The sequence below is a fragment of the Pangasianodon hypophthalmus genome, chromosome 30 (assembly GCF_027358585.1).
Source record: "Pangasianodon hypophthalmus isolate fPanHyp1 chromosome 30, fPanHyp1.pri, whole genome shotgun sequence".
Taxonomy (NCBI): domain Eukaryota; kingdom Metazoa; phylum Chordata; class Actinopteri; order Siluriformes; family Pangasiidae; genus Pangasianodon; species Pangasianodon hypophthalmus.
In genome coordinates, this window is record NC_069739.1 from 9,177,484 (window position 1) to 9,235,429 (window position 57,946).

General features: G+C 38.6%; 3 protein-coding genes across 6 annotated transcripts; all 3 read right to left on the reverse strand.

Annotated features, from left to right (window-relative positions):
* Positions 1-1,207: 1,207 nt before the first annotated feature.
* On the reverse strand, positions 1,208-13,376 carry LOC113528949 (nuclear receptor coactivator 7). Of its 2 annotated transcripts, none has more exons than XM_026917815.3 (16): positions 13,054-13,376; positions 12,379-12,509; positions 10,381-10,565; positions 9,158-9,228; positions 8,867-8,974; positions 8,629-8,718; positions 8,381-8,491; positions 7,895-8,079; positions 6,634-7,400; positions 6,118-6,289; positions 4,513-4,660; positions 4,256-4,381; positions 4,014-4,166; positions 3,733-3,828; positions 3,156-3,229; positions 1,208-3,072 (listed from the first exon to the last, which is right to left on the reverse strand). In XM_026917815.3, exons 2-16 carry the CDS (start codon positions 12,414-12,416, stop codon positions 2,937-2,939), a joined length of 2,460 nt encoding a protein of 819 aa, XP_026773616.2. In that variant the 5' UTR covers positions 12,417-12,509; positions 13,054-13,376; the 3' UTR covers positions 1,208-2,936. The 2 variants fall into 2 exon arrangements, with proteins under 2 accessions (XP_026773616.2, XP_026773615.2); XM_026917814.3 differs by having other exon boundaries at positions 6,634-7,433.
* Positions 13,377-17,524: 4,148 nt separating this feature from the next.
* Positions 17,525-31,230, reverse strand: fdft1 (farnesyl-diphosphate farnesyltransferase 1). Of its 2 annotated transcripts, XM_053231811.1 has the most exons (8): positions 31,016-31,230; positions 27,245-27,342; positions 25,224-25,407; positions 24,893-25,021; positions 23,843-24,034; positions 21,761-21,937; positions 20,594-20,746; positions 17,525-19,781 (listed from the first exon to the last, which is right to left on the reverse strand). In XM_053231811.1, the coding sequence occupies exons 1-8, from the start codon at positions 31,112-31,114 to the stop codon at positions 19,563-19,565; spliced, it is 1,251 nt and encodes a 416-aa protein (XP_053087786.1). In that variant the 5' UTR covers positions 31,115-31,230; the 3' UTR covers positions 17,525-19,562. The 2 variants fall into 2 exon arrangements, with proteins under 2 accessions (XP_053087786.1, XP_026774155.3); XM_026918354.3 differs by lacking the exon at positions 31,016-31,230 and having other exon boundaries at positions 27,245-27,854.
* Positions 31,231-32,700: 1,470 nt separating this feature from the next.
* gata4 (GATA binding protein 4) lies at positions 32,701-43,274 on the reverse strand. Of its 2 annotated transcripts, XM_034302045.2 has the most exons (7): positions 42,483-43,274; positions 39,863-39,901; positions 36,442-36,608; positions 34,992-35,117; positions 34,534-34,615; positions 33,170-33,300; positions 32,701-33,064 (listed from the first exon to the last, which is right to left on the reverse strand). In XM_034302045.2, exons 1-7 carry the CDS (start codon positions 42,994-42,996, stop codon positions 32,951-32,953), a joined length of 1,173 nt encoding a protein of 390 aa, XP_034157936.1. In that variant the 5' UTR covers positions 42,997-43,274; the 3' UTR covers positions 32,701-32,950. The 2 variants fall into 2 exon arrangements, with proteins under 2 accessions (XP_034157936.1, XP_026774201.1); XM_026918400.3 differs by lacking the exon at positions 39,863-39,901 and having other exon boundaries at positions 42,483-43,273.
* Between the last annotated feature and the right edge of the window lie 14,672 nt (positions 43,275-57,946).

Genomic DNA, 57,946 nt, shown 5'->3' on the forward strand with positions numbered 1-57,946 from the left:
AGCTTTTAGCTGTAGTAGCTGCTAGAAAGAACAGCCACCTATCAACTTTACACTTTGGCTCATAATGAGAAGCTTAAATGGACTCCAGCAGTGGGGGAAGTCCCATACCTGGCTCCAGAGGGACCATGAAAAGTAGAAAGGCAGGATTAAGTCTATGGGACCCATCCACACTGTGGTGTGCTGCAATGGCTGCTGCATACACCTTTACAGTAGATAAAGGGGACTTGCCGCTGTTTAGCAGCCACCAAAAGGTCAAAATTCTAGTAACTGGACAAAGCACCGATCCAGGTGGTAAGTTGAACACCATTTGAACTGTCTGTCTGAGATAGCAGATCTACTGGGAGGAGGAAGCTGTCAGGGTGCACTAACAACTGTTGAAAGCAGCATTGTGACCCTGGGGCCAGAAGTTGGACTCTGTAGCCTAGTTGCTGAATCCTCCACAGAGTAGAGTTGAGAAAATGAGTGCTGGAGGATATAATTGGTGAGGCCAGGGTATCCAGTGCGAGTGGGCTGTTCGCTTCTGCCAGAGAGAACAACAAATGGCATTGACCACAAAGAGCTGTGAATTAGTAGGAATCCAGCTAAATTAACAGGTTCAGCAATCAACAGTGCATGGCAAGTTGAGGAGAAACGGTCTACTTTGCTAGCAATGTGTTAGTCACAAGCTCTGTTGCCCAGAGCTAGCTGCTGGGAAATGTGGAGTATTTGAAGGAGAAAATGCCTAGGAGGTAACAGTCATGGGGGAAAAAAAAAAAAGGTTCGTCACACTCACCATACGGTGAATAGAAATTGGCCTAAGTGAAACAACCACGTGACTTGCGGCCTATGGCTGGTACAGACCCAGGAAGTGTTGTATGAATAATGCTTGTAATATGGAAGAAAAGCACATTTACCATGGTGGTAAGAAATAAGAGGAAGCGAATCCCGGCTTTGGAGGAAAGAACACCTGCAGCTCTGACACATGTTGCTACACAAAAAGCTCCATACTGTGTTCATGTACTCCGTCATGTGCACAGCCGAGATGGAAGAAGACAACGAAGGCAGTTATAGTGAGTACTGCATCATACAGCCCTAAGCGACCTTGTTGGAAGATCTCGGGATACGAGTGCACACGCACAGGGTTGTGCGACACACTGCCCTTGGCAATTAGGAGGGGTGAAATAGAACCGGACATGTTTTGGATTCAAGGAACAAACACTTTGGAACATTTAAAGTGAAATGTATTTTTGTGGACATATTTATTTCCCTTTTACATTTGACATTTAAACATGGCGAGCTGTTTAAATATTAGCAGGAATTTAGTGCACATAATGCTGTACTGAACTGAACTGACCAATCACAATCACATCGAGGAAACAAAGCTTAATTAAAAGTGGACTAAGCACACCAATACATGTATCTGGTGTTAGTTTAGGTAAGCATGAAAAGGGATTCCTTACTGTAGTGATAAACATCATCCAACCATCAACCATGTGACAAAGACACCACATCTTCAAATTAATTTCAGAGTAAAAGTCTGTCGGTTTTAAACTTTGTTTCCTTTACAACCTGTCAAAACCAAGAGACAACCTTTACAACACAATTATCTTCCCTTTCCGAAGTTTGTACAATAAACAGGAGTTAGTAACATTCATACACTTAATAGTGCTTCATTACATTAATGTCCCATAATTCACAGCTTTTGTTTTGAACAAACTGTAGAGCATGAGAGACCAGTTGAGATAAATAAATTCAGTGGGAATGCCAACAAAGGTTCAAATGCCAACAAATCATTAATGAAAGCATGCAGGGACCTGTTGGTATGACTGGTATACTGCCACTACTTGTTTGTACTCATGATGCTAGTATACATCACTGAAGTATTGACTGGCACTGTCATTAGTATTAGACCCCATTGTGAGTAATATTGGTGTGTATTAGTGGGAGACCTGTAACACTACCACAGTGGAACAGTCAACAATTTTATCGGTGGCAAACTTGTAATACTGACATTACTTCCATCATGTGCCCCTTCCAGCTTAGTGTTGACCAAACAAGGTCCTTATAATATAAATCATATGAACACACAAAACTGAAGTGAACAGAATCCTCACATACAGGAAATATATATATATCTTTCAATTAAAAAGACATGATTTCAAATATTAAAAACACACAAACAATATAAAACAAATGTACATGGAAAGGCATAAATAAAAAGCTTTGGTCAAGACAATAGTTCTCTTTTATCAAATGGAATGTGTTTCACGTGAATGGCATCCATATCAGCCACGCCACTCGACCGTTTAGTGAACCAAAGATTCACCAAAACCCCTAATCACTACAAACAGATCTCATCTTCCTTTTGTAAACATCATCATAGTCCCTGTTCAACAAATCCACAGACGTTTGGAGAGAATCTGAAATATAAAACTTCAGCTCATTGCAAGGTACTGTAGCATGATCAATATGGCTAAGGCTCTGCAGTCACAGCCTATAAGGGTTATATTTATGCAGAGCTTGTATATACTATTGCATGCTGGGATAGGTGTGCAATATTAAGGCAGTCTAAGTGAGGCACAAACAGAAGCCTGCTTCTCTCTTACCCTTCATCCTAATCTAAATGAGCTCAACACACAACCTGGTAAACTTGTACAGTTTGGTCTCGTGTCAAAACTAGTGTCCTTGAAACCTTTTTGGAGGAGTGTATCTCCACATATCCAGCAGTAGACCTTGTCTCCAGCATTCCAGCATTTTAAATTACTTGCCATTAGGTTTGTTTTTATGTTTTTTTGTTTGTGTTATGTATTTTATATATATATATATATATATATATATATATATATATATATATATATATATATATATATATATATATAATTTTTTTTTTTAAACATGGTATGTGAAGGTGTGTGTGCATGTGTGTGCGCGTGTGTATTTGAGTATACATTTGGATTTCACTCAAAGGCCCAGACCTCCAGATTTTGGACAGTGAAGTCCTGTTGAGATGACAGTGGTTGGTTGTTAAAAGTGGAGCATTTGGAGGTGGTCCCGTGATACAGGTCAGCATCCAGCCACAGGCCAATACGACCCCTAGCAAGATACACGTAAGATTATATGCACAGAAACTCAACAAATTAACCCACTTGACTGAACAAATACACATTTTCACTTACCCTCCACCTCCGATCTGGAGAGAGTCCAAGTTTCCCTTCACAAAGTACGAATTTTCGCCAGTCCAGCGGAACACCTTGAATAAAAGGATAAAAAAAAATTCACCTTATCATCTAATTTGATATACTCATATACCATCAGTGCTGATTGATAAACTAAGGCAAGGATGTCCAATCTTTACAAATGAACTCAAGCCCCATTTGTATGTGGTTTTAAATCCAGTGAAAGTGACTGACACTACACTGGCTGTTAAATCAGATTTTTTCTCAGATGAAATCTAGCATAAAAAAACAAACATGAAAGCAGCAGCATAGCTTCAAGTTTTGTCGTTTTTCTCCAAGGCAAATACATTCAGACTGTAGATTGGACACCTTCTGCAGTACTTCTCTGAGTACAATGCCGTTACTACAACAATAAAAGTGAATAGGCAATACAATGCAGACCAAAAAAAAAAAAAAAGAAGATACAAACATAATCAACATAATCAAACATAAGAAATAAATCAGATTTGGCCTGCTGTATGAATAGTCTATATGTATGTTGAGGTTGGCCTAGTGACACTTCCATTTGTATCCTGACCTTAATTTCAGGGTTGAAGGTGTAAAGGAAGGTCTCCCCAGTGCCATAATAGTGCTCACTAACTCTGAAGGGGTGAGTGGAGAAAACTCCAAAAACCTGCCAATAAAATCATTAAAAAAGAGCAATATAAGAATTATACAGTCAGTCTCAGTTACATGGAATTATTGTTCAGTCATGTTGTATCTCATAAAAGCAGTGGCTTATCAGGTATGGCAGATGGCTTATCAAGTATTATGTCTGTGTGTGTCTGTGTGTGTGTGTGTGCGCGCGCATGTGTGAACCTGATCGTTCATGTCTTTGATGACCAGCAGCACAGGGCAGTCCAGCTCCCCCAGGTTCCTGTACAGAGTCTTCAAGCTGGTTCCATGCACCACTGTACTGTAGGCCAGCCTCCATGGATATCCCTGAACCCGAGCTGGGAGTCGAGCAGCCAACTGCAGAGGGGCCACGCAGTGGTCAATGGGGTGGGGTCAATAATGCACTTACTACAGACACTGTATATTTATTGCATTGCATGTAAAACCTTCTCAATGTGCGTATCCTCAAATAACGTGCTGGGGTCCATCAGAACAGACAATAGGTCCAGTGGTTCCTCATCCTCAAAACCGCCAAAACTCTGCCTCCTCCTTGCCTCATTCATGGTGATGATCTGAGGAAATGTTTGAGAAGTGTTACACTCAATACATAACCTCATAACAGTGCTCAATACACTATTTAGAACAAAGAAAACTGCCCATATGATGTTGAACTGCAAAACAAGCTCAGGTAATTGGCATTCACCTCCCAATTTCTGGGCACCGGGTCACTGAAGAAGTTATCAATCATGTTAAGTTCGTCCTTCTCTACGACTACGAAGCCCTGCTCCTGTGCATCTTTCCCATAGGCATCAGGAGACCACTGGATGAAGAATGAGTAGAGATGGTCCACCCTGAGAAGACCAGCCAGAACAGTTCAGCAAAATTAACCTACTTTTTATAATCATTTTATATAAACAAGGGCTTGACATTAACTATATAGATGACTAGCCACTTCAGCTAACTTTTTCAAAATTCAGTAGCTAGCTAGCATTTTATAGCCACCTGTAACTGTATACATGTTACATGTACATGTACATACATGTTTTGATGTGTAAAGCATAGGGGTGTAATGATACACTGTGACACGATGCATCGCAATGTAAATGTCAAGGCACATCATCACAGGCCTTGAGAACTAGCTTAGCATACAAAACACACGCAGACTAGATTAGCATACTGTGTGACCCCTCACACAGCTGGGCAAGAGCTGGTCCACTGTATCACAGCTTGGGCAGTCTCCACTTCATAGCCTGGCATAGACTTGTCCTGGGAGGCTGAGGAGTGCATTTCCCATATAATTGGAAAATACCTTCTGGTCTATGTTTTTAAAAACAGGGACCACCTTCCCAGTTCAACAGCCCAAAAGCATTGCTCCAGGACTCCAAACAATATCAAACACCAACCTCATCCAGTACCTTCAGCATCTCCGGCTGAACAGCATACAGATTTCTAAACCCCACAGTAAAAGCAGCCACAAAAGGTGGATTAACAGATTTCTGGCATGGCCTCCTGAAGGAATGTCCACTGGGTTAAGGAGTTCCTCAAAGTTCTCACCTACCAACAATTTGCCCAGTGGAGGTCAACACTCCCACGTACTTGCTCGGCAGAGTGTGTCCACGGCCTTGTCTTCTCCTCCTGAGACGCTGAATGCTTTGCTGGAATTTTGAGTCTTTTCCCATAGCCTCTTTTTCACTTCCGTGACTGTTTTTGCTGCAGCGCTCCTGGCTCTCCTATTTCTCCTTCTTCAACTTGACAGCTTCCCACAACACTGGTGTCCACCAGCACATCACAGGGTTACCGCCATCACAGTCACCAACAGCCTTCCGGTCACATCTTATTCCAGCTGCCTCAATGACTGAGGACTAGAACATGGTCCATTTAGATTTAACATCCCCAACCTTGTTCAGTACAAGGGAGAAGTCCTTCTGGTGGTGCAAGTTAAATTAGGCTCATCAAAGTTTCTGCCACATGCTCCCACTGCGTTGGTCCCTGTGCCCTGACGCTAAATGGTGATCAGTTGAAATCACTCTTTACCCAATATTGCGAAGATAGAATTGATAATTGACCTTTGGTCCAAGGTGTTCTTCGGCAGGCATATTAAAGCCGTTCTGAAGGCTCACTGCAGCCCAGCACCTTACCTTAAGACACGGTATGTTACTTTTTCCTTTAATTTGTCACCTGTCTAAATATGGACTAAATTACACTAATTTTTCTAAAATGTTACTCACAAATGTTATGAGCATTACCACATTTGGCAGATGGCTAACCTCAAGCCCTGATTATAACTCGCACACAAGCAACAACATACCTTTCCTGTGGCACTGCAAACCAGTACTCTGGGTGTTTCTCTCTGCTCCCAAAGAAGTGAGTTGGGCTAGAAGTTTGACCAGTAGCAAAGGATTTCTTCATGGGCTTCCCCACTTTGAAGCAGAGGAACATAGGTGGTTTCTTGCTTCTCTCTTCTGCACAGAGCAGCATAGCTACAAACAAGATACACACAATGATGTCTAACTCTATTCACATCCAAACATTAAATTGACAGTGGTATATCGAATAGGTTAAATTAAAACTTTTTTTTTTTACACAACAAAAAAACTTCTGACTGTAAAATGAGTTCAAGAGCTGAAGATAAAAAAGTATTATGCAAGTGTCTCACACTGCGTTTGTCTTCAAAGTGCCACCATGCCACTGGACAAGAAGCGAGCTTCAGCTGTTCTATATATTGCTGCCAATTTATATTTTATGGCAGCAAACACTATGTTTATGACCTACATTTGATAAATTACAGATACATTTTCACAAACAAATCTTCATATCCCCTCACCTTCAATTGGACCCTGCATCCTTTTCATCAGCCATGACATCTCTGTTTCACTGTTTTGCAGATCTTCCTCCTTCTTGCTCAGTTCTCCATCTGCATTTGGTCTCTTCATTGTCTCCTTATCATCTTCATAGCTTGGTCCAGAAGAACTACATTTTTCACCAGAGCTTACCATTCTTTTTTGGTCCTCAGCTACTACTACTTCGTCCGCTTGTAGAGAATCCTGAGTGAGAATCTTAGCTTTATTTAAGCCCTCTGCATCTTTCATCTCATCCACCACAGTAACCATGTGTCCTTTTTCACTATGCTCTGTTCCAGTGTACAGTGTGCTGTTTTCATCCCCATCTAAGACCGGCTCTACATTCTCATCTGTGGAATGATTATAAAGGCCTTCATCCATGTCCTCTACTTGGTCTGCATCACATGACCTCACTGTCTCCACTGTCTGGTCTGTGAACACACTCATTTTTCCTTCCACGGAATCACTCAGATCTTGTAAGGATGCCTCTTCCAGACTCTGGCAGGTAGTGTTAGCAGTCTCAGGCCTGCTGTGAGAAGTTTCAGTGCTTCCGTTCTCGGTTCCTGAGTCATTCTGCAACAGCTCAAGCTCAGTGAAGCCTTCATCTGATGGCGACTTGTCAGCAGGGGGGCAATCAGCCGCTGTCTCAATGTCATCTAATACGATTGGGCGGTTGGATTTGCCGAGGGCCTCGTAGCGGCTGAAGGGGTTTAGGTCCTGTTCAGATGGAAGTTCCACCCACTCACCTGGCCTGTATAATGGACACAGATCCTGAGGTATGTCACTACCGTTGAAACAGCGGCCATCATGTGAGGGTGATGGAAAGGAAAATTAAAGAGAGAAACAAAACAAAAAGAACTTAAATATGAAGGACAAACTCAGGAAAATTAAATTATAAACTCATAACAAAACTAAAGAAAAACCAAGGAAACTTATGAAAGAAAAAAATGGAATATAAATTATAGAAAAATTATATAAAGTAACTGCATAGTACATCATGATAAATGAAAAGGGCAACTGCAAGTTCATTAGAAAGAAAATGGAAATTCTAGAGTAAAGAGAGAGGTCATGGAAACACTGAAATGCAAACACAAGCCAACGTCAATAATAACTCTACCACAGTGCTTCACCATGTGAGAACTGATGCCTGAGGTTATATAAACTCTCCAAAGCACACATTATGAGATGTCTCAGGCAGAAAACACAAAGTACGCAGGTGACAGAGAGAGAAGCATTGCTGCTTACGACGGCAGAGCATCCTTAAGCTGCATACGGGACACGTCGTCATACAGAGCCACGGACAGCACCTCTTCCATGGGGCAGATGAGGCCGTACTCCTCACAGCCATGCTCAATCACTAGAGGATCCGACTTATGAGGGTCAAACATTATGTTATTGGGTGTCACAATCATCACACCGCCAACAACTCCCTGAGAAATGAGAGAAATAAGAGGGGAATTTCCTATCATCAGTTGAAGTCCTTTTTTTTGTCCTGCTAATGTGCACAAGATTTCCAACTGTGATCAAAGATGTGATCAAAGACTGATATTCTAATAAGTTAGGATTTGTAGCACTAAACATTGAGGTGCTACAAACATTGCAGGAAGGCTTCAAAAATTCTTACTCTTTGCTTGAAATGTATGCACTGAGGTTTACTATACTAGAAGAAGTTTAAAAAAAACCTGTGCAACTCTAAGCCTAATGTTAGAAACATTCAATCAAGCTTCTTACCATGCCATCGGTGAAGTACTTGCAGCTCATCTTGAGGAATTTGACCGGGCTCTCATCCTCAGAAGGGGGAGAGAGTTCCCGGTGACGCGGCCTGCAGCTTGATTCATCATCCTAAAACACAGCTTTGTCTTAGAAATTGCATTCAAACAGAGTCTATAGAAACAGGCAAAATATCCTGAATCACCTGCTGGTGAAGCATCTAAAATTTAAGGCAATGTGCAACGAGTAATTAGTGACAGATCTTCTACCTGTAACTCTTTTTCTGATGGTGCCACGTCCACGGAATCCGAGAAAATCTTGGCCTTTTCTGACTGCCCCATATCAGGGACAAAGAGTTTCTGTGAAGAATGGACAGAAGAGAAAATAAATCAGAACATTACACAGAGCACAACACTCTTTGTGGGAGCTGACTCAAGTGAGAATCTGAATAAAAAGGGAGCTCAAGAGATTAAGCAAGTGAGTAGCGAAGTGCAGGATGGGACTCACCTGTCCTGGAACCACGCTGCGAGAGAAGAGACGGTTCAGCTGCACTAATTTATTTGGGGTGATATTGAACTGTAGCGCAATGCTGTTTAAGGTATCCTTAGAGCCCACCTGCATACACACACATATCATCTTTAAATATCATAATGAATGTATAAGCTGAAAACTCATTTTAATCCAGAGGCTTTGAACTATTATCATACACACGTTATTAATCAAATTATTTTAATGCCACAGTGCATATGTTAAGAATGTGTTGTGCTTAGAGTCTAAAGGATGGGAACGTTCACTCACTGTGTACTCTACAGTGCCTGGAGGCTTTCTTTTCTCTTTCTTGGCCTGTTCATTGGCTTTGCAGTTGTCGACTGAAAGAAAAAATATTGCAAACTGTTTTACCTTTCGAGAAGGTTTAAGTCAATGTGAAAACAAAACAAAACAAAACAAAACAAAAGCAATTGACCTATTGCTATAATGCATAATAATGCAAATAGGGTGTTTCACCCGCGGCTATCTAGGACCTTTTACAGGATATGCATAATTTCTACAGCCTCATATGTAGGTACAGCGGGGTCCAAAAGTCTGAGGCCAGAAAATCTGGGATTTTTTTCTTTTTCATTTCAAATTGGTAACAAACAGAAGGTTTTAGAATTTCGAATATTTAATGTTCAAGATTCTGCATTCTTTCTAGGTCGCTATTCAAATGTAAGCAAATTTGTGATATTGAGCATGTTAACTGCATTGTACAAAAGGTCAGATTTCCTTATGACTAATCTCTTCTATTGAAGCACGTGTTCAGACGACACTCCAATGGATTTGATCTAAAATGGATCATAAGGTTTTGCACAAACTTGTGGACTCTTTTGGACTCCATGCCAGCTCAAGTGCACACTGTCATTAAAGCAAAAATAATTAGAAACGACTGTAAAATAGAAGCATTTTCACTAGTGCCCTCAGACTTTTGGACCCCACTGTATATATTATGCAGAATGTGGCATTTCTAGTCCCGTGGCCTAGTAGCAATGTAACTTCCTTTACAAACAAGACGTGATCTTTCACCTGGCACCATGTCATTGTCTGCTCAGCAAATAGTTTTAGAGGCCTGTGTTTATGTTGAGGGAGCGAGTGTATTCGCTTGAGCGTTTGTGTGCGTGGGTGTGTGTAGGCCTTTTTCCTGTAATATAATGATGCTCCAGATCTCTGAATGCTCAGTAAAGCACAAAGGAATAAACAGAAGCTATAGATTTCAAGGGCTTATGCACAGTTATGAATTCATTCAGTTTACAAATGCCCTGTATGTACTGGTCTTTTGTTTTAACTCACCAAATCTACCTAGTTAACGCTTGTATATTAGATGATAAGTTAAGTTAGGTGATTTAGGTGCAGGGAAAACACCACAGTGTCAAAGGCGGTGGTACTCCAGAACCAGGACTGAGAAAGGCTTGATTCATTTATGCAAATTCATGGATTGTAATATTCTGCCACTGCAGTTATGACTGCCATTGTGGAATGTGTCTTACCTGATTGTCCACTCAGAGTTCTCTCAGTTTTACTGGACTTCTCACTTCCTCTGTTTTTCTCTTCGAGCTGTGTAGTGGGAGTGGGCTCACAGATGACTGATCCCTTCAAGTCTGTATCTGACTGGCTCTCCTTAGCCACAGCTCTCTCCGATTGGCCCTGCTTCAGCTGCCGCCTCTTCTTCAGCCTGAGAGTCGTAACGTGACATGACATTATGGGCATCAAAATGAAATGTGAGCTCACTGATGAGGCGCTGTTCTGTTGGAGGGGGGAAGGTTTATACTGAAATTACCAGTCTCCATCCCCGCCACAAAGTTCCCCTGTCTCTCATCTGTAGTCTGCAAATGACTAGGATACTTTTCACAGTGCTAAAAAATATATTATTGCTGAACGTGTAGGAATATCGATGGTAATAACGAAGAGATCGAGGGAGGTTTGCAGTTTGCATTGGTAAGAGAAAAAGCTAAGTAGCCAACAATAATAACCTGACAGACAATTAATTTGGAAATGCAATAGCTTTGGACAAACTATTATTATTAATTTATGACTAAAAAACATCATATGGAGTCTCCACTCCAACAAGCGTACAATACATCAAGTCCTGAACATACAGATCCACATACGCAAGCACTGTTCTCAATAATCCAAGTCAGCCACATCGAGCATTAGCACACTCAACAGAGCCGGAAGAAATAAAAAATGCAAACTCCCTCTATACACTTAACCCAAGCAGCAATCTCACCAGTCATGCATGCTTTTAAGTCTCAATAACAGACTGGAGAGCTGGGAAACTCCTGCTGCAGAACTACCGACGCTGCTGATGCTGTCACTATCCATCTGATGTCCAAAAAGGATTCCGTACTACCTCCCCTGTAATTTTAAGTTCTGCATTTGTGTGAAAGAAATGCGATAGATCATGTGTGAGAGAACGACAGAAAACACCAGCTGTATGAGCAAAAGCTGGTTTTACTCCACGCGGTGTTACCTGTGTGCATGATAATACTTTGTAAGCATATGATGTAAGCATAAGCCAAGCCTAGTCACACGTTTAATCAATAACGAAGCCAAGGAGAGCTAACAGAGACTCTTAACTCAACAAACCTGACCCACTTTCACTTCTCCTTGCATTTACATTGCCAAGCAAATCCTATTTTATCACTGCCTTCCGACAGAGATTGGATATTACTGAATGTGTGTAAATAGCTTGAATCAGATTTTTAAATATCTAATATATATAAACCCAAATCATATAATCATCATCTGGTCATTTGGCTCGCGTGTTAATTCTGAAATTATCGTCTTTGTTAGGCAACAATAGGCAGGGTCAAAATTCAGCATTTGGTGCTCACATGAATCATGAAGGGTAGGTAGTGGATTCCAGATGAAATAAATTGTTATTTATATATTTAATAATTGAATAAAAATATAAAAATAAGCTCCCAAATCCATCTGTCTGAGAGGAAATTTCTCGCATTAAACTCATTAAGCCAAAATACAAAGAAGCTAATGACCACAATGACTGCAGCAGAAACCACAGAGTCACTCATCCTTTCTACAGCCACTGTGATGCAACTGGTAAAATGTTGCTGTTTTCAGCCTAGAGTATGTTGGCAGTGGAATGATGTAAAACATTCACATATAAACTTACGTCACTCCTCACCAGGACACAACACTTCGAACATCATTATGCTAGAGAACAGCTCTCAGTGTAAACGAGATATGCACAGAGTAACAATCTAATTAGGTTCTGTGTCTCAAAGCGCTATCGCTGCCATTACAGGCCAGCTGAATCTTCTGGCATGTTAGTAGACAAATAATATGCATATAGATGAAACACACACACACACACACACACACACACAAAACAAACCCGGGGAATCCAGGGAATCAATCTGAAACTGCAGATACTGTACACAATTTGAATGACATTCATATATTTATTTATCCTCTCTCTCTCTCTCTCTCTCTCACTTATATATATATATATTTTTTTCAATTACCTGGCAAAGTAGCTGGGCCTCTTCTCTTTTTTCTCCATTTTGGAAAAGATGACTGATGACTCTTACAGATAAACAAGTCCAGGTCTCAGGTCCAGAAGTTTTAACTCCTCTCCTGGCCAACACTTATTTATCTATGAATGGAGAAAAATATGAAATATGAAACCTTCAAGAGCTCAAGCACAACATAAGGGTCTCAGAGCAAAATCAGATAAGGATGTTTGCTAAGGATGTTTGATATGTGTTAGGATGCATTAAATGTCTAATAAAGCAAATTAGCTTTAATGAATATCAGCAGTAAGAAAGATTGTGTTAGTATGCTGGGTCATTTGCTAACTAAGGCTCAATACGGGAGTTATATCTTCCAATAAGAAAAGCTACCATTGTTTGCTAAGACTGAGAATATATATACATCCACCGCTTTTGCAATTTGCCTTTATTATTATTATTATTATTATGATTATTAATTAGCTGCTAAATAGATTAGAAAGCTAGCTAGCGTGTTAACGTTGCTTAGCAAGATAGCCAGGTTAATACAGACAATAGCTTTGGACAAGAGATGAGAAGCTAAGCAGTAAACAATAACAAGAACAATAACAGCACAATTTCTTAATAGAATTACAAGTTATGTGCTCAGGCTTGTTTTCTCGCTTGCTAAAAGCTATTTTTAATACTCACTTATCAAGCTACATCTTCTCTCGAGTCATGACCAGCTTCCTCACATGAATCCCCGGCTCAGGTTATTAGCTCGATAGCTAGCTCAGGCTTTTTTTTTCCGCCGGTTTTCAGGCACCGTCGTTCTTTAAGGTGACACGGGAAAGATGGAGATGTTGTTTACACTGTAATGTTATCTAGCCGGCCGCTACAATGCTAGCATGCCACGGCTGGCGTGTTTACATCAAAATATAATGTGAAACCGCATCAAGTGCTAGCGCAAGCGGAAGCCCTAATGTTAGCTGTGTGTGTGTGTGTGTGTGTGTGTTTACAAATGTAATGTGTTTCTCTGCAGACATGGTGATAGGCCAGAGTCTCCAAACTCCACCTTCTCCTACACCACTGTGGTCTGGGGGGACTGAACTGCTGAGTCTTCACCTCAGGGCTAAAAGGGCTTTGATTCAGAACAGTTGTTTTTGGGGAAAGAATTTGTTCAAGTCATGGCGCATTAATAGCTCATAATCTGTAGCTATATATACACTGTATACTGTAGTATCAATAGACTGTAAGGATGAGGACACCTGAGCACTACAGCCACATGTGTTTCTTCTCCAGACTGTTGTTATAAAGTTGAAAGCACACAGATGTCTAGAATGTCTTTGTATGTTGGAGCATTGCAGTTTCCCTAAACTCTAAACTCTAACTAAACATCACGAACCTGTTCCAGCATGACAGTCTATCCCTGAAAAAAAGAGAGAAAAAAAAAGGAAACCATTACAGAAATTCTAATGGTTTCCACTACCATTACAATCCATCAGCTAATCATTAAAACCATGACCATTACTGGTCCTTAATGGTATCCACTAGGCATAACATGCCACCAATAGAAGGCAGTAGATTACCTGTAGAGACCCGTAGGGCCCGTTAGAGTTTCCGGTAAAACCAATACAATCCCCATTATAACCATTAAAACCATTACAAATTATATGAGAGTTTCTATTGTTTTTTTTTTTCTCAGCAGGGATGAAGACATGGTTTGCCAAGATTGGAGTGGAAGAACTCGAGTGTCCTGTACAGAGCCCTGACCTCAACCCCACTGAACACCTTTGGGATGAACTGGAACACCACCTGTGTGTGTCAGACCTTCTTGCCCAACATCAGTGCCTGGAAAGCCTTCCCAGAAGTGTGGAGGCTGAGAGGGGACTAAACAGCAAAGAGGGGACTAAATCTGTGTTAATACCCATAGTTGTAGAATGGGTGCTTATGAGTGTGATGGTCAGGTGTCCAAATACTTTTGGTCATATAGTGTACATTCACTGGCCAGTCAGCCAATCATCTGGCAGCATGACCGTGCCATAGTTGATGGTGGTGCCAGACGGGCTGGTTTGAGTATTCAAACGGAAATGTGTTGTAGATGAGAGGTCAGAGGAGAATGGCAGATTTTTTCAAGCTGACGGGAAGACCAAATAACCACTCGTTACAACTGTAGTGAGCAGAAATGCATCTCAAAATGCACAACGTCAAACTTTGGGATGGACAGGCTATAACAGCACAGTGTCGCCTGGTCTTTCCCCAGTCTTCTCCTGTCCAGTTTTGGTGACCCTGTGCCCACTGTAGCCTCAGATTCTTGTTCTTGTCTAACAGGAGTGGAACCTGGTGTGGTCTTCTGCTGTTGTAGCTCATCTACCTGAAGGTTTCAACATGTGCATTCTGAGATGCTTTTCTGCTCAACACGTGGTTATTTGAGTTACCATGGCCATCATGTCATCAACAAGGCGTTTCTGCCTGTGGAACTGCTGCTCACTGGATGTTTTTTGTATTTCGCATTATTCTTTGTAAACCCTAGAGGTTATTCTGTGTGAAAATCCCAGGAGATTCTGAAATACTCAACATGCCACTGACATCACGTTTTCCCCCATTCTGGTGTTTGATGTGAACATTAACTGAAGCTCTTCACCTGTATCTGCATGATTTTAAAACATTATGCTGCTGCTACATGATTGGCAGATTGGATAATTGCAGGAACAGGTGTACAGGTGTTCCTAATAAAGTGGAAGTTGAGTGTATCTAGAAGACTCTAAAATGTCAAATTAAAATAATTGGTCCACCCTGACCAGTATAAACAGGATCCTTTTTCTAACGGTTAGTTAAAGAGTGATGAGCAAACCAGTGTAACGTATTGTGCAACATCATTTACTTTAAACACAAATTCTGTTTTCTACAGCAATGCCCTATGAAGTACTCCTGCTTCTCCCATGTAGGGAATGGTAAATACCATTTTGAACACAGTGCATGTGTATATGAATACCTTCAAGAAAGAAAGAGAGAAAAGAGAGAGGCTGGTGAGGGAACAACTATTTATAGCTGTGATAATTGAAAGTGATAACAGGAATTATGTTGCTTTGTGGCTTTGTTTATCATGTGCTTTGCACTATAGGGTAAAGAGGAAGTCCTAAAAAACTGTGCAACACATGATCCTCAGAAATCTGTGGTACAAAAATGGCATGTGTCAGCCATTGCTGACCAATATCAGTGGGTTATAGTAACGATGCAAGAGCATATACAAGAGCATATAGGGTTGAAATCTTTATCTTGATCATGGTTGTGGTGTGTCATGAGCTCATCCTGTAAACACTGGCTGTGAGGCAGGAATACACCCTGGAGGGGACAATTACACCTAGGGGCAATTTAGCATAGCCAATACACCTACTGGCATATTTTAGGGAGGAAACCAGAGAACCCAGAGACCATGGAGCTCTGAGGTGGTAATGCTACCTGCTGCATGACCACATTGCTGTAAACGCATGAAATGGCAGTGTGGATTCTGCAAGATATATTTAAAAGAACTGCCATAGATAGGAGTAAAGTGTAACTTACAGCTCTACACACACTTCCACATCACCTTCCTATCAACCTCTAATCTGTAACCTATAATCATTTCAGTTTAGCATCCAATCATTTTCATAAATATAGAAAAAATCGATCAATTATCAAGCCAACTCGTCATCTCCAGTAACGTTCTCATGCTACACAATGTAGTTCACTCTATAGCTAGTTGTTAACTAAGCCACCAGACTACAGTGTCAAACTTGAGGATAGCCCTGGCCCTACCTCAGTAAAATATTTCAATATACTGGAGAAAGCAAAAACTCTTATATAATGAGATGTCACCTTTGGTTCCCTAGAAGACCTGAATTTCATATACTTTTAAAAAGTATTTAACTGCTAGCCTGCTTTCTCTGCTAATACCAGGTTAGATTAGCATCAATTCAAGCAGCTAACATAAACTGGCTAGGCAGCAAGTCAAATTCTAGCTAATGGTAAATATTGAATGTTTTACACAATAACTAGTTTACTTCTAATTAATTCATTAGCAAACTATGTAGCATCATGTATATGATCAGCAAACTTACAGAGATTACAGGTTGACTACACTGTCAGGCAAAAAAGTAAAATTTACTTTTCACATGAAAATGTGAAAAACTTTTTAATTTTTTGGCTGGATACTTCCACTTTTAATTGATTATGATTTTATCACATTGTCTATACTTTCAGTTTAATATAATTTCTCTGTACTATTCCCACCCACGCACATTTGATAGAAAGGCTTGACGGAAAGGTCCAAAGGGCATCTGATTGAAACCATTTATAAACCAGAGTGAAGTAGCTGAGGTTGAGGAGCTTAGTTCAGGAGTTATGCTCTGCAAATTGCTATTTGTTGTTATAATTTGTGAATGGAAATCTCTACTTTTTTTTTTTCAACAGTTTCTGAAGCATAGTTGTAGGATTCACAAAATAAACATAGGGATCTGAATATTTTGAGCCCTAAACAGATACAGACACAAATAATGCCATTGTGTTACACCCTTAGTTCACACTGGCTCCCTCTGGCACAACATCTCTGATAAGAAGTTCTTTTACGTATTACGCCGCCTGATCTGAAATGATTTCTGACTGTACTTTCACTCGCAGGTGGAATACAACTTTATTTGAAAATGTTATGTATATCGGAAACTGAAACCACATTTCAGACAAATGGTGGTTAACACATCCCAGATAGTAGACAGTTTCAAGCTACATATGGTTAGGTCTAGACATATACGCATCAGTTATGGCAATGGCACCTGTCCTGCGGCCTAGTGGTGGTATGATTTACGTTCCATACCATGTCTCAAATATGGTCTATTCAAAGCGTGAAAGCATCCTCTATCAACAGTATTAGCTTACATGTTGGATTCATCAGTCCCTTACTGATTGGGAATTGGAAAAGCAGTAGAACTGGCAAAGATGGAGGAATTCCAGAGTGAAGACTGACATTAACTATGTTGGTTTGCTAGAAAATTCAGCTAAAACAACAGAACTTGAACAAAACTAGAATCATCTAAATACTACACACATAAACCTACAATGAACCCAGTAATTACAAAACACTAAACTATATCCAAAACTCTAACGGAGAAATGACCTATGACAAACAACATACTTGACAAGTTCATAATGTTCAATGCTTTATTTGATCAGTAGTTTATTGCCTCAATAAAGAAATACAGTACAGTCTTGTACCAAGCCTGTACCTCCTAAAAATAGTAAGCAAATTTCATCATACATGTATTATTGGCATTGTTTATGATACAGACCATGTCCTGAGACAGGGGTAGTTTCTGTACAGATGATGAACACAAGGGACTGTAGATATTGTGTCCAAAACAGGATTAAATTGAAAACACAAATATATTGATTTTTTTATTTAGAAAATTACGGAAAAAAGAAGTGTTTCAGATCACAGATATTAAGACCAAGGTCAACTGCATTAGAACCATATTTACGGCTTTGTGGCACAAGACAAAAGACCAGAATATGAGTGAGAATTTCATCAGAATATTCATGATGTAATGTTCAATTACAAAAAAGCAAATATTCAACAAAAATGAATATTTTTTTAATCAACTGGATTGGCTTTTAGTTTCTTCTAGCTTCTGTCTTATTGGTCACTTATTGGTGACTACATATTAGATTACTACAAAAATAAATAATCTCAACATAGCTTTTGCACTTTTATTTTCTTTCCAATTTAGGCAAAATCAAAGTCTCATATTACAAAATTTATATATAATTTTTACATTTGCTTATGTACAAAGATCTAGCTAGCTTTATTCACAAAAAAAGCTTTTAGACAATTTTAAAGCCAAATGCTGCTATCCCTCAATCCCTCTCAGACATATAATATCTAATATTTATTTCCTAGAAAATATATACCCACCTTGACCCACTCAATATATGCTACATTGTGCAAAAGCACAATATACCCATTTAAAGTAAACATTTGGCTTGAACACATTAATATAGAATGCAATAACATAAATTTTTGAATTTGTGCACTCAAATTATATTTTATGAGCAGTGAAAGAAAAAATCGTTAGCGACATTCAGACTGGGAAAACTGAAACTCAGATCTTAAATTAACAGGAGATCATTAATTTAGCTTCAAACTATTTATCTTTAAACAAACCAGAAATTTGCAAACAAAAGCTGGTTAGCATTAGGAGAGTATGCCCAAACAAAACTAACTAGTGAGGAGAACTAGCTAATTAGTTCCAGACAAAAGTAATTAGCTAAGATTAGTGAAAAATCCCCAAACAAAGCTAGCTAGCTTTAGGAAAATATCCCCAAACAAAACTACCTAGGCAACATTAGCAAAAATCCAAAACTAGCTAGCATGAACAGGATATCCCTAAACAAAACTAACTAGCTTAGATTACAGAAAGCCACAAATAAAGCTAGCTAGTATGAACACAATATCCCTAAACAAAAGTAAGCAGCATTAGGAGAAGATTTTCCCACCAAAAAAAAAAAAAAAAACCCAACTAGCATTAGCAAAGTATTCCCAAACAAAACTAACTAGCTAAGATTACTGAAAATCCCCACACACAGCTAGTTAGCATTAGGAGAATATTTCCACACTAAAATGACTAGCTAACATTAGTGGAAAAACACCAAACAAAGCCAGCCATCTTTAAAAATTACCCACACTAAAGCTAGCTAGCGAAGGTTTGAAAATGTATACCGATGTATCAGGATCAGTTGATGACAACAGGGAAATATTCTTTAACTCAATTTGGGGAAAACCTGAGCTTTATTTATTAGTACTGTTTTTGTTGGTTGGGGCTGCACACTGATCCTGTGACACTTATCCTAAAAAGTGTGATATTGGGTTGTACGGTTATCTATCTAGCTGCAACTGCTTTACTGGGGCATTAAAATGACATGTTTATTTTTGAAGTAACAGCAATATATTTTGGCTGCATATACACTAATGATGAGGACCAGAAATAATGCTAAAGGTAAATAATAGAAACAAACTGCACAACATAAGAGGGACCATGAGAATGAGTTTCCTATACAAATTATGCAGAAAAAGAAAAAAAAAATCATCACTGTGATAAGCACATGAAAATGTTTTATACATTCCTAACAGTCTTTGATGTGTTTGTTGGGTTGGATGGGGTAGAGAGCGTTTGGGATACAGGACAGACTCAGCGGCCCTGCATGTCAGCACTGTTTGGAGACTGATTGGCGTTTAGATACTGCCAGCTGAAAAAAGCCAAAATCGTAGCAGCAGAAAGATAAACATGTGAGAAGTGGTAGGTACGGGAGGGCAGCGCTGCCTTGGACAGTGTCTTTTCCTGGATCACACCGAGTATGCACAGAGTGTTAGCCCGCGACGGATCAGACAGCGACACTTTCTGCAGGATCTAAGGGGAGAGGATGAGGATTACACTCGATTAGGATTAGAAGGACAAGAAAAGCAGTTGGTGGGAAATAACTTGTTTACTGTCCATCAGATTGGGAAAGCAAATTCAAAACAACTTGTTGCTTAGAGATCGGAAATGTACAGTATGCCTCACAACCAAAAATAAAGTCTCTGCTTCTAAAGTGTCTTATTTGTACCTCCCAAAAACCTGGTTTCTGTAGATTTGCACCTAAGTACTAAACACTCTTTCAACACACTTAGTACTGTTCGCCTTTATTCTTCTACACCTGTATACTGTAATGATTTAATCCCATTATCCAGACACAGATGGGATCGCTTTTGAGTCTGGTTCCTTTGAAGGTTTTTGTCTCATGTTGTCTCAGGGAGTTTTGCACCCAACATGCACCCAGATTTGTGTAAAGCTGCTTTGTAACAATTTCTATTATGAAAAGCGTTATACAAATATAAACTGAATTGACTTTCCTGATGCAAATGTATGTAAATTTAGCTAACCTTTTCGACAGCAAAAGGATTATGCATTTACATGGAAATGTACACAGAGTTCACCTTTTCATAAAAAAACAAACCCTCTGATCTCTGAGCAGAAGATTTACCTAATTGGAGTATCAGATGGTTCAGTGAAAGACACACGCATTATTTCTTTCATTAAATCAGAACCAGCCACTTCTCCTTACAAATTATTTAAATAGAAACATAGAAATATTACCATTACTGCAGAGTATCTACTTAATATGCAAATACAAGTACATTTAGGGTGTATATAACTAAATGTATGCTGTATAGAGGCCTCACCTCTTGGCTGTACTGTGCAATCATGCTCTGTACAGCTTGCATATTGGTGGCCTCCATCATCAGAGTGACAGCCTGCCCCTTCCTGATCTTCACCACTCCCTGAAACACCAGTGGGTTGTTGTAGCAGGCGGAGAGAGTTGCTATTGCCATCACCTGGTGACAGAGACACATTACATTCTTCGCTGTGCTGGAGTTGTGCTGCAATTACACGCAATGGATCTATTCCCATCCCATGTCCCATTTCCCCTGTCTGATTAGACAGTGATAATTATGACCAAGACGGATAATTATGACAATAAATGCTAGAAAACCAGATAAGGTAGGACGAATCAATAAGGAGATTTACAAACAAGACAGCAAAGAGTGCACATTACCATGCAAAAGTTTGGAATCATTAAGAAATTGCTTTATTTTTGAACAAGAATTTATTCTTTTTTTAATATCAAGCTAGCATTGTTAAAACATAGCACCCACATTCCCACCCAGCAGCCAGCTCTCCCCTATTAAATGACAGCTACCAATGTGTAGTAAGCTATCTACCCTCTTCCACATACATGAGCTCACAGACCCCCACGATTGGCTAGTGTCACAGAGATTATCATCGTGTCCCTCTTACACAGAGAGCATGGCTGATTTTACTCCCTTGGCTCTTGGCAACAGAGATATTCTGCGCTCGCTGATATTCTGTCAAGGACTGGGTGAATGCTTTTCCGTTGAGCACCAAAGAATCCTCCAGGTAAACTGAACTGACTTTTGGATTAACACCACGTACTTAGAACATTTCTGTTGCTTTAACAAATAGACATAATAGTGGTCTTAGGCTTTGGGATGCTGCTTGGGATCAACATAAGTCAGGCTTGTATGTGTGTGTGTGTGTGTGTGCGTGTGTGTGTGTGAGTATGCTGTATTGAGATGGACTGGCGCCTGTAGTCCAGCTTTGTGCCTAGCGATGTCATGATTCACTGCAACCACTGGTCAGGATGGAGCGGTTACTGAAGATGAATGAATGAATAGATGCTTCAGGAAATCTCCCAGACTTTTTTGGGGTCTGGTGAACAAAAATACTGCTAGGTCAATAGGTCATGTTTAATACAAGTTCAAAATGGTTCTCTCCAAATGACAAAATACAATAAAAGCTGTATTAGTGAGGCAGTATGGCAGGCCCACCTGGGGGATGGCACAGAAGTTGAAGACACTCTGGTTGCGGAGACGGGAAAGGTAAGCAATGACATCAGGAACATGGCGCAGAGCATCCGTCACCAACAGGTTAAGGCAGGCCAGAGCTGAGCTCAGGTGCTGTGGCTGAGAAAAGTCTTCCAGACGCGAGGCAAACTGACTCCAAGCCTGTAGCACACACACACAGACTGCAATTACTCCAAACAACATGATAGATTCAATAATCAGTAACTCTGCATTTCACTGTAACTCTTAAAAACAACATTTTGTTGTAAGTATTAAGGTTTATGACCTGAAGTTCATATTATTATTTCTCTGAGAGATAACTTCATCTCTGTTGCCATAACATTACTTTCATGTGGGCTGCATAACTCAGGTTTCTCACACTCAGGAATATGAGACCTGCTTCTAAGAGCTGTCAGAAAGCTTTTAATAGACTTTCAGGACAGTAGAACGACCTTAGCTGTCTCAAACCTAGATCTCAACCTATTAGACTGTGTATTAGACTATAGCACTGTGCACCACCATCATCACAACACCTACTGTAGCACTTCTAGCCTGAAATTAATTATGAAGCTATACATCACTATGTCATTGTAGGAAAAAAAAAACATCTACACCACACTGGTATAGATAAATATTTATCATTGTACAAATGAACACTGGAAGTATAGTTAAGTCCCTCGCACAAATGTAATGCACGTTCACTATCCAGTTCTTCACTCTTCTACACCACGACTTCTTATAGCTCCTTTTATTGAACAGCATATTGAAGCTGTTCTGGCAGTTCATGGCAACAAAACACCTTACTGAGACACTTAATTCTGTTTTTTTTTTTTTTTCCCTTAATTTGTCACCCGTCTATGAGTGTCATCTCTGTATAAACGCTTGGTTGCACACCAACTGCAACCTTTCACCACCTCATTTTCGAGTGTTAAAACATGAGAATGTGGGGAGAACGATGCAGTGTTTCATAATATGATCGAAATAGACGTTACTAGGCTTGTGTGATATAACGATATTATTGTCCCTAAAAGATACTACGATATCCAGGCCATGATATCCAGTGATGTTTGTGACTGATTATATTATACTGCCAGACCTGCCAAACATGAAGCATTTTGCATTGAAGGTTCTGCAAAAACAGTGTACGAGTTATCACTCAAAAATAAGTCAAAAGCAGTTATTTTCTCCTATTAAAATGAGAGATGACCCAACCGACATATTAACAGATCCCGCCCCGTTCCCCAAATTTCATGCACTCTCGCTTTCTGTCTTAGTAAATATTCTGAGTTCATAATAAAAGATAAAATCTATCAGTGTACGTTTGACATAGCCAATGTTAGCTATATTAGACAACTATATATCCAACATCAGTTTACTATATTTATTAAAGATGCCACGAGAGAAAAAAAATCTCGTGCTTTCTTCTCGTGGAGAGATGCTCACGTGGGCTCCCTTGTTTTCTGTCCAGGTAAATAGAGAATATTTTAGGTTAATTAATGTGAAATAAAATCTATCAATATGTGTTCAACTTAGTTATATTTATTAGAGACGTAACAAACATTTTGGCCACAAATGGTTAATTTTCTTTTAGGGTTTACTGCATATTACCGTAGAATCACTTAAAAACGCACCACTCAACTGAGTTTTCGTGATTTCTGCAGTTCCAGACTGTACTGCTGATAATATTGTTACTCCTCTCCTGCTGTCCTTAAAACTGGAGTGGTGGAAATGCTCATTTGCCTGTAATTTTTTTTTTAATCTAACAGTTTAAATCATTTATCACAACATGAAAAGAATTACGATCAGGGAAAAATCGATATTGCACAAAATTTTTTAAATCTCGGCTTGCATACAAACACAGTGAAACAAATATAAATAAAGCAAATACTGTATAAACAATAATAGAATTCATATAAAAGGAATAAATATACAATTCTAAAATAAGTGATTATTTTAAAGTTGTTAAAAAACAAACCCATCACAAAAAAAAATCTCACTATCTTAAACAGATCATAACAAAGTCAGAACATTAATTTAAGGTGATATAAGCTAACTGGCCAGACTTACCTCCTCCGGCCAGAAGGATCGTCCTTCCTGCTGGTCCTCCAGGTAATCTCTGATAATGTTAGTCTTCTGTAAAAAGAGGCCCATAGAGTTGGCTAGCTCCGTATCCCGCCCCACCTCAGGATCCTCCAGCAGGGATGCGGAGAAGAGCCGAGACAGACCCACACCTACCAGACCAGCCACGTAGTGACAGTACTGCAGGGAAAACAGTGTGATGTCCATCAGAACCGTTACGCTACTCGGAGTCGTTAACCTAACATGAAACGTCCAGGCATTCTCACTGCAATGACAAAATAGTCCAGACTCTTTGTCACCTACTCTTACCATACTATGTCTATTTACACGTGAACACACTCATACACAGTGGAAAACTTGAGTAACTGTACTTCATTACTATACTTAAGTATTATTTACACTGTACTTGAGCATTATTGAAATTGAACAGTTGTACTCTAACTTACAAAGCAATTGAACAGTTGTACTCTAACTCAGTTTCACTTCTTACATTTTTATTTATACCTTAAAAGTACTAATTACAAATTGTCTCCTTTTCTCTCATCCAGCCAATAACTGTGCTATAGATCAATCCAACAGGGTTAGTTTCTGGCTAAGGCATCCTGATTAAGGCATCCTGACTTAATGAGGATAAAATGAGGTTTCTCCTTTGCTTCCCTAGAAGACACGAGCTTTTATCTAATTTGGAAAAGTATGCTGAAGTACATTAACTGGCTATATTTAAGTTAGCCTGTTTTCTTCGCTAATGCCAGGTTGGACTAGCATCGATTCCAGAAGCAAGTCCATTTCTAGCTAATGGTAAACATTATTTATTTACATAATAATTCATTAGCAAACTTTGTAACTGTTCCTTTTTTACTTCTTCATACTTTCAAAAGTAGAAACTTGCTTTTTTGCATTCCCTTGAGTACATTTTTGGCTGGATACTTCCTCTTTTAATTGAGTAAGATTCTGGCACATTATCTATACTTTCACTTAAGTATAATTTCTCACCCGTGTTTATAAATGCACGATTGTGTAAATAAGCCAAAAGTTCACCTTATCCCACTCTTGCATCGAGCCAATTTTCTTTTCGAGGAATTCAGCCATCCCGACCCCCATTCGATGGCAAATGTCTGAAATCACATCCTGATATTCCTGCGCCAGGTTCCTGAACTCAACTGAAATCTGCACAAAATGAACAAATGATCATTTAACACAAGGCTAAAAAAAACAGTCATGACTGTTTCTACACTCTGAAACCATTAGACACTAGAGTCTAGACTGTGAGTAGGGTTTTTTTCTTTAAACACCCTCTCTAATGGCAGACGGCTTTACAATAATGCTGTACAGACTGTTTCTTGGGAAGTGAGGTCTTTGTGTGCATTACCGAGGGAAAATCTTCTAGAACTTGTCTGTCCTTCTCCTTGCTCTCTGTGAAACACCAGTCTGGCTGGTAGAGGAAAGTGTGGAAATGATGCAAGAGCGGGACTTTTTTCTCCAGAGGAATGGTCATATCATCCTCAACAGTGTCCAGGGCTCGAAGAACTAGATAGAATATACACACTGCATGGCTAACAGTGAGAGCGAGCAAGAGAGAGAGAGAGAGAGAGGGACGGAGAGAGGGGAGAGAATGAGAGTAATTAAAAATATTCCCATTACAGTGCTATACAAAGATGTTTAAATGCACTGCTGAGGTTAATAATAACACCATGCTGGCAGCACAATGTCCCATTAACCATGAGCTGTCAAAAATAGGCATATACTGAATCCTTGACATTATTTTGACCTTTACCATAGATTATATCAGGGAAGGCTGGTGTAAATGGGCTATTTTTGGCATCCACAGCAGATTATTTGAATCCTATTGAACATTTGTGGAACCAAAACAACATGACCACCAGGAGTCATGAGAAAAATATACAATGATATGAAAAAGTGAGGCTGGGGCTGATTTCTTTCAAGCCCAGACTATCTATCTACGACAGTCATGTCAGGTGATTACACAGACTTGAAACACTCCCTAGAGTTGATCTCCATTTGGGCTGATATTTTTCAGCCCACATCACTGACACATCATCAGCAGTGGTGAAATACATTCGGATGTAATAGAAGCAAATAGAAATAGAAGCAAACTCATAAAAGCAAACTCATCCCAAAATGCCTTTGCATGAGACACTAAAGGATAAAACTAAGCAAACATCATCTAATCAAATTACAATTACAAATTACAAGTTTAAATCTGATGTCTACTTTGGTCAAATCTTTGAGACTATTTTAGGACTGACATTGTGCAATCTGATATGTAGGGAGCTTTCCACCAAATGTCTTCCTCAAATGTTATTCATTTCCTTTTCTTTCGCTTTTCCTGGCAGGGGTTGCGGTGGCACCAGCCTAAGAACATCAGCCCAGAAGCCATTTTTATGGCTGTTCATCCAAACTCTAATGATGCCATGAACACGGTTTTGCCCTAACTCTGATAAGGAGACAATTTGGTAAAACTGGAAGATATTCAACATAATTCTGATAACTTTACTTGTGTGAAAGAGCATATAATTAAATATCTATTGAGATTAGTAGCACTTACTTTGAAATACCGTGTAAACATAAACACAAAATTGACAACTTCAATCCATGCATCCTACACAGGGTCACGGGAAGCCTGGAGCCTATCCCAGGGAACTCTGGGCACAAGGCGGGGGACACCCTGGACGGGGAGCCAACCACAATCACACACACACTCACACACTACGGACAATTTAGATATGCCAATCAGCCTACAATGCATGTCTTTGGACTGGAGGAGGAAACCGGATTACCTGAAGGAAACCTCAGAAGCACAGGGAGAACATGCAAACTCCATGCACACGGGGTGAAGATGGGAGTCGAACCCCTAACCCAGGAGGTGCAAGGGAACAGTGCTAACCACTAAGCCCCCAACTTTTGTCACTTATCTGACATAAAGCTTAATCTCTATAGGGTATATATCCGAGACAGGCCAATATGTTTTCCTGGAGATCAAACATATCCTCTTTTTGAATAAAAAGCAATAATAAAAATCCTGACTGAGATGATTAAGAGTCATCCCAATAACAGGAAGTGACGCTAACAGTATGGAAACATTAATGCATGCAGTCATGCCATAAAGACACTATGGAGTCACAGATCAACAAACCTCGTGCAGACAAAAACAATAACAGTAATACTACTTTTAACAGCATTCACTGTGTGTAAGAAACTTTATGACCTTTAAGACCTATGACATGACAGACCTAAAAAAAAAAAAGCAAACACAGTCAACAAAAGTGCAGGTTTTGCAATCACAAAAAGTTAGTAGTTGACTGTTGTTTACTTGCTCAGGACACGCCTCTGAGGAAAGCATGGCTCTGCTGCAGGGGTTGTGTTTCTTACCGCAGCTCTCCGTCCAGAGCCTGGATCACAGCCGCGAAGCTCCTGCTCGTTTGGTTCAGATAAACATAGCACATCCGCAAGCTCTCGCTCATGGACTCCTGGACAGAAGAACAAAACAAATGCGTTGGATGTCGATGAGGGCCGACGGTGTGGAGGTGCAGCGGGCGGGCGAGGAGAGCGCAGCCCTCCTGAGCGCCTCTTCTCCCGCAGGCCACGGGGGCAGAGCGCGGGGCCGAGGCCGAGCTCCGCACCGACAGAGTGCGCTTAAACACTGACAACGGCGCCGTGCTCTTACAGCAAACCCCCGCCATATGCAAGTCAGGTTTCTGAAGAAGTCATAGCATTTGGGGGAGTGAAGCTGACACGTCGAGACGACGCGCTGTATGTAAACAGCTGTAACTCGAGCTGAGGGCGAGACACTACACTTCCCCTAGCATGAGGAGCTACTTCACCTCCCGCCCACTTTCCTCAAAAACACTCCGCTCATGGGCTGCTTTCTGACCACCAAACAAATGACGCCACATTTTTCATTAGCTTCATCCCCAGGCGTTTCGTGACACTCCCAACATTGCGCTTTTAATCTGTTTTAAAAAGTTTATTAGCAGGAAAAAAGTCAGTTTGTCAGTTGGAGTTTTGGGGAAGTTGATGAATCGTTCACATAAGAGTCGACTCTACGCTGCGTTAGGAGTCGACTCGCAAATGAACAAATCCTTCTGCTGAATATTCAGGATTGTGTACTGATAATTCTCTAATGCTTTTAATCACACACAGTGCAACTGTAACCAAAGGGCATCTAGTGAATCTTATCACCTGAGTTGTTCAAAAAAGCGCTAGTTTTAGTGAGAAAAATAAGACCTCTGTGTGTGTGTGTGTGTGTGTGTGTAGTTTTATAACAAGCACAATGCAAATGAAATGCTTATTTTGTTAATCAGAGGATAAAGTACGATTCAGTGTAAGCAACAGATAGGCAAAGTCCAACAACTTTAGAACGTTTGCATTTAAAAAAAAAAAAAAACTAACAATGAATCGTTTGGGAGCCAAAAGAATCGGCTCTTATTAAAGAGCTGAGCCGATTCCTCTGATTCACTGAAAAGAGCCGGAATTCCCGTTAGTACTACAGTATATAGTGCATTATTATTGACAGACGTTATAACTGTTCAATTAAAAAATAAATAAATAAATAAATAAATAAAAAAACCCAACTCTGCTTTGAGTTAAAGCTTTAAGGTGTAATTCTTTGCTGATATTAGAGGTGGGCAATTTGACACAAATATCATATCACAATATATTGCAAGACATTTCTGATTTCTGTGATACATAATATGCATCATGATATATAGGTTTCCTAATAAACTGCCAGCAATACAGTAGTGTTGCATTTAGAAATAAACTTACTTTAATTTAATGTGTACAATAATAAACAGATACTGAAAAGGAGGGGGAAAATCTGTTTCTTTTTTTTTTTTTTTTTTTTTTTACGATTTTAAAGAATCAGACAGTAGAAAACTTTATTAAATCTACTTCTGAAGTTTGTCATTGTTATTTTTTATTCATACATATATTCATGTGTATCATGTCATAATTGATCATGATATCGATATTATATCGTCATATCGCCCAGCTCTAGTTGGTATGTATAAACATATTTAAAATATTTAGGTTAGATAACAGACTAGGTTTTAGATTGCTCAACAAAATACACTTTTTTGGCCACTTTATTCTGTACACCTAGCTCAAATCCACACTCACTGCCCATTTTAAAGAATCGAGTTGGCAGTTCAGTTAAAGCGTGATTGTGTTCCTGCAACAAACTTTGATATAATTTCTGAACAGTGTATAAAATGTTATTTAAAATCTCTTTTATAAATTACAAGATATTTTTCTTTAATAAAGTACAGTTTTTTTCTGAGACTAGAGTCATTTTTAAATATGACTGATTCATTTTCCTTCCGCTTCTCGGTAGCAGCAGCCTCAGAAGAATGACCAGAAGCCATTTTATTTCTCCTCAAGGATGTTAATCTAAACTCTAATGCTGCCATCAACACTGTTTTACCCTAATGTCAATGTCATCATTTTGACTTGTGTGAAAGTGCATATAATTAACAATCTATTGAATTTAATTAAGCATATTGTAATGAGTAGCACTTACTTTGATATACAGTGTAAACATTTTATATTTCATAAATACTTTGGATTCAATACAAAATAACAAAGTTGACAACTTCCATGACTTATTTGACAAAAAGTTTAATCCTAAGATGGGCCAATATTCCAGTTTTTCTGGAAATCAAACATATCCTCTTTTGAATGAAGAGTAAAAAGGTTTAAACATTACTAGAAACTTGTAATTGTTGAAACTTACTAGGTCAAGAAGATATGTTTATTTATTTATTTATTTTATTTTATTTTATTTTTTTTAACTAAGGACCCTCGTTTTAATGGGAAAAAGGGTAGCATAGTGCTCTGTGTTTCCATCATACTACTGCAGGTTATCACTAGTGATCTGCAGCATCAGTTATGAGAATTTATTATAATATCCACAAAATAGCAATTATTACACTATCTGTATTTTATATTATTATAAACAGTTTGAAATCTAGTGAAAAGCCTTCCCAGAAGAGTGGTGGCTGTTATAGCAGCAAAAGGGGAACAACTCAATATTAATGCCCATGGTTTTGAAATGGGACGTTCAATACTCAGGTGTTCACATACTTTTGGCCATACAGTATAGCAAAACTTCAAAACATACCTCACTCAATAAGTCTCTGAAAGCATGTAACTATGTATACTATCCCCATGTAGAATATGTGAGCAAGGACAAACTCTCTGAAGTGTATGTGCAGATACACTTTATGGCCAAAAGTATGTGCACTCCTGACCATCACATATATCATATGTGGTTCTTCCTAAAACTGCTGCCATGAATTTGGAAGCACACAATTGTATAGAATGCCTTTGTATGCTGTAGTGTTGGGTTAAGATTTCCCTTCACTGGAAGTAAGAGGCCCAAACCTGTTCCAGCATGACAATGCTCCAGTGCACAAAGCGTGCTCCATGGTTGATGTGGAAGAACTCGAGTGTCCTGCACAGAGCCCTGACCTCAACCCCACTGAACACCAGACTGAGTGCCAGGACTCCTCGCCTGATCTCACTAATGCTCACAAATCTGTATAGCCTCGCTCCGAAATCTAGTGAAAAGAAGAGCCTTCCCAGAAGAGTGGAGGTTTTTATAACAGCAAATGGAGGACTACATCTGGAATGAGATGTTCAACATGCACATGCACATATGGGTGTGATGGTCAGCTGTCCACAGATCTTTGGATAGCATACAGTGTAGTTGTCCTTTGTAGCTTTCTGGGTTTTTAACTCTTTAATGCATTGTTGTGCATGCAATGTTCGACCTTTGACACACACACACACACACACACACACACACATATATATATATATATATATATATATATATATATATATGTATATATTTATATATATATACACACACATACATATAATTGAATATATATCATTCCTATATAAAGGAATTATTATTATTTTTCAAACATTACTGTTTTGTAAGAGCTGTCAAACACAAACACACACACACACACATATACACACAGACACAAAGTAATCCCACAAAGCCTCTTATAAGAAACGACATGCTTTTCAGTCAAATTAAATCTCCCAGAAGACAAGACAAAATGCTCATTGGGACTTAGGGATAAATGCACAAAAAAAAAAAAAAAAAAAAAAAAAAAAAAAATTACTCACATAATCCAGCTTGGGCATCACAGTCCTACAGCCTCCCATTTTGAATTTGAACAGGTTGTATATTTCCTCTGGATGTCCTAATGACTTCAGGATATCCATTTTGATGATTTATTTGTTATTAGTTTACCATGCGGTGAGAGTGTATTCAGCTTGTGCACCGGCTTGGTCTGTTTTTTATTCTGGTAGGATACACTGCACGATTCCCTCCCACCCGTGTGTGCAAGAAGGCAAGCCTTTAAAATCACATGCGACGTCAGATCAACTGAGGATTGTGATTGGTTTCGTGTCATGGGCTCAGAGCCGAGCAGCCAATAGGCGTTCAGAGCGACTGGTGTGATGCCCCGCCTCTCTAAGCGTGTGCTAGCTTTATTGCCACGGAAGCGCTGATTGGTTTGAAGTCAGGTTCATCCTTAAATATTATCATCAAAACAGAGTTTCTACAGTATGTGGTTAGCTTATCTGTCGGTATGTACATGCATGGATATGATTAGTGATCATTGCAGTAATTTGTTTGGTTTTAAAAGGTATTAAATGCATCATTACATCATTTCTTTCCTACATAATGTACAGTATTTCTCAAATCTTCATTCATTTTCATAGAGACAATAGATAAATAAATAAATAAATGGCAAAAAGAGTCTTGTTTGATTCTTATTTATTTAATTAAGTTCCTCTGAAAGATCAGCTACTCCGAGAAGATCAGATAGAAAGTTCAATGCACTGTTACAGCTCTTAATATTTGTCCTTTGCAATGTAGTGTCTTTGTACAAGACATTGAGGTTAACCATAATAATAGAGCAAGGTGTCAATACATACAGCATACATACATTTTTATACATTGAAAATAAAATTCATGAGCAGAATGTTTTTCTCACAGTCGAATGAAAAAAGTTAACACTTTAAAATATAACGTGGATCCTCATCTACATCTACGCCGACTTACACTTCGAATTCGGACCCAGTGCTGTAGGCTACCTGTGAACATGAAGAAAGACTCAACCCTGTTTGCTTCAAGTCAATAAATATTAGGTGTTCTTCTTAAAATTAAAAAATGTTGAATTAAATCAAGAATTTGCAGTGCATCATTTTTCATTAATTATTGAAAGAGAGATTTTGGTTCATGATAAATTGTGACACTGAAATGCTGTTCCAGTTTTCTGTGCCCTGTTTTTTTTTTTTTTCTCATTTCTTAATTCCAATAAGAGGAAATGACAGGCCTCTTACTGTCACATTGTTTATGTAGGTGTATTACATGTGTATTACTTTATATCAAATAACTATTTGACAAATTCACAGTTATGTGCAGTATTAATAGATGTTGCTTACTATGGGTGTTTAATGCTCTCAAAGTCAAACTGTAACTCAAACAGGATAGGTTTTGACCGTATGAGGAGTGCTTTATATATCCTCTTTAAGAGAATTCTCTCTTGAATCAGCTTTTTTTCTTTATTTGAAGAGCTGATTCTCAGACAGGGAGTGTACTTTTTATATATAATGAAAGTTAGCACAGCTAGTAGTAAACACATACAGGTTTTCAGTATTAGAACACTGAGAGCAATGAATTATAGAAATAAAGGCACATGGGTTTGTTTAGTTGTCACTGTATAAATACTGAAGACACTTTATCAGTGGAGTAATTCCAGCAGTCTGTGAGTATTTGAGCAGGTTACGTTCCTGTACGTTGGTCTCAGGTATCAGGCATGTTGCTTCACTGACCCTTGTTTTGCCCGATTGGTTTCTCGACAGTTTAGGGTTCTTTTGCTTTCTGTCAGTTCTGAGTTCCACTGTTCTTACAGTATCTTCCACTGTGTCCTGGTTGTGTTTGACGTGTTTTAGATGGTTTCTTTTTGGCTTGCCCATTCAGTCCCTTTTGCTGTCACTGGTTCGGTACTAGACCTGATGGAAACTGCAACGTTTGACTGAAAGACAGCAGGTTCATGTGAGAATCAGGCTGTTCCAAGGCTCATTTTTGGAGCTGGGTGCTACAGTATGGGCTCCTGGAGAGAGCTTCAGCGATGAAGCCCCACCTTGGCCTCCCATGTATGAGATCTAGATAGAAAGCACCAGTAGTTATTATTAGTACTCCTCAACATCAAGCATGCACATGTCTGATAAACCAAACTAAAGTGCAAATAGGCAGTCTTGTGCACTCACCTGTGCATGTATGTTATGATGGGAAAAGAGAGTGGGCGTGTCTGGCTCAGTCTTGATTGGACGGGGTTCTACTGCGTTGCCACCAGTGCCGGCTGCATTAGAAGGGGCGTGGCCATCATTCCCAGGGTTTCCTGTCAATCATCATGTAAGCAATCTTTATTATTTGTTCATTTTTATTTATCATTGACTAGTAATTTTTTTTTCACTTTTTTCATCCCCATGTGTCTGTTAGAACAGGGGTTCTCAAACTTTTTGATTGTAAAAAAAAATATAAAAAATTCCACAAACCCCCTCAGTACAGATTTATTTTATGAACATAATCCAGCTACTCAATTCATAAGCCTCATTTAGCAAGCTGGAAACAATTCGTAAATAAATTTGTTCTTATCTATATTTGACTTTACAGGCGATTGGCATTTACAAAGTACACATGTGAGTATGAACAAAATCAGTGTTACTGAAATGGGAATTTTTCGTTTGGTTTGGCGTACAAAAATGTTTACACACAACTTTACTAAAAGATTGAGAAATTAGACGCATTATTCTGGCTGTTTATTAGAGGTTTTTGTTCCTGAACTTTCCAACCACAGAACACATGTTTAGTAAAATTGTCATTAGATTGAAATTTACATAATTTATAAGCCTAGTTGTTTTTAACCGATAGAAGTTTGGCTTAAACTTAAAACTGACTTAAAATTCAAGTGACCATTTAAATAGGCTAATGATAATAAAAGCCCAGTACACAATGGGGTCCAAAAGTCTGACAGCATTAGTGAAAATGCTTCTGTTTGGAATTCTTTTTCAATCTAACACAAAGGTTTCCATTACAAATAACATTATCAGCAAGAACTTGTGAAAAGTAGAATTTTAGAAATATTTACGTGAATTTCAGAAGTTCTTACGTTCACTTTTTGCTTTAATGACAGTGTGTACTTGTAAAACCTGATGATCCATTTTTATATAAAATCCATCAGCGTGTCATCTGAACGCGTACTTCAATGGAAGGGATAAGACTCGTGGAAAATCTGACCTTTTCATGGTCAACATCACAAATTTGCTTACATTTAAATAGTGTCCGAGAAATTGTGGAACATCTTGAATATTGAATAGTTTTTGTTTCAGAAGTTTCAGATTTCTAAAACTTTCTACTTATTTTTGCTTTAAAAAAAAATAAAAATCCCAGACTTTCAGTTTGGTCTCAGACTTTTGGACCCCACTGTATATACAGTAACTTTGATAATGTTGTGATGTTATTCCTAAGTAAAAAAAAATAATAATTTGGCCCCCTGGCTACGCTTCACTGTCCCCTGGGGGTTCCCTAGCACCTGCTTTGAGAACCACAGTGTAAGAAGACACTTTCATACCAGGCTTGGACTTGTTGAGGTTTTTGGGTTTGCGCTTGCGTGTCTGAATACCTTCCTTTTTCATGGCAAGAGGACGAGGAACCTGTGTTGAAGAAAATTTGTTCAAAATTTGTGATTCACTGGTGGCAGTAAGCCTACATATCAAGACTTTGTATGTAAAGCCATATCTGCTTTGACCTTATTGAGAATCAAAACCTTATGGCTCAGTGTATTAAAATCAAAAATGTATGTTTATTATAGAGAACTGTATTATTCCAAGATCTTGAAATAGCGATGCATACACATAATATATAGATTTCTTTAAAGATTTTATATTTAATAATGTCGTAAGTGTAGAACATCCATCTTTTGGCCTAGTGTCTCCTTATGCTGGCACTAGTTTAATCATGACTCCAGTTAATTTTGATTTTGAAGTCTGTCATCACATGTATTGAAAATATTGTTGCTCTGGCTCTCACCCCATGTAGTTTCATGTAGAGGCCACAGGCATTGCACACAGGCTCTCCTTCTGCATTTCGTCTCCACAGAGTGGTGGTTGTGGTGTGGCAGTTAGTACAGGAAAGGCCCACTCTCCTGGAAGCAGACTGAGTGGGAGTGTGAAAGAAAAAGAGAAAGAGACAGCTGTTATTTTCTGGTGCGTTATTTTTTTCTTAAAGACCGCAGTGCTGCTCAGACTAGCTCTTCCTTCCTGAACTTTCTGAATTCGTGCATAGCAATGGAAGATTTTTGAGATTTAATAGATAAGAACAAATAATTTAAAGATTTAGGGTAGTAATATAAACAAAATAGTGTATAAGTATATGCTTTGACTTATGATTTCTTATGCAACAGAAAAGCGTTCACCCTATCATTGGGAGCAAAATTGGCTATGCTGTCTGGGTAGGAGGGATCACATTACTCTCCACCCTGTCAATCACAGTGACACCAGCCAATGGCAAGCATCTGAGAGCTCAAGTACGGTATGTGGAAAAGGGTAGATAGTGCTTTCCTCTGAGTTTGTTATGCTGCTCTGTGAAGTGGCAGTTTGAAAAAATGTGCTTGGCTGGCTTGACGTGTCTAGGAGGAGCATGTCTTGACAGAAGAACAAATTTGGGAGAAAATGAGGGAAAAAAACAGAAAAAAAAAATCTTTCTATCTACATTTTTTCTAGTTTATAATTTGCAGTGTTTTGCTGTTGTTGGTGACGTTGCTTATTTAAGTTGTGACCATCACTTCAAGTTCTTCAAGACCTCAAGTTGAGTTCCTCATGGCTATGAATTAATAAATTAAGGCCATGAGTTAAGTTTCTCGACATCTTGTGGTAACCGTTGTATTTTAAAAATGACTGCGATACAGAGAAATCAATTGAATTAGATCAATGGGTCCACAGGAACCAAGGCATGGAGATGAATGACAATATTAACACTTGGAATGATGTATAAAGACATAATGGTATTCAGTTGTGGATACACCATTAGTTTGTGTCACCTTAAGCAAATTCTCCAAGTGAAAAGGCTTTTTTTTTGCCTGTTCCTCCCAAATAATTAACTAAGGGCCACATAATTCATAGATACATAGAACCTAACGTCCACTTTGTTAGTAGCCTCATATGTGGCCTTAATATATTAATTCATAGCCAAGCCTTATTACAAAATAACCACCATGTCACCTCAGCACCTATTTTTGCTTTCTATCAAATGATTTAATTCTATTTGTTTGCATAATATACAGTACTTTTACATTTACTGTATGTTACTATAGCTTTAATTGTACTATAGCCTTTGTTGTTCTTTCTTTCCAGCTGCTCATCTACTAGCTCATGTGGGTAAGGATGTAAGGATCACACATACTAATAAGACACTACTTTCACAGTTATGCTTTTTACATCCGAACACAAATAAATGATGTAGCAAACTGGATGTGACTCACAAGTCGTCTCTGGGGTTTGATCAGTGGCCTGTTGATGCCATTCATCTTGTGGTAGAGTCCGCACGCATTACACAGGTAATGACCAGTCCCATCTCGCCGCCACAAAGGAGTGGACATGGCCCCACAGTTCACACACTCTCGGCCTTCTGCGAAATCATCGAACAGATCTAAAAGACAGTGAGGGAGAAAGATAAAGAAAACATTCAAGTGGTTCACATGGTCAAACCAGTGATGGAAAGGGTTTTGGAGTGACGTATCCTGAAATTGTTGCGCTGTTTATCTGTTTATTCCACGCCTACCTTGTAACATTTAACTGTTATTGAAATGTGTGGTACTTGGAGTACTATAACCTTTTAAAAACACACTGAAATGAGTTTGGTACTTGCTGTAGTTTTTATTACACTTTTCTAATAGTATCCTAGCAGTCTTAGCCTAGACCTGCTTCTATGTAGAGTGATTTTTATCCTTCCACAAAATCATAAAAAAAAAACAACAAAAAAAACAAAATCTGTAGCTTATAGTGCTAAAAATGCTAACATATGCTGTAACACTTTCTTTTATTGGTTCGCTAGCTACTCATACACATTATTTACTAGCTGTTCATTTACCTTGTTGCATGTAAGCATGGCTAGCATTACCCTTGCTAACTATATATACAGAACACACACACCAGCCTTCCACAAGAGAATCTGCTATGGAGTTAGCTGTAAAAGTTTATACACTAACAAAGCTATCTGGAGAAATTATAACTAGAATAATCGTTGTAGTTAGGAAATTAGTTGAGTAGTCAGTTTAAGGGGTTGTGGCCTGGGGAGCTGACAATTAGTAGAGTTAACATACAGTTATTTTTTAAAATACCATCTACTTATATTCGGATATCAGCAGAAAATGCTGGATCAGATAGCTGAGGAAAAAAAGCAGCGGTTGTATTTTGTAACAAGCTATTTCTTTTCCTGTTTGAATTTTTAAAGTGATGTTCACGTTATATTGTTACATATATTGTTGTACACAGTTCTTTGATTTTACTTTTGCACTGGCAAATTTAGTTGGCTCACTTACGTGAATTCTTTCAAACACACATTGGATTGACTTAAGATTTCAGTATCTGTATCATACTAAAATAAAGTGCTTCATGCCATCACTACGGTCCATCCCTAACCCAAGCAAAATGAAAAAGCCCATCCAGCAAGCGTTAGTCTATTAAACAGATAAGGCAACAACTGTTGTCTGTTTTGACCAGCAGGAGGGGTCATTTCTCATGTTTTACCCTCAGGGTCTGCTGGCGGTTCTGCTTTTTCTCTGTGTGAGACAGGTCCTCTTTCGATAACAAAAAGCTGCTCTGTATATAGAGCAGAAAAATTGAGCTAATCTTTATAAATGGAAACAACACAAAGTGCCTGAGAGGACCATGAAGGACTGATCAGTGTGGACAAAAGGAATAAAAGAGAGGAACAAACAAACAAAGTCAAACAAAAAAAAAAAGTTTATGAATATACCTGTCACAAAAGTGAGCAACTTTGCTTCTGCAAAATATTGTACATTCCTAATGTACAGGAAGATATGATAAACAGGGAACTAAATATTAAATATTAACTAAACAATGAATATGTTATCAGTGGTGGAATGAAAAGTGAGAAAAGGGGAAAGGTATTATTCTTTTTTTTTTTTTAGCATGAAAACTGAAATGAATTCTTTAGTGTGAAGGTTTTTTTCATAGAAAAAAAAATGAAGTGGAAATAACAGACATATCTGAATATTTCTTTCTGCATCATATAAAAAGTATTGTTAAGCATTGGGAAAAATACGTATTGTTAAGCATTGGGAAAAATATCCTGGGACGTAGTGTGTGCATATGTAAAATATAAACTTATCTCAGGTTAAAATCATAGAAGGAGGTTATATAATATACAACAATAACAGTACTGCTGTGTCAGTACTGTAATATAAATGGTAGCTGTGAAGAAAGTTCATGAAAATTTCAGAGCTGGTAAATATTTATTAATTTTTGTTTAATCAATGTTGTATACCAAAATGCTCTGGAATAAAGATGAGTACCTCACTTAACTTGTACTACAACTACAATAACTTACACCTGCCACTTTATTAGGAACACCTGCACCCCTGCTTATTCATGCAATTATCCATTCAGCCAATCATCCAGCAGCAATTAGCTTCGACCGTGGCATGATTGTTGGTACCAGATGAGATGATTTGAGTATTTCATAAATCTGTCCATTAGCAGATAGGCTACAGGAGCAGAAGACAACACTGGGTTCCATAACAGGAATCTGAGGCTACAGTGGGAACGAAACTGGACAGTCAATAAGTATCAAAATTGTCATAGCTTCGATCTACATTTCAGATAACCCCTGGTTCTCTCTAAGGAATTTGGATGTTGCAGAACTGGAGACACACAATGGCCTTTTTCCAAGGTTCTCAGCAAAACGGCTACAGTCCTAACCTTGAGACTGGTGAGAGACAGCACACACAAGAAGAACAATGAACAAAAGAACATTGGCACCATCAGTGCAAAATCAGTTCATGCTCTCGCCATACACAGTACAAACATGCGGATGCTTTTATTGGCGTTTCTGTAAATCAGCCTCACTGAGATACTGATAGAGTTATTCACATTACTCCTTACTGGCAATTACAGGATTCCACAAAGCACAGTAATGACAAGATTATGAACTGTCAAAATATTTATACTTCCTGATTGATTATAGATACAAAGCATACTGGAAATAGATGCATTGAGGTATGATTTCCATGAAGGAAAATATCTTAAGCCTAATTAGACAGAGTAGGGTTTTGGATCAGTATATAATCTGGTGTGTGTCATATTGCTCATTAAAACAGCAGCTGATTCCAGCATTTTTAATGTTTCATGCGTGGCTTGCTTTGTGGAAATCTCAACTAACAACTAACTAACAATGAACAACTTTTGTCAGTATTTATCAGTAATTGATTTATTTAGCATATTATTACTTAATTTGTTAGCCTACACTGTAAAAAGCAGCTGTAAGTTTACAGTATTTTATATCAAATACTATTATGAATAAATAATAAATATAACTAATAATATAAAGAGCAGACAATGCAATGCATAGTGGGATATTTTTGGTAGGAGTGAGAATGGTAAAAATTCTCCTTGTGTTGATCTTGAGTTTATTATATGCTTGTAAAAAGTTGACTCAGTGCACACTGATTGAGCTAGTTGTGATGGCTCAGTGGTTAAAGCTTTGAGTGACAGCTTAAAAGGTTGTGTGTTCAAATCCCAGCACTGCCACGGCCATGGCTGAGTCCTTGAGCAAGATCTTTATTTGCTTTTTTTTTTTTTTTTTTTTTTTTTTTTTTAAAAAAAAGCATCAGACAAATGAGCTTACATGTTTTATTTTATACTATAATTAGATGTATTTACCAGTATTTTGCTTGCAAGATGCATGTTTCCAGTAATACACTGTAAAAAAAAACAACAGGATTTATTTGTCAGTAAATTACTGTAAATTTTACAGGAAATATTTTACAGTGTCTCAGACTAACTCTTTCAGGACTGGTGACACTTAGAATGATTTTTTAGATGAATTGTACTTCTTCAGGATGTAGTCTTAATAACAACTTGAAAATGTCCTATTTTTCTAACGTTTCTGAGTGTGAGATGAAATATTTGTCGGTTTTATTTGGTGGTAATTGTAGAGATCAGATGGACTTTAGGGGCAGGTCATTCTGGTCACCACAGAGTGTGTTGTTTCAACACAGCGGACTTTGCTGCGGACTTTTCACTTTTGTGAAAGAAGAATTTCACTGTGGCAAACATAATAATTCCTACCAAGATAAACCCAAATGCGCCCCATCTCCATTTTGGCCCTTATTTTTAGTGCTGACTTAGTCATTATTAGCTGCTCAAAGTCCACTGCTGTTCCCCACTGATAGATAGCAAACTGATAGAGGTGCAAGAGATGCTCTTCTGTTCACATCCAGAGCAATAAGCCAGAAACAGTCCACAATCCACAAAGCAGTGATCCAATCAATCTGGAACATCAGGAGTGTGTGATTAGATAAGAGAGGGCTAATATTTAAGCCTGCCTTATTATTTAGGCTATTAGTCACGTGTTTGTCAGATTCTTAGTGCTCTTCTCTTCTCCTGCATGAGTATTACTGATGAAAAGAATAACTCACAGAGGTCTTAGTGTAACCCTTGGGTCTGTTTGATTCTTTCGGTTTCTTAATTCGTGATTTAAGAAATCCTAAAAATTAGTCTGATAACAAATCTCAGGTGGACAGAATTCAGTATTGTTTAGTTGTTTATTTGCTGTAAATAGAGCTTTGTCATTTTGTCGCAGCTGTTATCATTTTTAAAGCTTACAATGTAATTTTGTGACATAAATAAAAAAAACAATCAAATTTTGCTTCACAGGAGACAGAAGTGTGTAAAATAATTTTAATTGCTTTAGGATTATTTAGCCTGCTCCTTTTAATTCACTTTCCCGACGTGAAAACATTTCGGTTATAAGAAATAAATAAATAAATAAATAAATAAATAAACGCACAAGTCTCCTAGTCGTTTCTTTTCCTGAACACACCGTCACGAGGCCATAAATTACAATTTAATAAAATTATTGTGATTATTGTGTCTGTTGTTTGAATCACAAACTCTGCTCACGAGTCCAACACTTTCGATTTCACTGTTTAACTAGAAACAACTCGGTGTAATTAACTCATTTATTGTAATTCAGATTAATTCAATTTAATTCAGATTTCATGCGTTAAATTCATCGCGTGCATTAATTAAAATTATACGAAAATGTATTTATTTATTTCTTTGATCAGCTGTGTCACATCTCAGTCACATCTCAGTCACATCTCTGCTGATTTTGGATTTTTCATACAAGTCAAAAAAACAAACAAATAAACAACAACATACAAACATATTTTAAGATGATTTCAAAGATTGTTTGTTGGAAGCTATTCGGATCGCATCTAGATGATATTTTTAAACTAACTACGGCTTAAAAAACTGAATTATTTGTTGTAATTCCATGCAGGAAATGAATTTTAATTTAAGTTGGCTATTTTTCTTAGTTATATCCAAAAATATTGCGTATGCGCGTGATGTATAGAGAATGGAAATATTCTGCGTAAATCATGTGTAATGAAAATAATTTAGAATAATTAAAAAAATTAAAAAAGGAAAAGGACATCTATCTAATACTACTACTACTACTACTACTACTACTACTACTACTAATAATAATAATCTAGCTGTTTTTTATGGCTGAGGGAATTTACTGAAATAATTTTTACTTGCAGTTTTAATAGATTAAATCTCTCATTTTTAAGTAGACAAATTAAACATTTGTTAAAGTGGCCGTCAAATAAATTAGAAACATGACATTAAATAATAATAATAATAATAATAGTAATAATAATAATAATAATAATAATAATAATAATAATAAGCCTTTTAAAGGTTAGAGGCCTGACAACATCTATAAAATCGCCGAGCAAATCTTTATTATCATTCAGTTTGGATATCTTGCTGTAATACTGATTTAAAATGGTAATTTAGAAAACTTTTTTTAGGTTGTAAAATAACTGGAGATGATGTTAAAAATCTTAGAATTTGTGAGGATTTTAACCTTGTGCATGCCACTGATTGTTTCAGCAATGTAAAGGATTATTTGTGGAATAGATTATCAGTGTGTGTCAGTGTGTATGGGTTTTATACATATCTTATCATCCATCCGTTTATCTAGTGCAGTTTTAAGATCTTAAAGCTTCCTTAAATCTATGGCTCGTTCTTTCATACAGGATAAAAACCTCTAATGTTTAATAAGCCTCATGTTTACTGATTAATTTGGCAGATCTCTGAAGCTGACATTCATGGAAGGTCCTTATGTAAGTACAGTAAATTTGGCCTAAGAGCTCTTGCAATAAAAGTAGCTTTATTTCCTGATTCCGTTACCGTGCAGAAACGGGGCTCGAGGACACGTTCATGGCGCAGTGCTTGGCTCTAATCATTATTGGAAAAAGTTTCTTACCCAGGTTTGGGTGCCTCGCCGCGCCGGTCGGCCCTGCAGACTGCAGACTATGAAGCACCGAGCCGTCGAAATGGGACGCGGCCCACGTTCCCCCGACGCTCGGACTCACGTAGGCGGGATAGGGAGCGGGATAGGACGAGCCCAGGCCGCGCGCGCTGTAATGCTCCCGTCCGTTTGAGGTGACGTTCAACGGGCTTGTGTAAGTGGCGCTTTCCCTCGCGCCCGAGCTCATGGGCGGGCTGGCGGAGAACGTGAAGCGCGGAGACACCGGAGAATGGTGCGTCCCGGTCGTGTTGTACGACGCCACGGGGTCCGAGCCTGGTTGAGCCCAGGCCGAGTGACTCGAGGCCGGGTTGCTCTGCTGGGACGCAGCGCTGTGCGGCTGCAGGTACGGCAGCGCGGGGATCACGGGGGCGACGCGCGTGCTCGGCACGTACACCGGCGACGCAGCGTTGTGCACGAAACTCGGCTCGTAGGAACCCGGGTTCGTAGCCATGCTTAGACCTTGATACATGTCCGTGGTGAGCTGTGGACGAGGTGAGGTGATAATCCGCTCACGGAACCGCAGGGCTCGCTCCCAGTGCAGAGCTGCAGACTGATTACCGGTGACTTTCTCTTCCCCGGGACATTTTACTGCGCCACGCGCTCCAGCAACCTCTACCTGTTCAGGAGGAAGGAGGGAGAGCGCGGAGTGGGGATGGAGTGAGAGAACGTTGACTGGGGTGGAGAAATCTCTCTCTCTCTCTCTGTCTCTGTCTCTCTCTCTGTGTCTCTCTCTCTGCTGTTTTAACACCCGTGTTTCTGCAACTTTTTACTCATTTCTCCGCCCTATGCAAATTCCTTGTTCCATGTTTCTGTTTAACCAACAATCTGTCAATAAACTACATCTTCAGCACGGTACTGAACTGCAGTTCTGCACAACTGAAGCTCTACCTGATGTTTTTTTCTTGGGAAATCTTTCTGTATCCAGCGTGGTTCTGAAATCTTTCCATCTGTTTGTGCGTAAAATCAGTGGTGGATGTAGATCTCTGGGTTTGTTTTGAACCTACAGAATATCAGGAGAAATGGGACAGTAAGATCCTGGTATCTTCTGAGAGCTGACATTTAGAAAAGGACTAAATGAAACGCAAAACATTTACATGCTCACGTTTTTCTTTAAACACAGCATGGAGGTGTCAGATTGTAGAATACAAATCACAGGCTACTGCAGATCATGTTTAAAAAAATCTAAAGATAAGACAAGAGGAGACAACAACAACAACAACAACAACAATGTTATTATCGTGAATAACGGGACGATTACTATTATTATTATTATTATTATTATTATTATTATTACACCATAGCATTAACAATACATGTATAAAGTTACAGTGATTTAAAAATTATAAATAAATGTAATAAATTTTCGTTTGTCTTTGAATTTAATAATGAATTCATTAGCCTATAGTAGGGTAGGTTAGTTGGGATACTAATCCACTAAAGCGAAAATCCTGCAATAACACATACATAGTGAGCATAAAATAGATAAAATTAATAAAACAATTTAATTACAAAGAAAGAAAAAATGGTTTTATAACTATATAATACTGCTGAAAAGGTTTCGAAATTATCTAATAATGCACAATAATAATTTATACATTTTGTTCACTATTAACAAAAATCCTAATAATAAATGATGACAACGACAATAATAATAATAATAATAATAATAATAATAATAATAATAATAATAATGACAGCAGCAATACTACTAATACTAATACTAATACTAATAATAATTATAATGACAGCAGCAATACTACTACTACTACTACTACTACTAATAATAATAATAATAATTATTATTATTATTGCTGCTGTTGTTGTTGTTATTATTATGTGGAATATTCAGTCATTCAGTAAACTTGTCAGGAACATCAGGAATGATGGATGGTCCTGCTTGTTACTGAAGGCCGTTGTGCGACGCTGCTATTGTCCAGCTCCGAGTGTGTCGGAAGTCTTGAAGTTGTTGTTGTGGGCAGATTTATGGCTAACAACCTGCATCCTTAAAACAGGGCTTTTCAAACTTTTTTGCTGCTAGGGACCACTTTAAAATAAATTCCACAGACCTCCTCAATGTTTACTTTATTAAAATAATCAAACTAATCAAATATTAAGCTCATAGACAGTAATCCAAACATAATATCATATTCTGGCTATTTATTGGAGCCGTAAAGTTTTTAAATTCCTGAACTTTCCATCAGCAGAACACATTAGGGTTGAAGTTGACACTATTTATAGACCTACTTGGTTGCGAAGTTTGGATTAAACCCATTTAATTTCAAGTGATTAGTCAATCTAATAAGTATAAGAGCCTAATAATTACATATAATAGAAAAAAAAAATCAGGTGCCTCCAGGCACCACTTTGAGAAACACTGCCTTAGAGCATTTCATTGTCTCTAAGCTTACCTGAACGCCAATAACCCTCGATATCATAAAGTATATTCATAGAAAAAAATTAAGGAACACATACACCTGTAAATTATTGTTTCATATTATCTGGCTTTGCACTGTGTGTGGTGCTTTAAGTGGGTGCAGTTCTTGATTTTCAGAAACAAAAACTGGTCATATTTTCTGGTCGTAGCTCGTGTACACTCCACTGAGAGAAAAGCTGAGCAGAGGAGAATAAGCAGGACTCTCCATATCTTCATTTCCTTCTCTTGCTCTCCGTCTCCATCCCTAAAAGCCATAGACTCCCTGGGTCCTACTCCCTGCTGTCTGAGACACAAGGTCACAGAGATGCCAAAAGTCAGTGCGATGCCAATCAGATAAACCAACAAGCGGGAGATCACGAGCCTGAGAGGAACACTCTCTTGTCCATTCAAAAAGAAAGTTCTTTGAAAGGTTTCTGTTGATCCAGAAATGACCTCAAGAAGGTTATGTGCTTCAGGGAGTTGTTCTGGAATCAAAAGTAATTTAAAATGATAATTAATTATAATTGATTTATAATTAATTTGGTCAAAAAATCCAAATAAAAAGCCAGAAAGCCAGTATGATATTTTATGGCATGATATATAAATTTCTTAAAAGATGAATTCATTTCACATTAAACAAATCTTTCACATCAGAGTGTTTTATGACCTGGTCACTCTTATTCAATGTTAAAATGCAAGGTGGGGGAAGTATATTAGAGCGAAGCGTTCCTGTTCTGTCACTCACACACACACACACACACACACACACATCCTACATTATATTAGAGTTTACCTGTGCTCCCTCCCCTATTAGTGAAAGGTTAATTTGCACAATATTACCCTAATGGGAATGTAAAATTATTAATGTGTAACTTTTAACTGCTGATAATTCTGAAGAAACTGTAATGTTGGCCGTAGAGTTGAAGGGTCCATGCTGACTAATGAGAACAGTCCCTCAGAATGACTTTTGCCCAAAGTTCTGCAAAACAAAGATCAAATTATTATCAGTCTATTAGGATATGTCCAAGTGGTTTGGTCATTAAAAGTCTCAAGATTGTTTCGTAATACTATATTGAGGAATTATAGGAAATTGCATGTGTGTGTGTGTGTGTGTGTGTGAGAGAGAGAGAGAGAGAGAGAGAAAGAGAGCATCAACAGACGTCTGTCTGAAAAACGAAGTCTAAAAAACTCCTCAGCAGCGCCTGTGTGATGCCTAAAGGCCAGAATGCTGTCAGCATGTGTATGAACGAGGTGCCGGTTGAAGGAATGGAAGGGGCAGATAGAGGAAGCGAGATGGAGGAGTGACAGAGTTCAGGGATGAAGCTGTTTGTTTAAGGAGAAAAGTATTTCGATTGCTGTCAGAGAGAAAGCGAAGAAGGAATGAAAAGATGGGAAACGGGATGAATGCGAATGCGGATGTCTACTGTGCGTATTCCTGAGTCTCCTATGAGCAGGACATATCTCTATTAGTCCTGACATGAGACAGCATGGCTGTAGGGATGGGGAAGGGGGGTGGTAGTGGTCAGTGGCCTCTCTTCCTGAGGGCCATAGTTCCTGGACCGCTGGCTCCAGGAAGAGCATTTCAGATCGTCTTTAAAAAAAAAAAAACACACTCAATCATTCCCCCCATAAATATCCGTCCCTTTTTTTCCTCCAGTGGCCTGTGATTAAATCATATTTCTTTTTTTCACCTATTTTTGCTTGTTGACCTTGTTGATTTCTTCACCTCACTACACTTCCATTGATCTGTGAATGTGTGTGTGTGTGTGTGTGTGTGTGTGTGTGTGTGTGTGGAATGAAACAGAGCCTGATCAATGGGCTTTGTGTACGGCAGAGACAGGACTATTTGGACAACACTCACCAGCACATTCTCTGAGCTTATCTGAACATGCCACTATCTCATGAAATCAATTATACCTGAATCAGGCCAAGTGGATGCCCTGCGTGAGTGTCTATATGCAGAGCCATGCTCAGGCTCTCGTTGACCAACACTGACTGAGTTTAATCATGTCTATCTGTCACAGAAGTAATGGGTCTATCTGAGAGGCCTCTGACCTGTTCATCAAACCATCAGGTGAAACATTATTGGAGGAGGTTATCTACTTTTGGAACTACTTGTGGACTTAATCAATGTTTTACACAACACTCAAGCATAACTGTTTGCTTATATAGAAATATTTAATGGCAGTGTTGTGGCAGGTTATGACCTTCTGTGTTTTTTTGTTGTTCTAAAGTCTCAGAGTAATGGGTTTGGGGATTAGCTTTTTGTTTGCCATGCTCTGGTGAATGTTTGGTGTAGTCACTTCAAAACACATACGCTTCTTCTTTTGCTCTAACAGAAAAAGATATTTAAGATTAAGATATTAGAGCACAGACGCTACACGTTAGCAGAAAAGAGAGAGAGAATGGTATAGTATGTGTGAGAGATACATACTGCACTTAATTTGATGCAGCATTTAAGATGTGAGAGAGGGGAAAAAAAGACAACAGGTTGCTTTTTCTCTCTGAGGGTGTGGTATGGAGGTCACAAGCAGAGATTGGCTCTTCAGTGCTATTTATTTCATGGTCATTTTATCCACAATTTGTTTTATTTATAGCCCTAGTGGTAGTGAAGGAGTGAGAGCAGGAGAGAGAATTGGATGGAGGTGAGATGAAGAGGGGGGGCTGGGATCCCAGGACCTCACCCTGAGATAAGAACCGACCAAAGTCCGAGCAAACACTAGGCCAGCAGTCCACTGAGCCACTGATAACAACAGCCTCACTAGTCCACTAGTCTCACTACTGTGGTAGTGAATAGTGGCATATTTTTAACTATTCTACCTCCATCAGATGCATAGCATGCATAGAAGTGGAGTGTGGATCATCCATAGACTGACCTATGCATTACGTTGTCAAGTCTAGACAAGGCAATTCATCCCAAGTGCACAGTAGGATGCAATACTGTATAGCTACTGAAGCAATATGTGCACATGTGCATATGTGGTGCAAATAGTGTGGCAAGGGTAGTCCAAAATAACAGAACAACAAGATTAAAGAGGGAAAGAATGAGGAAAACAGCAGATGAAAGCAGGAGAGCTTGAAGTGGAAAGAGGAAATATTGCAATTATTAGCACTGCCTTTGCCACTCCTTGGTTAGGAATGTGTACAGTATTAGCATTAGTGTGCATTGTGGAATAACAAAAGAGACAGGGCAAAAAATGCATGAAAAATATATCTTATAGATACACTTACGTCCAACTTTGCTACACACAGTACCTTGTTAGTATGCAGGTACACAATTACTGACTACAGATCATGCACCTTTTCCAGACACAGCTTGTGTTGATCATTTTTAAGCCCTTCATCAGTGTTAGTTCTGACCTGGATATATTTTAGGTTGGTAGAATGTGGCTCAACTCAGTAGCAGTGTCTCTCTCTCTCTCTCTCTCTCTCTCTCACACACACACACACACACAACCGTACCACCACTGTGACCTACCCCAATAACATCTGGTCACTGGTGATCCTACGGTGGTCGCTTTTCTCTGATGGATGGGGTTGAGATGGCCTGACATTATTATATATAATAAAACATGGGTTACTGTGAGTACTTGTATTAAAAAAGTATTATTGAAATGCACTGTTGGTTTGCACTAACTCTGTTTTTACCGTGCCACTACGTCTAATCTGCTGTTATGTTTTTCTCTGGTCTGTTGGTGTGAGCCTAACATTGCTAATTCATGTCAGATTTAATTGCTATGTACAGTATATCCATCTCCTTAGTGAGTAAGGAGTACGATAAGTATTAAAGAACATTAAGGTGAGACATTAAAGGTAGAGAAAACGTTGAGAAAAGATTGCATCTATCTGCAGTAATAAATAAAAAACCCAACACGAAACCCAACAGAAACACTTTTATTTCCCTGTATTTCATCTATTTTTCTATATTCATAACCAAAAATCCTTCTAAGTAGCCTCAATTCATAAAACTTCACAAATTCATACCTATCCCTATTTTATGGAGTCCTCTGTTTCTTCGTGGAAGCTCATTTCTGACAGGCACAAAAGAAAAAAAATCGCAAACAAATTTTTTTTTTTTTGCAGCAGCAGCAGCAGTATGTCAAAATTCTGTCTTATTATTTCATAATTCAGATTTAACATCTCAAAATCTTTTGACTTATCTTAAATGTTTGGCTTATTATCTCAAAATTCTGACTTCTTATTTTAAAAATTCTGGTTTATTTCAAAAGTGTGACTCTTGTCTAAAACTTCATGCTTATCTCAAAAAATCTGAATTATTTTTTTGAAAAATCCAACTTATAATCATCTCAAAAGTCTGACTTATTATTATCTCAAAATTCTGACTTATTATGTCACAGTTTTGACTTAAAAACCTAAGTTATTGACTTATTATATCAAAAACCTTACTTATTATTTCAAAGTCTTGACTAATTATCTCAGAATTTTGACTTATTATCTTAAAAATCAGAATTATTATCCAACACTTTGACTTATCATCTCAAAATTCTATCTTATTATCTCAAAAGTCTGACTTATCTCACAGGTTTGACTTTTCATCCTATAATATTGACTTATTATCTCAAAATGCTGACTTACTATCTCAAAATTGGACTTCTTATCAAGATTTTGAGTTATTATTAATGGGCCTCCATACTATTTAGAAGGATATTATGAAGAAATTTCTCAAAATGTTGATAATTGTTGCATGTATGTTTTTCCTCCCAATATGCTGGATAGAAATGACTCACTGCTTTAACACACTGCTAGGTCTCTGTTTCTCCTCTGAAGTCCTCCTTAGTCAGGAGTTACACAGCTCATGAAACTGCACTTCACAAGTTTTTGGTGCTGCAGGGAATTTCTAGCCATCTAACAGCTCTGGTGTGGCTATGAAAGCCCATTTCTGCCAGGTAGAAAGAAAAAAAATTGGTATCTCAATATAAAAATGTATATTGTTTCAGTTTTTTTTAGACATTTCTAACTGCCAAGTCAAGTTTGGGATTAGTTAATAGGGGCTAGCCCTAGACGTTTGAGTCCATCTTCAGATATTGATCACTTGCCTCTTCCATCCGTTCACACAGTGATGTCACTAACTGAAGAGAATTTATTTACTGGATGGTACATAGTAAATGTTTAACTGGAATAGCAGGGATTGTGTACTATAAGTATGAATTCATACTTATATTTTGAACAGATATCTATGTTAGCTATTAAAAATATGTCTTTGACATTGTGAAAAGGACAGTTAGGTATTTAATCATTAAATTCAACTGTGGCAAGTGTGTATACACATGTATATGTTTGTCAGGGTGTGTAAGTCTTATTTCCCACTTGAAATCGACAGCACAAGGACGGCGCTCACACAGACACACATACACACACACGCACAAAATTTTTTTCTGTTTTCAACATGATGCTTACTGTAGCTAATTCATGCCTACAACCTAAGACTATCTTATAAAGAGAAAAATTCACCTCTTGTTTGTGAGGATATTTGTTCCGTTCAGGTCCACACAGAGGGCTAAATACCTGTTTTCACACACACACAATGGCAGGAAATAATAGGAGAAGGGTGTCTCTCAATCCACCAGGTCATACAACATACAACCTGATAACAGAGGGAATATTCCTGTTTGTCATGGAGGATAAGGACATCCGATACACACACACACAAACACACACACATCTCCAACATATACTGACACATCAACAACATTTTTGTCTATTTACCTGCTCTATCTGTAAGTGCAGTGATGGGAAACATATGCATACACATAGAGAAGACTGAGCTGTTGGACAATGTGAATACTCGTTACCTCAATCAGACACACAACAAGCAAATATTACTCGGATCATCCGAACAGTGCAATAGGTCCTACTATATATTACACTGTATGCTTTACTAGACAGTTTAAATAGTTTGCTCATTATGCTTTCTGACATGCCTGTCAAGGCAGGGATGATAACACGAATACACATATAACTGCTGTCTTACAGGAAAATAAGTCACATCAGTGCTGAATCTCTCTCTCTGTCTCTCTCTCTCTCACACACACACACACACACACACACACACCCAGAGGATGGAGAAGAAGAGCTGTTGGAGGATCTGCTGGAACAATAGGGCTCAGCAGCCTGTCCCCTTATCAGTCTGAGGCCTTATCGAGCCCTGTCTCTGTTAGTGTTACCCCCCCAGCACCCCCCGGACCCCCTTATCACCCCCGGCTGACGTCAGGGCTCCTGGGCGGAATGCTGGAGACGGACCCTGATAGCGCCGCTCGACTGTGGGAACAGCTATCTAGACAAAAATGCGCATCAAGCAGATGAGAGCCATAAGAACGATTCTATCTGTTAGGGGTGTATATAAGAATCCTATAGATGCACGGACGCACGGCGGATTAATTCCACACGTTTAGCGGACTATGAATATGCATCAACGCTCTAACCACACAAATGATGAGAGATTAGTTATGGGTATAGTCATTATAAGAAGGCAAAATTCAATTTTCATAGTTTTTGGGGTCTCACTAACTAAGCAAACTGGAAATAATGTGAAATAGACATAAAGTGGCCACTTAGCGTCTGTTTTTGCTTATGGTTGAAGATCTTTGATCAATGTGTATTAATGTTAACGTATGTTAAAACCTGAGGAACCTTAAAACCTCTATCCTGACGAAAAGCAGGACTTTCATAGAGGAGGCTGTTATGACTTGCTGCGGTTTGGAAGCACTTTATACTAATCAGGATTGGATCCGGGGCCTATCCTGGGAACACTTGTGCAGCTAGGAGGGAATACACCCTGGATGGGATGTCAGTTCATCACAGGAAACTGCACACACACACACGCACATTCACACGTAGTGTAATTTTAGTGTAGCTAATCCACCTTTTATCATGTTTTCAGGAGGTGGGAGGAAACCAGAGAGCTCAGAGGAAAACCAGGCGAACATGTAGAGAACCTGTGAAACTCACAGACAATAACCTGAGCTCAGGATCGAACCCTGACCCTGTGAGGCGGCAATGCTACACGCTGCACCGATGTGTCACCTGTGTATTTTTCCCCCAAAAATACACAACGTACTGTGCATCACGGAAACCGAGATTCATGTGATTCTGGTGGATTTTATAGCCGACACTCGCACCAGAGAGTTCAGCAGCTAGAATTTCTCTGCAGCATCAAAGACATACAGTATATGTTTTATATGAACAGTAATACATTTTATTATGAAATAAATGAATATATCACTCTTTCTCCTACGTTTTGAGCATCAGGTTAATATTATTAGAAATGTAAGACAAAAGACCCCCAAAAAATTTGAATTACAAAAAAATACAAACAAACCTATTTGTGATTACTTGCTTATAGTGGGCTATGTATCTGATGCCTATCTTTGTTACCATGGTTTGTTATCACGGTAAAAACAGCACTGTTATATATCTGAATGTTAAAAAAATATATAGTATCATCTAGAACCATAGCATTATGGAAATTTAGAGCAGCAATGCACAATTAAGCAATATCGCACAATCAAGAGTGCGATTATACTGAACATCAGCAGAATATCCGATAGTCAGTATAACCGTATGATTGCGAGTGCAATATTGCTTTTATAAAACAGTTATATAAACAAGAAATTAATATCGAGTAAGTGACGTTTCAGAAACAACATGGCCAAATGTTTTGTTTATTTTTGCTCCGTTAGTGGAAATACATTCCGAAGAAGCCACGCTCACTTTATAGCACAGTGGCTAGCTGGCTAGCGAGCTCGCGATGATTTGTACATTAAAGGTGCTTTGGTAAAATTGGCTTCCCTTCTTCCTTTTCATCTTCTTCTGAGGAGGTTTCATATCTTAAGTCAAAAGTTATATTCATGTATAAAAATGTATGGTCTGCTATGTGCATTATGATTTCACTAACTCTACTGTAGTAACCGTTTTGAACTAGGAAGTGGAATTTTATGTGGTGAAGACAGACGAACGGCGTGATACACACAATGAAACATGTCAGTGAGGTTATGGGAAATATAAGCACTCTTGGAACGCCGCTCGACCAATAAAATTAGTGGACCAGTACACTGTTTTATAATAGTTAAGTAAAAATGGCAAAGGTTTTCCATCCATAAATCAGCACAGAGTCAAACAGAACCTGAACTGAAATCAGAGACAACAGAGTGATAGAGAGTGAAAAATGATTAGCCTTAAGCGTGCCTTCATCCCTAAGCGTATACTGACCTAAACTAGAGTGCATATTTTATTCAATATGAATTCAACTCAAGTGAATGTACAGATGAGGATTTTGTGAGGAAAAAGCCTATGACTGTTTGTCATTTCATAGCAGTGCTGAGCTTCATAAAGCAGTTTCTCTGACAAACAAGTCTTATCTTAACCTCTGGACTAAGCCTAGTCAAGTTCGTGATGGATAGTTCTATCACATAGTATAATAACAAAAATATTATAGCATATCATCATTTAAAATAACAATAAAGCGGGAATATTTATGAACTGAAAGATCACAGGCTATAAATCTTTGAGTGAAAGCAAAGCCGTTTCTCCCAGAAAGCAATATATTTCTATGGTATGTGAGTGTGTGGACATTGGGTTAAGGGGATACTTAAGGTTTCCTGGCCATCATCATTTGGACTGTGTGTGTGTGTAAGTGTGTGTGTGTGTGTGTGTGTGTGTGTGAAAGAGAGAGAGAGAACAGGTGCCAGAAGCACAGGGCCATCCACATTAGTTTACGCAGGTGTAAAATTCCCACAGCTCTTCCACGCTAACTAAAGAACTAATAATAGTCACTTTTTCAGAGGACTTTTCTCCTGCTGTAACTACGTCATATTTCATTTCATTCTGCTCATGTGTAAGCTGAGTGGTACAGTATCCACTCTCTAACACTCTCTCTCTCTCTTTCTCTCTCTACATATCTCTGTCTTGCTCCCACTGCATGACCTGCTCAAGGCGTGAGGAGGAATGAGGGAGGAGGAGGAGGAGAAACATGGCCTTGAGTTTCAAACAGAGAGAAGGGAGTTATGTCTCCCAGCCTCTCACATCCTTCTTCTCTCTCTTTCACAGATTTCTCCCTCACTCTCTTTGTTAGACACACACTCCCTAAATTTCTTTAGCAGCTGCCATGGCCTTGGGTGTAAATAATGTGGAGAGAGAGAGAGAGAGAGAGAGAGAGAGAGAAAGGGATGGGGAGGACTGAGGCATTTAAAAGCTTTATTTTGGTTTTGAACTTTTCTGTTGTTGGTAGCGAGTACTAAAGTGTGATTATTTCAGATGCTATTTACTCACTCATTCACTCTCACTCACTCACTCACTCACTCACTCACTCACTCACTCTTAACTCTCTCACTCATTCTCACTCATTCTCACTCACTCACTCACTCTCACTCACTCACTCACTCACTCACTCTCACTCACTCTTAACTCTCTCACTCATTCTCACTCATTCTCACTCATTCACTCTCTCACTCACTCACTCACTCACTCTCACTCACTCTTAACTCTCTCAGTCATTCTCACTCATTCACTCTCTCACTCACTCACTCACTCACTACTAACTCACTCACTCACTCACTCACTCTCACTCATTCAGCCTCACTCACTCACTCACTCACTCTCACTCATTCACTCACTCACTCACTATTAACTCACTCATTCACTCTCACTCACTATTAATTCTCTCACTCACTCACTCACTCACTATTAACTCTCTCACTCACTCTTACTCACTCACTATTAACTCACTCTCACTCATTCAGTCTCACTCACTCACTCTTAACTCACTCATTCAATCACTCACTCTTACTCACTCACTATTAACTCACTCATTCACTCTCACTCACTCACTCACTCACTATTAACTCACTCACTCACTCACTCTAACTCACTCTAACTCACTCACTCATTCACTTTCACTCACTCACCTACATTAACTCACTTACTCACTTTCACTCACTCACTTATTTTGACTAATTCACTCACTCACTCACTCACTCACTCAATTCAACAATCAATCTCACAGTTAATGATTCCAACAATCACTCAGTCATATATGCACTCACTTATGCATACTCTCACTTATTCACTCATTCGTGCACTTACTCACTCACTCATTCACACAGGTATGCACTTGCTCACTCACTCATTCACATTAGCCAAGCACAATATCTTCCACAAGGAGGTGCTGCTAATGCTAAGGGCGTATTCACACTTGCACTAGATGTGGCATTGCCACTGGGATCCTGTAGGACCCACGATAAAAAAAAACCAACAGCTGATTTTGTGAGTGTGGGGTGTTTTGCTCTCATGCAGGTGGAAGACGGTCATGATTAAAAATCACAGGAGAAGAAGAGATATCACACAGCTACTGTGAATGGTTTTATTTTATAAAGCAGAAATGTTAAGCAACCAAGCAAATGTATTGCTATTTATTAATAATAAGCTCAAACATTCTGATGAAATGCAGTGTAGCTTGCTTCATGGTGGTCTGTTCACTGTTCACTCTTTGCCTCTGGGTCATCTAAACTAAAGTCAGACTGTAGAAGCTTATCCGACGATGTAACATTTGTGTCCAAAAAGTAGTCTTCATTTGCAATGAGTCAGCATTTTGGCACTGAATCTCAAAAATTAATCAAATCATATAAGCCATGGCGCCATTATATTTAGATTTATTCATTTACTTATTTAGCAAACGTTTTGATCTGAAGCATTCCAACTACCTTGAATCATTTACATCACCAACATGCAGCAAGAATGAAGTAAGTTTTTTAGCTTTAAGTATTCATAATAATGTTTCTGTAGGAGTTGTGTGTTTTGAGAAACCTGAGAGTTATACGGCCCGTGATAAACCCTCCAAGCATAATTTGGAGAGCTTCTTAACCTGTTCGCTTTCCCTATCCAGCCAAACCCATGTTACAGTTATTGGTCATTAACCCTCCTCCATCTTTTGGAAGGAAAAAAAAAGGAAAGAAACTTTGTTCTCCCTCTCCAAACCTCCAGAAGTGGCCTGATAAGAGTCCATTAGTCTTTATAATTAGTTTGGAATAGTTGGAGCGTGCTGTCTTGAGCCAGTTTAAACTCCACCCTGGCTCAGTGCCAGAGCAGTGTAAACTGACAGCATGGAAACATTGCCCAGACACACAAGTGTGCGTGAAGTGTGTGAAAGTGTGCATGTGTGTGTGTGTGTTTGTGTGATGGAATGAATCATAATCAGTCCACTTGAATAAATGTAGTAAGCATTGTGTGGGGCACTGTCGACCTGCCAATAGAGGAAGAGAGGAACTATGCTGAAAAGTCTGAGAAGGAATGAAATAAGGAAATAAGAAGAAGTGGAAGAAAGTAGTATATCACTGAGCTAATGAGCAGGAGGAGGAGGAGGAGGAGGAGGAGGAGGAAGGCAAACCTCTCAGTGTTTACCTGCCCTGTCAAGACCTGCCTGTGAACCCACTATGTCCACACAGGCAGGAGATACAATAACATGGCTCCTGTTCACACAAAATCGCACACCTGCACACACCATTCCATGTTCAGCATAGTTCCTCTCTTCCTCTGCTACAGTAAGGTGAGTTATACTGAGCTGTGAGCTCGTTGCTTTCTCATGATCTGCTATGATGCGGAAGTGATCTGGTGGCTTACTAGCACAACAGCAACAGCAACAACAACAACAACAACAGCAATACCACTTATCCTCTTAAATAAACATTTTAACTATAGTGATCCACTTGGGTTAAAAGGCCAAAATGCAGCCAAGCCATCAGAGATGCTGTGATTTAAAAAATTTTTTTTTTTTTAGAAGTTTTAATAAGACACTGTTGATCTTCTTTAAAAATTAGATGACTTTTCATAGTTCAAGCATACTGTTACTGTTGCTTAGAGTATATTTAACCCTCCAGACCTGCATGACATGCTGGTAAATCTTTGACAGTTTTGTGACCCCTCTAAACTCTTCTCTTTCATAGAACACTCAAACAGACCTGAGGCACTAATATTACAACCCCAAAATGATTATTACATTGCCATAAATCCAAAAGCGACACTGCAGCGGGGCTTTATGACCGCAATTTATGAAGTAGGGTTTGCTGAGACCTGAGTCAGACATGGCCAATTTTAACCAAGGCCAACAGAAACATAAGGACAAAATATAACTTTGAGATATAACTGAGGCTTTCAGCGGAAGGCAACAGCTCGAGCGAGCATTTTTCCCATGCATGACATTAAGTAAGTTTGCTCCACTCTGCAGTTCATTCAACTCTTTTAACTCTTAAAAGGTGGAAAATAATTAACTACGTGTACTCCTGCTGAAGTACCTGAATACATGGTTTACTACTGTAATGGTACTTTTTGAGTATTATTAAATCATGATTGTTTTTTTTTTATAAAAATTTGAGAGAAATGCTAGAATTTGTCTGTTTGCAACAGCAAAAACGTTCAGTTTTACCAAAGATTTAGGTGAATTTATTTCAGGTTTTTTATGTTTATTGAATTCTAATTATATTTACACCAGATGACACTATTCCTGCACTGAATTCAACATAATTTGATCAAAGACACTTATCATTTGATCCATTTTTCCTTAAAATACTCTGTTCCACTGTGGCGTTAAAGTTGTTGCTTAGCAACTTTATTTTCCACTACGGCCTGAACAATGATTTTGTCCCTAAAGCTGTCATTTTAATGGAAGTCCTGATTAATGGAAGACTTTAAGCAAATTTAGAGACAATATGTGCATTTCAAAAATAATTTAATTTTGTGACCCAATCACATCATTGCTAGATATGTAGAAAACTGTGTAGCTAGAAACATGTATAAATTAACACGCGCTCTCTAGCTAGCTAATGAACCTAACAAACTACTGAACCTCCACCAGCATTTGGCTAAGATAGCTAGCCAGGAAGCATTATTATTTTTTTAAATACTGTTGATAATGAAGGTGGTGGTCACTTCAGCATAGTTCATTAGTTAAGATAAGGTTAGTTAAGATAAGAACAGAATAGAAAATAGAATATTT

Bases quoted from the DNA above. Each gene is read 5' to 3' on its own strand.
- gata4 (XM_034302045.2), bottom strand. From the start codon at position 42,996: ATGTATCAAGGTCTAAGCATGGCTACGAACCCGGGTTCCTACGAGCCG. The intron at 36,609-39,862 runs GTAAATACATCT...ACTGTCTTTTAG, and splicing joins ATCTTGCAAGCAAAATACTG to ATCTGTTCGATGATTTCGCA. The intron at 33,065-33,169 runs GTGAGTGCACAA...CTTTCTATCTAG, and splicing joins ATCATAACATACATGCACAG to ATCTCATACATGGGAGGCCA.
- fdft1 (XM_026918354.3), bottom strand. From the start codon at position 27,555: ATGGCGGGGGTTTGCTGTAAGAGCACGGCGCCGTTGTCAGTGTTTAAG. The intron at 20,747-21,760 runs GTGGGCCTGCCA...CTCTGTCACCAG, and splicing joins ACTTCTGTGCCATCCCCCAG to GTGATGGCAATAGCAACTCT. The intron at 19,782-20,593 runs GTGAGGCCTCTA...CTCTCCCCTTAG, and splicing joins TTGCACAGTACAGCCAAGAG to ATCCTGCAGAAAGTGTCGCT.
- LOC113528949 (XM_026917814.3), bottom strand. From the start codon at position 12,416: ATGGAGAAAAAAGAGAAGAGGCCCAGCTACTTTGCCAG. The intron at 7,434-7,894 runs GTAAGCAGCAAT...TTTCAACGGTAG, and splicing joins CTTAAGGATGCTCTGCCGTC to TGACATACCTCAGGATCTGT. The intron at 3,230-3,732 runs GTCAGGATACAA...CTTTTATTCAAG, and splicing joins CCTTCAACCCTGAAATTAAG to GTGTTCCGCTGGACTGGCGA.